A 56,637-nucleotide genomic window follows, 5' to 3' on the forward strand; every position below is an offset into this window, starting at 1 on the left:
AAGCCTATCATTGAAGAATAAGTTTAAGGGAGAAGGGGGGACTTCATTCATGGTATGGTGTAACATTTGGGAAGATAATATTGATAAATATTAGTGTATTACTGTGAGTCCAGATAGTTCAGATAATATCACTGGGGTTATAGATGCATTGTAAGGGATGCATTTGAAAGGATTTGGTTGCAAGATCAATTAGGCCAGTAGGGGCAGTGATGGGTCAGATTCTAGTTTAAGCTTTGATAACACTGTGTGATGTTTGTACTGACTTTTGAGAAAGTTATGAGATTGAGATAGGTTGGAGAAGTGGTGCCTGGAGACAACACTCAGATGCCGGTGTTGACTGTTCCTGATCTGGATAAAGATGGACAAGTGGAACTGAGGGATAAATATCATTTTGGATTATTTGATGATTTTTCAAATTGTTTTTTCAATATTAGTATAATTTTTAGTATGATTTATGAATCAAAGGGGGGAATGGATAATGTGATTCATGCATCATTTATGTATCATTTTTTAAATTCTTAGGTGAAATGGAGGTTTAATTTGAAAGTGGTTGTTTTGCAAAGGATACTGTTTGGTCGGTTATTTTCTTGTCATTCCAGAAGCATGTGGGAGAACATGTGGAGATTGGAATACTCAAACAAAGACAATATGAAGGGACAATATGACTGGAGGAGATGAAACAAGGATGGTGTGGCTGATTCCATCATCAACAAGTCCATTGGAAGAGGACACTACAGGAAGAGGAAGTGTAGTGGACTACATTCCAGTGTCTGCAATGAAATATAGACATGTGTAATACATAATTGTGTCATATTCTTAGGTATTGATTTTAGTAGAATTATGTTTGATGTTATTGAATGCAGATGAGGATCGTAGATGCTTTTGTTTATTTCGATGGGGTTAGGGACAGAAGGTTTAAGCAGGGAGAGATTCCCTTTCAGGTCCTATGGGTTGACCAGCCTGAGAGTGGATATTTATGGATAGGATTTTGTTTACATGGGTATTTAATTACATCATAGTTTCAAATGCATTTACATGAGTTATGAGGTTATCTGGAGTACCGACGGTGGTTGCCTGGGGCAGAGGGACGGTGAGAGAATTTTACTGTCTTGATTGATATGGATGGCTGCTGGACAGTTTTTCGCTCTCACACTCCATAGAGATTTATTCATAATTCATAGTAATGTGTTCATACTTCATAAACAGTTGTTCATATGTCATAGTAATGTATTTACACTCCATAGAGATTTCTTCATGGGTCATAGTAATGTATTCACACTTCATAAACAGGTATTTCATAGAAAGGTATTTACACTCTAGAGGAGAATGTTTTTGGGGTTAAGGTTAAGAATATTCAATGAGATAAATGGTTAATAGTCATAATCTTATTCTGTTTGTTTTCGAGACGTTTATTTCGTCTCGAAAGGGGGGAATATCGTATCTGAAGATTATGCCTTTGTTAAATGTTTTTCATGACGAAATGGAATGTTGGTTGTTCAGGCCAAAGGGGGGATGTTTTATGATGTTATTTGAAATGTGCCGCTTGGAGGGTGACGCCCGAGGGGAGACTGGTGATTGGCCAGAAGAGGGAGTAGTCCCTCCCTTTGCATTGTTTATAAATAGGAGTTAAACGATGAGACGACAGAACGACCATATCAATCTGGGAAGTCGTTCTCCAGGCAACGCGTGTCTGTAATTTATGCTGTAACCTCGTGATATGAATAAAAACTTCTGACACGATGCAGCATAACGGACTTTTTGTTGACAGCGATAATGGCCACCATTCATCATATACGACAGTAGTACTTTAAAATATTTTTACTTAAGTACTTTACACCACTGATGATAAGGTAACCAGAACTGGAGATAAGCATATCAATATTTGGTGCAATCAGAAGCTCAGTCTTCCTAGAATTGTCATAGAAGTGTTTTAAGACAGAATATGGACTCTGCAACCTAAGATTAAGGTTTGTATACTCAGCTAAAGCATATCAATATTTGGTGCAACCCCTAGTTCAGTCTAGACTTGTTATAGAAGTGTAAAGAGACAGAATGGAGCTTAAGGACTCTGCAACCTAAGATTCAGGTTTGTATACTCAACTAAAGCATATATAGCCTTAGTATTGTTGACTGCAAAAGGATGGAAGTTGTATGACCCCTGTTATCATACCCAAAATGATAATCCACTCTTCGATTGCATGTCCAATTTGTTTTGCAAGTGGGCTAATGTTAAGCCAACTCACAGACCACTTTCTCACCATCCATAAAATTAGCTGCATTTGGTGATTTATTTTGGGTGAATTATTACTTTAAATTAAGCCATTACAAAACGTTTTGTATCAAATGTATTTATTTGAATGCAATGACCTCATGCACACTTGGATTAGACCTATATTAATTAAATTAAACTCTGCTGTTATACTGTAGAAGCTAGATTGATGGTTTTGTTGAGTGATCATGCTGTCATACTTTGGCTTAGTGACATTTATGCCAGCAATGTTAGCAATATGTTTTGTAGAACAGATATACCAGGAATGTTTTCACAAGACATAATATTTGAATAATTAATAATGTTTTGTTTTTTGATCTCAGAACTATGGCACACTAAATTACTGAACCAGATTTGCTATGAAACTTTAACCTACATGTTTCTATGCTAACGCATAAATGTTATGTAATTCAACAAAGTCTACTTGTGAATACAATAGAACTGAATAAAATATACTACTATTGTATAATAAATATTTATTACTTCTCAGGGGCAATATAAAATGCATTATCAGAAGCAAATAATCACAATACACCTCAACATATGGAGGTAGCCACATATTCATATTCTGCAGCATAGTGGACCATTTAAATACAACAACAAACCATGATTGTAGTATCAACTGAGATAATCAACCAGTGTCATAAGTATATCTTTCATGAAATATTGTCATGATGCACATGTACAAACAAGATTATATTTTGGGTTCTGATGGGGTACGACAGTTAAACTAGGTGTATGAGGAATTTGTAAGTCATATTCTCAGAGATCAATGGGAATATATAATTATCTAAAAATTCCAAAAATGGACATACCAATTGCAGATTGCCCCTTTAAGTTAACTCACCATGTTACCCATTTATGTAACTGTCAGGTGTTGTACTTGGCTATAAACTCTGTATCAGATAGTAGGCCTAATCTTTGGTCTCTCTTTATTAAGTCTCTTGAACATTCTGGGAATTACAGTTATGGTTGCATATTTATGTAATTCAACACTTTTATTACACAGTTGGTTTAGACAGACCTGTGAAATTGATTTCAATGAACTCTGTGACACTGCCTGTAAGATTTAAAAGCCTCTATTCTCCATTCATTCCGCTGTCTGAAAGGTAAGGATAAGACTACGGTAAGATTTCTACTTACTGTAATTGCCATGTTGTGACAAGTTTTTTGTGGAGAAAATAGTGTAAGGATATTAGTCACAAGTACTCCTCAGTTACAATAAATAACTTGTCTGTCTTGGATGATTTCATTTTTGCTGTGTGAAGCTGTCAAAATGGCTACTCATGCACAGTAAATGTAAATAGTAAAACATATCAATTAGGGGTGTAACGATCCATCTACTACATCGATGTATCGATTTATATTCCTATGATCCAACTACATCGATCTGTGCTCGGCGAGTTGGCCTTTTGGACAACATATATCGATCTAACATCGTTTTAAAATGTAATAAATCGATTGTATCGATACTAGGAAATAACCCATTGGATTTAAGCACGTCAGACTTTATATGGATGTTTTTTCTTAGCACTTTTAATGATAAAGGCTTTAAACATTACTCGATTCAGTCTGCCTATCCGTGGCGTCATCGCGCCAACAGCAGCGCAAAGGCGCAAAGACAACCAAACATAGCATGGCGGACTACAGAGGAGTAGCCGACGAGCGAGAAATTATCAAGCCACCATTGCGGTCCAGTGTGTGGAAACACTTTGGCTTTTGCAAAGACGGAGATGTTCTAAATAAGTCGCTCGCTGTTTCTAGGATATGTAAAGGTCAAGTAAAGTACAACGGCAACACGACAAATCTCTCCAACCACCTACTAAGGCGCCATTGGATTTCACACAACACCGACCGTCCAGGCACCTCTTGCAGCGTTCCCGCTGCTACAGCAGCGAAAGGTAAAGTCAACTCTGCAGAAGCCTCAGGTCTCGCCTGCATGTTTAGTCAGAGACTAGGCCAAAACTCAGCTCGGGCGAAAAACATCACAGCAACAATTGCCAAGTTTATCTGCAAAGACATGCGACCCTACAGTGTGGTTGAAAATCCGGGATTCCGTGAAATGATTCAAACATTGGAGCCAAGGTACACAATACCAAGCCGACCACACTTCTCAGAAAAGGTTATTCCTGCATTGTACGAAAGTACTAAGAATGATGTGAAGCTGTCGCTTTCTCAAGCTGAACGAGTAGCGATAACGACAGATGGCTGGACGTCATGCTCAAATCAAGGGTATGTGACAATTACCTCTCATCACATTGATCCGGAGTGGAAAATGAAGACCTTTTTTCTGCTAACCAGAGTTTTAAATGAAGCCCATACTGGTAAAAATATTGGCGCGTTACTGCGTCAAGCCTGCATGGAGTGGAAAATCTACGACAAGAATCCTGCCATCGTCACAGATAACGCCAGGAATATGATTGTGGCCGGTGCAGAAGCCCAGTTCAGTCCACACATTACCTGCTTCGCACATACACTCAACCTTGCCTCGCAGAAGGGTTTGGGGTGGACCGTGCTTCCAGGTTGTTGGGGAAAGTGCGAAAAATGGTTGGATATTTTCACCGCAGCCCGATTGCATGTCACGCCCTACAGGAAAAACAAACTCTGATGGATTTACCAAAACATAAACTGATCCAAGACATAATCACCAGATGGAACAGTTCATTCGAAATGCTTGAACGTTTTTTGGAACAACAGCCAGCTATAATGGCAACTCTGATGTCCAAGGATCTACGAAAGGGGGTCACAGATGTAGGCACGCTGAGTGAGAGTGATATTGCCAACATGGATGACATTGTTCAGTTGATGGGTCCTGTCAAAATGGCAACCACTGTGATGTGTGAAGAAGACCAGCCAACTCTCTCTGTAATTGCTCCTCTTCAAGCAAAACTGCTGAAACACCTACAGCCATGCGAAGACGACTCAACCCTGGTTGCAGAGATTAAGAGGGTGATGGCCAGTGACCTCTCCACACGCTACAGAGGCACCCAAGATGCTCTCAACATAGGTAATTAATTTTGAGTCTTAATTAAAATCAACTTGGTTAATATTTTAGGTTATTAGACTGTATTAATTTGTAAAATGCCACACCTTTGCGTTTTCAAGTTTGAATTTGAGTTGTTTTTTCATATGGAAAAGTAAACAAGATATCTGCAATACAATTCTTAGTTCATGGTGGCTTTACATCATCACTGTGCCACATTTCTTTTAAACATACTAAAGTTTAATCTTCTTATTATTTTGTGTATGAGGAGGTGGTCATCACTTGCAATTTCAGGTCAACTTAATTTAATAATGCAATGAATGCAATATTCTTGTTCTTTAAACAGCATCAGCGTTGGACCCGCGATTTAAAGAACTGCCCTACCTGGAAAAAGAGGACAGAGAACAGGTCTACACAAAACTGGTTTTTGAGGCAGAAGTGTCCCACCAGGTAACTCTTCTCTCCTCTTTCCTCTGCTCTTTTCTCTTCTCCCCTTTCATTTGTCCTCTCTCAAATCTCATCTGTTCTTTATCTTCCTCTAAATTTATGTGTGCAGTATTACAGAGCAGAAATTTGAACAGTTCACACATTCTTACATCAATAGATGCAAGCAATGGGAAATCAGGAGGAAGACGAGGGAAGCTCAAGCACAAAGCTGTCAGGATTCAATGAAGAGACCACAGGTGTGTTTCATGTGATACCAATAAAAGATTGTTGTTGTTTTGTATTAATGAAAAACATTACTATATTTTGAAATATATTTCTTATATTGTAGCTCCAAATGAGTCACCTCCTTGTAAGAAGAAAGCCTTAGATGCGCTGTTTGGCGATTCCTTCACCCAAAGAGAAAGAAAATCCACAAGCGAGACAGCCAGAGCAGAGGTGTTAAAGTACCGAGCAAAGGATGCGTTGCCTTTGACTGAAAATGCCATGAAGTGGTGGAGATCTCAGGAGAAAGAGCTACCTGTACTTTCCACCCTTGCTAAACGGTACCTGTGCATTCCAGGCACCAGTGTGCCAGCAGAACAAGTTTTTAGTACTGCTGGCGACATAGTGAACGCACAGAGAAGTGTTCTGCGGCCAGATCATGTTGATCAGTTGATATTTTTGAAAAAAAATCTGTAGTCATTGAAGAGTAGCCTAGTAGGTTACACTTGATCTTTTGTTGAATATTGTTTGTTTATTAAAATGAGAGTAGTAGCAGGTTCATCCACTGCTCATTCAACCTGAAGAAATGTTGGTTGCACTTTATTTTTGATATTAATACTGTATTTGTATTGTAATGTTGAAAAACAAAAGCAGAAGTAGCAGGTAAACCTGCTGTTAATTCAACCTGAAGAGATGTTGGTTGCACTTTATTTTTGATATTAATACTGTATTTGTATTGTAATGTTGAAAAACAAAAGCAGAAGTAGCAGGTAAACCTACTCTTTATTCAACCTGAAGAGATGTTGGTTGCACTTTATTTTTGATATTAATATTGTAATATTTTTATGTTGAAAAACAAAAGCAGAAGTAGCAGGTAAACCTACTGTTGAAATGTTGGTTGCACTTACTGTACTTTTATTGAAAATGTATTGAATATTGAAAATGAGATCAGACAATTTTAACTTCCTGTTAATTCAACCTAAAGTGTTGTTTGCACTTTATTCAAATAAAATGTGAATGCATTTGCCATTCATTGTTGTTCACTTGTTTATTTATATTCATAATTAATTGATACCTGATTCCATTACAAGAAACAGGAATCTAGGAAACTTCACCTGCACTGTCCAGTATCCAGGTATTTATTTCAGTCACACTGGTTGAATTTTTGGCTAAAAGTTTACTGAATCGATTTCAAGTCACTGAATCGTTTCGGATCGTATCGTTCTAAATGAACCAATATCGTCCTTGAATCGTATCGACAACCACGAATCGTGATACAAATCGAATCGTTGTTAAAACGAATCGTTACACCCCTAGTTTACACTGAGACGTTCTCATACTTACAGCTATACATACTCACACTTTCATACTCACATTCACACACGAACCCCACCTTCAACAGGTCTGATCACATACAAGGCCCCTGGATAGGCAATCGAGTAGGCTACTTCCTTACATCAAACTAGATGTAGCTCCGGCGCTGATGTGCTCTGGCATTTGCAGGACAGAGCGTACTCACCAATTCTTTCCCTCTCACTGTTTATTCTCTTCCCCTGTCCCCCTTGCGCCTTATCGCTCTATATTTGTATCTGTTTATGCAACCTATCTTCCTTGGCCATGCATGTATGTGATAGAGACAGAGATCCTAATACTTTATGGGAATTAACCCTGTTCTTAGAATCAGCACTGTAGAACACAGCGTGTATAACAAGTATAGTGTTAATTGCAGTGTAGCCTAGGTTGCCTCTGGCTATGAATGTTTCTGTACTTGTATCAGTCAATTTTTGGCTAATAACATAGACCTAACAATTATTGTAAATGTGTGTTTACCTTGTGTTATAATAACCTATTTTCAATATAAATGATAGGACTGACTGAAAAGCTGACTTCCTCCATTATAGGCTCCTGGTTGTAATTATTACATGTGTAAGCCCACAACAGCATTGCTGTTATATAGCTTCATTTATTTAGTTAGCTATACGAAATTAATAATAGCCTAAAACTTATATTAGCTGTATGGCTAGCTTTATTCAAAATAGCAGAACATACCTGCCAGGCGACAAGTCAGCTCTCCCGCGCTGCCTCTCTTTACGCGAAAATCGTCATGCAGACTTGTGCCCTCATGGAGATTCCGTGCAGTGGATAATTAATACTGAGGTATTAATTTGTGATACTTCACTAGGCTAAAACAAGGTTTACTCGTTCATTCGTGTCGGTCAACCACTGAAAACATAAATGTGTCAAACTTTGTCTGCCTCTTCTTATCCATTTGGTGGAATTTCAACCATGCTCCGTCTTCTCTGCTTCCCACCCCTCCTCGTGCACTTCTCCAATCCTCCCTCTCAGTCTCACAACAAGAGGATAATGCTAGTGTCTCGTTTCCCCTAGCAACCAGTTGCTATAGGAATATTCCTTAGTAATTCAAAGTGTTGGTGATGATGATGAAGAGTCCAGATGTATGACCACGATAGTTAGATTAGGCTAGTTATTCAATCAAACACATATATTTTACAATTATAGACCCCTAACCTAGGAAGAAATGTGTCTCTTATAAACGTATGTGTGCAGTTACAGGTAGCATACTCCAAAAACTAGAGAAAATTCGACAAAAAATATATTAAATCCACCTTTTGCACAGTCCTCGGCATTTTAGCTGTGCACAGCTCACATTTCCCAACACCGTTGCAGTAACTAGTCGTTTCTATGCGAAGCGGCTGCGGCCGCTTGTAGAAGTAGCCTTAATGACAGCACTTCCCACAGTGCGACCAAAAGAAAGATCTACACATATGAAAGCGGTATTTATCGCTCAATACAAAAAGTGGATTTAATATTTTTCTGAAGTTCCACCTGCAACTGCACACAGATGTTCATAAGAGACAAGTTTCTTCCGAATCGAGAACAAAGAAAGTATCGCCAAGGTTTGTAGAAAAATATCCTGATTATGGTAAACAGCAGCCTATGCAAGATCTCAGATGAGCTTTAGCTCTGCCACTGAGGTTCGTGTTTACATGGCTATCTAGCAGTAATGTTAAAGGCTACTGGCTTTGATTCAGTTAGTCTACTGGGAGGAGAAGAGTTGTCTTTCCCCAGGATACCCTTGCTTGTGGAGATAATGCTAGCAACCGAATGCTTTAATAAAGGATGAAGGTATAGTAGATCCAAGTAGCCTATTGTAAACTGTAACACATCTCACAATTAGAGTAACATGCAATTTTATCATTGGGGACATCACACTTTGTGCTATAGAGTATAGACTGTTGGGTTTAACAACATTTCCAAAACTCCATACCTGATCATAGGCTTTTGTTTTGAAATGTGTATGCCAGTAATGTTAATTTTATCACCAGCACTTTTGGAACCATAGCACCACTGTAGCTATATAATCCAACCACCTTGACTGATGACTGTCAATTCCTGCTGGAAGTTTCTAACTTTCACAGACTAACCAACCTTTTCTAACTTTCACAGACTGACCAAACTTTTTTCACAAACGTTTTTAGAGTAAGATTGTTGGTCATGAAGATGTCCCTTTCCTAAAATATTGTAGCAAACAAGGGGCGGGGAAGCGAACCCAGGTTACATGCGTGAAAGGCACACACCCTACGCATCGCTCCAACAGATTTAACCCACTTGGTCAGAATTGTAATGTGGCTCACTGTATTAGCGAGGATCACTACATCGTTTCGACCACTTTGACCACCAATATGCAGCCTACAGTTTTTTAGAGAGACAATAGATTTGTGGGAGTCCTTCGTAATTAAAACACTAACCAGCCGTAACATACGAATTCGATTTCTATTGTCTGCCATTTTCTTTTAGCCTCTGATTACTTTTATCTCCTAATGAAGATTTGTGTTGGTGTACTGGTTTTCCTCAACAGCCACCCTCTTTGGATTTATTATTGTTGCCGGCTGTACAGCCAGAGCTTGTGTGCTCGCCCAGGGTTTCAATTTTAGTCTATTTTAGGATTAGGGTTATGTCATGAAACGTGGGCTACTAGGCCTACATTATAAATATGACACAATCAGCATTTCACTTTGGATATGAATAATCCAAATTATCAATCAGTTATCAAAACGCTCAGATATAACCACCAGGGCAGGAGGGCGAAGAGATGAGAAGAGTAGGCTATCTCAGCTGATTTATGCAGGATATTTAAAATAATAATGTAAAACATATCTGTAGGCTTTTTAGTAACTATTTGAATGATGTTTTAGTCCAATGCATGTTGGTTGAACGCTTTGACACCTTGAACGTGAAAGTGAGTGGTTCAGTGAGTGTCTCCGCCTAGAACATCACAGAGCTGATGAACGCAGCAACGTTCTTTTTCAGAACCATGGCGAGCGCATTGTGACGCTGTCCCTTCTACTCCTACTCAGAGCCATAGATACAGTATTTTCTAAATGGTTATACTCCTACTGTTCTCTAAACAATGGTTTCATAGTTTACAATTGTATAAACTCCCAAATCATGCTCAAAATTCAATTTCATTGATGTCACTGTTGAATGTTTTTTAATCAGTTTGATAAACATGTTTATCCCATTGTGACATAGCCAACCATGACTTATGGAAGACTTTGACGTATTAATGGTCCCTATAAAACCCTGTAATTCTAAGAAAGAATTGTCAGATGGTTTTGAACTCAGTCAAAATCACTGCAGTATGTAGAGCGATAATGAGTAGGTCTATGTTCAGTCGTTTGTTGACAGCGACCCCGCTGAGATTCCTCCGCGAGAGGCCGCTTCTGAGTGCAGCTGGCCTGTTGTTTGCGACCGGTTCGGCAGTCTACTTTTATAGCAAATATTACGGTATCGGTGAGGATGCACTGGCCACCGTGGAGAGCGTGGACCGTGTTGTCACGGTTGAGGAGGGTAAGTTTACATATTTGACAATGTCTAAATAGTAATAGTCCCAAATGCCACCCAATACCCTATTTCTTATTTTGACCAGGACCCATAGTTCTATGGTTAAAAGGCGCTGGTCAAAAGTAGTGCACTAAATAGGGAATAGGGTGTCATTTAGGTAGCAGTCATGGTGATTACATTTTTTACAGTGTAGCCCTAGATTAACAACAACAAACAAACTTGCTCCTTTGAAACCAAACCGTTGCTTTAGGTTTAATTGAACATGTTGGTACATTATGCAGACACATAAATACATTTGATGTCATACAATATAAAACACAAGTAAATATATGATCAGCCTAACTACATGGACAGATGTCTGGTGTCTTGTAGCTAGAATTTCTTAAACTTAGAGAAAACAATCCTTTATTGTTTTTCATAAAGATAATGAGCCCACCCTGGACCAGGAGGACCCAGTCCTTGTTCAGGTAAGAATGCTGCAGGCCTATCAATAGCTTGGGTGCCAGTCTTTCTGCTCTCTTGCCAATTCCATCGTGGCAATATGATATTGGCATCACAATCCCATAAGGAGTGGACAGAGAGCTGAAACAGACTGGCACCCAGGCTATAACAATACTGCTTCATTAGCAGGATTGGTTCAATAACAATCTGTCATTCAAACTGTCATTTTACTGACTCATAAATTGATCCTGATTTTCTTCCTTAGTATGTGGTTGAGGAGGTTGGGCACCGGCCCTGTCTGGCTTTAATCCCTTGGTCTGGACCTCTGTGGGTTCCCAGCTCTGTAAGTCCATCCATTCTGATACTCTTTGGTCTTCTCTCTGGTCTTAAAACTGGTTTATGTACTTTAAACATAAACATGACGTTTTCTGAAGAACAATATGGAAATACATTTCTGTAAACATTTTCCCTATTTTTTATAACTGCAGCCAACATATTACCTTACCCATGCTGGGAGGATGCTGGTGAGAGAGCTGGCAGTGTTAAACACGCAGGTAACCATGCAGATTATTGGACAAAGCTTATCTGATCTAATAGGCAGGATTACCTTCAGTATCCACTACGGTAGTGAAATACTTTGATGTTCGTTCCCTCATTTTCTCACAGATATTCACAGTGGAGCAGCCCATTTTCACCTGTTTCACTCCTGCTAGGAGGATGGTATGGAATGAACTGTCCTCTCAAAATGAACAGGTAGCCATTCATATGCAGTTACCTCAGATGTTTCCTTAACCTTTCAACACAGACCTGTGTAGTGTCTCAGAATCTATCATGCAGTAGCCTCCTCTTGTGATCCTCCCTATAGCAGTCTGTCAGACCTATAGGCTACCTGTCTATCATTCAAACTGACTTTTAATTTGATCCTGTCTTGTTCCTTAGTATGTGGATGAGGAGGTTGGGCAGCGGACCTGTCTGGCTTTAATCCCTTGGTCTGGTCCTCTGTGGGTTCCCAGCTCTGTAAGTCCATCCATTCTGATACTCTTTGGTCTTTAGACTGGTTTATGTAACTTAAACATAAACATGATGCTTTCTGTAGAACAATATGAAAATACATTTCTGTAAACATATTCCCTATTTTTGTAATAGTCTGTAACACTGCAGCCAACTTATTACCTTACCCATGCTGGACGGATGCTGGTGAGAGAGCTGGCAGTGTTAAACACACAGGTAACCATGCAGATTATTGGACAAAGCTCATTTTATCTAATTGGCAGGATTACCTTCAGTATCTACTATGGTAGTGGGATACTTTGATGCCCTTAAAACTGTTCCCTCATTTTCTTACAGATTTGCAAGATTGAGCAGCACATTTTCATCTCTCGTGCTGGCATGATGGTATTGGATGAACTGTCCTCTCAGCTTGAAGAGGTAGCCATTCATCTGCAGGTACTTCAGACATGTTCTTAACATTTATATCTCAGACCTGTGTATTTCAACTATTATCATTGCAGTGGCCTCCTCTTGCAATCTTCCCTATGCCAATATTTTACTCCTATACAGTACCAGTCTATCATTCAAACGGACTCTTAAATTGATCCTGTCTTGTTCCTTAGTACGTGGATGAGGAGGTTCGGCAGCAGCCCTGTCTGGCTTTAATCCCTTGGTCTGGACCTCTGTGGGTTTCAAACGCTGTAAGTCCATCCATTCTGATACTCTCTGGTCTTTAGGGGGGCTTAAACATAAACATAACTTTTTCTAAAAGAAACTTCTGGAAATACATTTCTGTAAACATATTCCCTTTTTTTATAGCCTGTCAAACTGCAGCCAATTTATTATCTTACCCACGCTGGGAGGATGCTGGTGAGAGAGATGGCAATGTTAAACACACAGGTAACCATTCAGATTATTAACCATTACTCATCTGATCTAATAGGGATAATTACCTTCAGTATCCACTAGTAGAATACTTTGATATCTTTAAAGCTGTTCCCTCATTTTCTCAGATTTTCACAATGGAGCAGCCCATTATCATCAGTTTCACTCCTGCTAGGAGGATGGTATGGGAGGAACTGTCCTCTCAAAATGAACAGGTAACCATTCATAGGCAGGTACCTCAGATGTTTCCTTAACCTTTGAACACAGACATGTGTATTTCAACTGCCAATTGTCTTAGAATCTATCATGCAGTGGCCTCCTCTTGCGATCCTCCCTATTCCAGTCTGTCAGTCCTATAGGCTACATGTCTATCATTCAAACTGACTCTTAATTTAATCCTGTCTTGTTCCTTAGTATGTGGATGAGGAGGTTGGGCACCGGTCCTGTCTGGCTTTAATCCCTTGGTCTGGACCCTTGTGTGTTCCTATCTTTGTGAGTCTATCCATTCTGATACTCTCTGGTCTCTAGAGGATATTAAAGATTAACATCAAGTCACTAGTTTTCTATAAAACCACATAATGAAAAAACATATTCCCTTGTCTTCATAGCCTGTCTTCTCCAAGGCCAAACCAGTCTACTACCTCACTCGTGCTGGGAGAATGCTGGTAACAGAGCTTGCAGTGTTAAACACACAGGTAACCAAACACATTATTAACCAAAGCTCATCTGATCTTATAGGGAGAATTTACTTTACCCTGTTCCCTTTTTTTTCACAGACTTCCAAATTGGTTATTGAGGAGCCTACCATTCACCTCACTGAAGCTGGGAGGCTAGTGCTTGACCAACTGTCAGCACCTTCAGATAGCCATTCACAGGTAGTCTATCACATTATTAGACAGGCATAGCTGATTAGTAATAGTACACATTACCATGTCCTCTATCTCCACAATTGTGTGTCTTAAATAATCACAGAGCAATCTCTATAATTAGGGGGATGTCTTTGTTTTTCAGCCAAATAGGGAAGACTCTGGTTTTCCCTATGAGAAGTTGCAGCTGGTTGGGAACTGGGGTTCGTTTCATTTCCATTACTGGAAGATCCATTATAGACGAGTGCAGGTACTTCAGACATATTCTTAACATTTATGAACACACCTGTGTATTTGAACTCCCAATTGTCTCTGGGTTTTCTTTTGTATGTCTGTCCCTAATTGAAACCTAGGGGAAACTTGTCGTACGAACATCATGTGGGCTCTATATCACTGCCAGGGATTATACTCAGAACTGAAATCGCCTGCCAAATGTTATAGACATCTACAGCTAACATATAGAGAGAGGTCTGGAGACTGAAGGAGTTTTTTCTTTATAGCAAAATGAAGAGGACATGCATCACCTGTGCATTGTGAGGGGAGTGGAGAAGCAGCTGTGGTGGAGCAGAGTCATCCAGGAAAAAATCCTGGACCCATGGGTGAGAGATTCTCAACTGGTCTTTCGTCTCAAATGCACCTGATTTGTGTCAAATGACGCACATGCTATAGGTCTACTTATATTTCCTGGATGAAATGTAATGTTTCTCTGTCTCTTTTAAAGGGTCTCGTCCAGGTGGTCCTCACCAACAACAAGGTGACTGGTATTAAGGTACAGTCAGGCAATTTTTCACAGAAAAAATTTAAAGTGGCAAATGTCCATTTACCTATTTGAATAAATACATGTTGACAGAAAATGAAATTACACGTTCTAATCTCTTGCCTCATTTTTAGTTCCTTGGTAGAAGGATCCATGGACTCATGTCCTGCCTCGTCAAGAGGAGGTCTGAGTTCACCTATTATGAGGATGCCCAGGTACACCCCGTTGTTTCTCTGTGTTATGATTTATTTCAGTGTTTGGTTGAGGGGTTTTCAATATGGTGGTTTTCAGTGTTGGGCTGACAGTGTCACATGTTGTGTGTTAAACAGCAGGTGGATATCTCCACCACAGTGGAGGGGTACCAGGAGAGGGGGGATGAGATGATGGCATATCAGTTCTCCACCTCTGACATCATCACCACCCCTCATGAGCCGTCCTCTGGCTCCTCTCACCAGTTCCCCCAGAATTCTCCGCCTCCCCCTTTCCCTTCCGATTCCCCTCCCAGTCCCCCTCCACCTTACCACTCCACCCAGGACCAGGACCAGACCCCTGACAGCACTCCTCAGGTAAAACTCTTTCTACAGTCAATAATTCTTATTTCATTTGTACTTGTGTGTACAGGTGTGTGTCATTGTTTTGGTATCGATAGGTTTGTGTTGTCTGTCAAGGGTCAAGTTGTTAGGTCAAGATGAAAGTATTGTTATGATGTCACTGAATGTTTTGTCTGCTTCAGTTGATGTTGCAGGTGAAATGCAGTTTAGTAGAGTTTAAGTTAATGTGATGTCTGTTTTAGGAGTTTGAGGAGGAGTTTGTGGAGGAGCAAAATAATGCTGCAGATGTGCCCCAGTTGCGGTGGGTTCGCTTTCATGTGTTCATCTATAGTAAAAACCTTTGCTTTGAAATAATCTGCCCAATATTGTAGTTATACAGATGTAGGATCTTAATTTGAGACAGTTTGCTACAGCAGGAAAATAATCCTGCAGCAACAGGATACATTTTTCGTTAGGGCAAATCGAGTCTAAAATTTCAAAGTGGAAATTACAAACTTGAAAATTCCAAATACGCTACAAGTTTGCATTTCCTGCCGTGCAGGAAAATTCTCAGCAACAAAAGAGTGATCAAATTAAGATCCTACATTGGTATGGTCTTTCTGAATCCTGCAGTTATAATATAGGCTAACATAAAATGATTTCTTAATTTCATGGCACTGATGTTTTAGCTTCTTAGGTTGAACATTTGTTATTGAACATTTCTATTTACAGGCGTTACTTTGAAAACCAAGGGACAACCAACTTCTCTCTGAGGCTGGCCGGTATCAGACGTGCTATGGAGGTGAGAAAATGTGAATTTAGCACCTTTTGTATTTCACTTCATGAACATTTCTGGACTATTTGTAAATGTACTGTCTTGTTCTCACAGGCTCTGACATCCTCAGACAGTACCTCCCTCAATTACCTCACCCACGCTGGGAGGATGGTGTTGAGTGGACTATCCGAGCTCAACCAGCAGGTAACCAATTACATAATTGTGCAACGTTCATCAGACCAGATATATAGTTCCCACTGGGCACAGATGTCATTTCAACGTCTCGTTTTGATTTACATTTGGTTGAGTTGTCAACTAATGTGAATTCAATTTGAAATCCCCCCAAAAATTAACGTAATTGGATTTAGGTTAAAAGACTAAATTCCCTTACGTTGATGACTTCTTTCAAATACAATCAGTTTCCCACTTTGATTCAACATCATCACATTGACATTTTTTATTGATACAACATTGATTCAACCAGTTCTTGCACAGTGGGTTACCTTTAGGCAACAGTGATTCATAGGGTTTAGTTGAAAAGTTTCAATGTCATACTAGCCAAACAATCGGAGGCCCTTTGAATTACAGACCTGAATCTTTGAGTTTATGATCTAAGTTTTAAGGAATTTTATGATTGTTTTGTTTTGAGGATGTGAGGCAGTTTCAGCAGGCCTACGACCTACTGGTGAACTTCATTAATGAGCCAGCAAACAGGGAGCGACTAGAGCAGGAGATGGCTCTCGTAGGAGTAGGTCTACATGCAAGCTTGAGCGTTAGCTGCAGGCACCGTCTTCTCATCTAACATCTACTCAATGAGACTTTCTAAAGTGCTTGTCAATGAAGATTATGTAATTATCCTATTTGTTTGACTTCAGATCGACCGCATCAACTTCGCAGATGTTTTTTATGAATTCGTTCTACTAAGCCTTCTAGAAGGAAAGACATCTCTTCCTATATCTGTAAGTGGCCCTAAGAATGGAACATCCTGTTGTTTATCTATGCTATACACACTGTTGTCATATCAGATCTGTAGACACTCACTTATGTCCCCTGTTCCTTCTCCAGGAGCCTGGTAGCTTCCTTTATCTGCTCCTGCAAGTCATAATGAGGATTGACCCTCCTGGAGGAGCCTGGACAGAGGCTGCTGAGAACTTCTACCTCCTCGTTAAGGTACATTTGTCTCTCTCTCTCTCTCTCTCTCTCTCTCTCTCTCTCTCTCTCTCTCTCTCTCTCTCTCTCTCTCTCTCTCTCTCTCTCTCTCTCTCTCTCTCTCTCTCTCTCTCTCTCTCTCTCTCTCTCTCTCTCTCTCTCTCTCTCTCTCTCTCTCTCAATAATAGTTGATGATGTGTCTGTTGTCAACAGGGCCAGATGAAGGCATGGCTAGAATCCATCTTCAACCTCAATGATTCAATCTATGAAAGCCCAGAGAGGCTCTCGGGGGAGGTGATGAGGAATCTAGAAATACAGGTTGAGTTCCTGCTGTCCAGCCTGGATTAAGGTTCCCAAACTGAGCTGAGGGCCCCATCACAAAATAAAGTGTTTTGCATTTAAACATTATCTGTCAATCGTAAACAAATGTTACATCATGTGTAGGGGAGAGTGGGGTAAGTTGAGCCATTTTTTACATTCAGCATTACTCTGTCAAGGGAAATATATTATTCTTTCAAAAATATACAGTATCTGTCACGACTTCCTCCGAGGCTGCCCCTCTCCTTGTTCGGGCAGGCTTCGGCGTTTGTCGTCACCGGCCTTCTAGCCACTGCCGCTCCTCATCTCATCATTCCATTTGTTTGGTCTTGTTTATTACACACACCTGGTTCATATCCCCTCATTAGTACCTGTATAAGTGTTCCCTCTGCCCCCTTGTCTTTGTGTGTGATTGTTTATTGTGGAGGAGAGAGAAGCTCGGTGGAGCTCCATGTATTTTGTATCGCTGGGAATATTCCCTGTGTGCCTTGTATTTTCCAGTGCCCCTGTTTTGCGCACTGGAGTGTTTTTACTAGGGGTGTAACGATCCATCTACTACATCGATGTATCGATTTATATTCCTATGATCCAACTACATCGATCTGTGCTCGGCGAGTTGGCCTTTTGGACAACATATATCGATCTAACATCGTTTTAAAATGTAATAAATCGATTGTATCGATACTAGGAAATAACCCATTGGATTTAAGCACGTCAGACTTTATATGGATGTTTTTTCTTAGCACTTTTAATGATAAAGGCTTTAAACATTACTCGATTCAGTCTGCCTATCCGTGACATCATCGCGCCAGCAGCGCAAAGGCGCCAAGACAACAAAGCATAGCATGGCGGATGACAGAGGAGAAGCCGACGAGCGAGAAATTATCAAGCCACCATTGCGGTCCTTACAAGAAACAGGAATCTAGGAAACTTCACTTGCACTGTCCAGTATCCAGGTATTTATTTCAGTCACACTGGTTGAATTTTTGGCTAAAAGGTTACTGAATCGATTTCAAGTCACTGAATCGTTTCGGATCGTATCGTTCTAAATGAACCAATATCGTCCTTGAATCGTATCGACAACCACGAATCGTGATACAAATCGAATCGTTGTTAAAACGAATCGTTACACCCCTAATATCAATATAAAACATTTAAATGTTATAGTGATCATCTGAAAAGTCAAATAATTTTCACAGATAAATATGAGTAAATTATGATATACACAGTTCAAATCCCTGCTGCTCGAGGAAAAATGTCTAAATAATGGTATCTCTGTATTGTGAAAATGCTCTGAGGTAAAGTCGAGGGTAAGAAATCATGATGGCATTTCTTTGCACTGAGTTACCCAATATCTTATACTTGTATATCATGATTAGTCTAATCCCATTCTAGAGATTGCACCAGGTCACCTAATATCTTCTATTTGTAAGCCATTGGTACTTTGTGCTAGCCTATGCCAATTTCGTGTTCATTGTGCATGCCTGGCGCTGAGGGATAACTAGTGTCTGTCTCTTATTAGTGCATGTGAAGTCCCCAAGTCAAACCATATTTCACATGGGGGAAGGGGGAGTTCCACTAACAAGCATATCAATCATATCAACTGAACAAATGATCTTTAAAAAATTCTGGTTTTTCAGTAATATTCTTTGTAAATTTTTGTAATTTTTTTCCTTGCAAGGAAACATTGGTTCCTCTACAAACATCAAGAGTTGTGGATAAAGCAACAACAAGGTTTGAATGTTTTTTCCCTCAAGTTTTTATTTGTTAGCAAGCAAAAATATACTTTACTGGCAAAGCCATGTTGTTGTTGGACTATATACAGTGGGGAAAAAAGTATTCAGTCAGCCACCAATTGTGCATGTTCTCCCACTTAAAAAGATGAGAGAGGCCTGTAATTTTCATCATAGGTACACGTCAACTATGACAGACAAAATGAGACAAAAAAATCCAGAAAATCACATAGTAGGATTTGTAATGAATTTATTTGCAAATTATGGTGGAAAATAAGTATTTGGTCAATAACAAAAGTTTCTCAATACTTTGTTATATACCCTTTGTTGGCAATGACACAGGTCAAACGTTTTCTGTAAGTCTTCACAAGGTTTTCACACACTGTTGCTGGTATTTTGGCCCATTCCTCCATGCAGATCTCCTCTAGAGCAGTGATGTTTTGGGGCTGTCACTGGGCAACACAGACTTTCAACTCCCTCCAAAGATTTTCTATGGGGTTGAGATCTGGAGACTGGCTAGGCCACTCCAGGACCTTGGAATGCTTCTTACGAAGCCACTCCTTCGTTGCCTGGGCGGTGTGTTTGGGATCATGGTCATGCTGAAAGACCAGGCCACGTTTCATCTTCAATGCCCTTGCTGATGGAAGGAGGTTTTCACTCAAAATCTCACGATACATGGCCCCATTCATTCTTTCCTTTACACGGATCAGTCGTCCTGGTCCCTTTGCAGAAAAACAGCCCCAAAGCATGATGTTTCCACCCCCATGCTTCACAGTAGGTATGGTGTTCTTTGGATGCAACTCAGCATTCTTTGTCCTCCAAACACGACGAGTTGAGTTTTTACCAAAAAGTTATATTTTGGTTTCATCTGACCATATGACATTCTCCCAATCCTCTTCTGGATCATCCAAATGCACTCTAGCAAACTTCAGACGGGCCTGGACATGTACTGGCTTAAGCAGGGGGACACGTCTGGCACTGCAGGATTTGAGTCCCTGGCGGCGTAGTGTGTTACTGATGGTAGGCTTTGTTACTTTGGTCCCAGCTCTCTGCAGGTCATTCACTAGGTCCCCCTGTGTGGTTCTGGGATTTTTGCTCACCGTTCTTGTGATCATTTTGACCCCACGGGGTGAGATCTTGCGTGGAGCCCCAGATCGAGGGAGATTATCAGTGGTCTTGTATGTCTTCCATTTCCTAATAATTGCTCCCACAGTTGATTTCTTCAAACCAAGCTGCTTACCTATTGCAGATTCAGTCTTCCCAGCCTGGTGCAGGTCTACAATTTTGTTTCTGGTGTCCTTTGACAGCTCTTTGGTCTTGGCCATAGTGGAGTTTGGAGTGTGACTGTTTGAGGTTGTGGACAGGTGTCTTTTATACTGATAACAAGTTCAAACAGGTGCCATTAATACAGGTAACGAGTGGAGGACAGAGGAGCCTCTTAAAGAAGAAGTTACAGGTCTGTGAGAGCCAGAATTGCTGCTTGTTTGTAGGTGACCAAATACTTATTTTCCACCATAATTTGCAAATCAATTCATGAAAAATCGTACAATGTTATTTTCTGGAGAAAAAAATTCTCAATTTGTCTGTCATAGTTGACGTGTACCTATGATGAAAATTACAGGCCTCTCTCATCTTTTTAAGTGGGAGAACTTGCACAATTGGTGGCTGACTAAATACTTTTTTCCCCCACTGTATATCTCATAAAGAAATAACAATTTGTATTACTGTAGTTGTAAACAATATGTTGCTTTTAGAAGTTATTAATTAAAAGGTGATGACATGGTCAGACTTAAAGACAGATAGTTCAATTGCACATTTACACAGATATCAAAGGATCCGTTTTCAGCAAAGTCACAGAATGATTTCAGAATAAAACTCAGACTAACACACTATTAAAACAAAACATAACATTAACAACAACAAACAATAACTGGCATTTAATGCACAGCAAATTGTCAAACTTCATTCTAACTTTAGCGTATGAATGTCTTGTTTCAGTCTTCCTATAGAATGTACTAAATCAAAGTATACATGTTTTTTATGAGTGAATTAAATACAAGTATGACATATTTCATAAACACAGTATTCTAATGTATATTCAAAAATATCTTTACAAACCTAATGTAAGTACATTGTAGTGACACATGGTAATAATCATCATAATGATGTTGTTGAATGAGGAAATTATATGTGCAGAAAGTGCTGTAAGTTCTCTCTATTGAGAGAAGTAATGGTGATAACGTCCAGGGTAGGGGAGGGAATGGCCGGCAGGGGATGTAGCTCAGTTGGTAGAGCATGGCGTTTGCAACGCCAGGGATGTGGGTTCGATAAAATAATGTATGTACTAACTGTAAGTCGCTCTGGATAAGAGCGTCTGCTAAATGACTAAAATGTAAATGTAAATGTATAACAATGCCACAGCAATAATAACAACGCCATAACTGTAAAATTCAGATTTTAGAGGGTCGTGTAGCTTTGCAGCACACTATTGTTTTCCTTAATTACCTGTACAGAAACACAAAATAATTTACACTAGGGTGACCAGGATAGACTGAATTACTAAATTAATACATTATTATTAATAATACATTATTATAAACCCTTTTTACATACAAAACTAGATTTTATACATACTGATTAGAAAAATAGAGGTTACGTGGTTCTCTGTCTAAAGATAGGATTTAAAAGACACTTTGGGGTAGATGTTCTGTAAACATAAATTATACATTTGAGTAAATACTATTGGAGAGGTAGCCTAGTAATCGAAGGGCCCGGGGCTGGTTTTATACTAAACTATATGGAATTGTTTTAAGATGGTCATACCAAGGATCATTTAGCTATTTGATTTAGAATATTAGGACCCCTGTAGGTATACATGTTTTTAAATAAATACAATATTTGATGAAACGTTGAATTTGGCCTTACTGCTATTAGCCCATAGAAACATATTGAATAACAGATTCATACATAGAAAAACAGATTTACTTTTCGTATCAGGTTTAAAATGTACACAGCAGGTTAGGATAATTAAAGTATCAGGTTAGGAGAATTAGGTTAAGGTTAGGAAAGGGGTTAGTGTTAGTGTTAGCTAAAATGCTAAAATAATCAACTTTTGATGTCAATTTGACAAAATCTGTATACCATCTAGACATGATCTTGTAGCTCTGCCACCTTCCACTGCAGATGCAGATGCAGAAGGCGGATGCAGTGGATTGAGACACAGCCCACGCAAAACAGATATCTCTAGCTTAAACAGAAGGATTTTGATGGGGATTTGATATTATGCTAATTATGCTAATTAGATTTCCACTGGGGCTCGGACATCGACTCTACATGGCTGGGAGTAAGACTTTGCCCTCTACAATGTTAAAGTAGAATCCTGCCCTCTGCTGGCTATGTCAGTTGGAGCTCTGTATGGGAATGAAGTGTCCATGCAGATCCATGTGAATGCTGGCGTCGATTGAGGCACGAGCAATTTCCTCAAAGGTTTTGGCATTGAGGACAAGCATGAAGGGGGATTTCTTTGGATTGAGTGAGACGACTGAGGACAAAATGACTCCTGCAAACAGAAAACAGAAAATATATAAATTCACTGTTTGATAATGACATACACTACAGGTCAAAAGTTTTAGAACACCTACTCATTCAAGGGTTTTTCTTTATTTTTACTATTTTCTAGATTGTAGAATCATAGTGAAGACATCAAAACTATTCAATAACACATATGGAATCATGTAGTAACCAAAAAAGTGTTAAACAAATCAAAATATATTTTATATAATAGCCATCCTTTGCCTTGATGACAGCTTTGCACACTCTTGGCATTCTCTCAACCAGCTTCATGAGGTAGTCACCTGGAATGCATGTCAGTTAACAGGTGTGCCTTCTTAAAAGTTAATTTGTGGAATTTATTTCCTTCTTAATGCCTTTGAGCCAATCAGTTGTGTTGTGACAAGGTAGGGGGGATATATGATGTAAATGTACATGTAAATATACAGAAGATAGCCCTATTTGGTAAAAGACCAAGTCCATATTATGGCAAGAACAGCTCAAATAAGCAAAGAGAAACGACAGTCCATCATTACTTTAAGACATGAAGGTCAGTCAATCTGGAAAATGTCAAGAACTTTGAAAGTTTCTTCAAGTGCAGTCGCAAAAACCATCAAGCACAATGATGAAACTGGCTCTCATGAGGACCTCCACAGGAATGGAATACCCGGAGTTACCTCTGCTGCAGAGGATAAGTTAATTAAAGTTACAAGCCTCATAAATTGCAGCCCAAATAAATGCTTCACAGAATTCAAGTAACAGACACATGTCAACATCAACTGTTCAGAGGAGACTGTGTGAATCAGGCCTTCATGGTCAAATTGCTGCAAAGAAACCACTACTAAAGGATACCAATAAGAAGAAGAGACTTGCTTGGGCCAAGAAACACGAGCAATGGACATTAGACCGGTGGAAATGTGTCCTTTGGTCTGGAGTCCAAATTGGAGATTTTTGGTTCCAACCACTGTGTCTTTGTGAGACACGGAGTGGGTGAACGGATGATCTCCGCATGTGTATTTCCCACCGTAAAGCATGGAGGAGGAGGTGTTATGGTGTGGGGGTGCTTTGCTGGTGACACTGTCTGTGATTTATTTAGAATTTAAGGCACACTTAACCAGCATGACTACCACAACATTCTGCAGCGATACGCCATCCCATCTGGTTTGGGCTTAGTGGGACTATCATTTGTTTTTCAACAGGACAATGACCCAACACACCTCCAGGCTGTGTAAGGGCTATTTTACCAAGAAGGAGAGTGATGGAGTGCTGCATCAAATGACCTGGTCTCCACAATCCCCCGACCTCAACCAAATTGAGATGGTTTGGGATGAGTTGGACCGCAGAGTGAAGGAAAAGCAGCCAACAAGTGCTCAGCATATGTGGGAACTCCTTCAAGACTGTTGGAAAAGCATTCCAGGTGAAGCTGGTTGAGAGAATGCCAACAGTGTGCAAAGCTGTCATCAAAGCAAAGGGTGGCTATTTGAAGAATCTCAAATATAAAATATGTTTTGATTTGTTTTAACACTTTTTTGGTTACTACATGATTCCATATGTGTTATTTCATAGTTTTGATGTCTTCACTATTATTCTACAATTTAGAAAATAGTAAAAATAAAGAAAAACCATTGAATTAGGTGTTCTAAAACTTTTGACTGGGAGTGTAGATATCAGTGCTGATTAAATGCTTTTGTAGTGCTGAAGTAGGCCTACTGCCTCTCACCATCATCCTCCTCCACAGCTCCTGGTGAGGCAACAAACACAGGCTCAGAGGGGTAGCAGTCCTCCTCTATCCACTCAATGTGCTTTCTGGTCACGATGTCCACCTTCCCAATCTGTGTAAGTATTAATAACACAAACAGCAGCATGTCGTCAGTGAGAAATGAGGAGGACTCACTTCTCTATGTTAAGGAGAATACATTGGTAAGAGACTTTACCTTATTTGGGTGTGGAGTCCACTCCACTCTTGAGCCGTAGAAATAACGGTACTTCTTGCCATTGAATTTGTAGTTAATCCCTGGCAACTCCAAACCTGTTTGTGTACAAATGGAGATAAGTAAAATTCTATAGTAAAATGTATTTAAAAAATTCAATAATTTGTGGGTATGTTCCATAACAAAATGCAGCAATTTATTTACATTTTAGTCATTTAGCAGACGCTCTTATCCAGAGCGACTTACAGTTACTGAGTGCATACATTTTCATACTGGCCCCCTGTGGGAATCGAATGCACAACCCTGGAGTTGCAAGCGCCATGCACTACCAACTGAGCTACACGGGGCCTATTTATGACCCTCAATATTTCATTAAAACGAACAACTGTTTGACTCCACTTTTACTAATGTAGCATTTGACCTCTTGATGTAGTGGTATATAATTCATACCGATCACTGTAATGTTCAGTTGACAACAAAGTCTCACCTTCAAATATTGTGTCAGGCAGGCAATACAGCGAGCCATCTTTCTGCATCACTGCTTTGGCTGTTGTGTCTTTGAGCCTCACCAGATTGGTTCCCTTTGGAGTATCCTATAACATACATGTATCCAGTCTTTATTTGTTGTATAAACATGTAATGGTAAAATTTAATTTGAACTGGCTTCGCATGAAGCTTTTCATGAACTGTTATATTGCCTTGAAAATATAATATGAATTCATAGCTAGTTTATCATGAAAATGTCTAATTAAGCAAAATATCACAGCCCCTGATCAGTTCTAGATGTGATATATTCATCAGAACCTCTCATGCTTTAATTAAGCAATAAGGCCAAGGAGGTGTGGTATACTGTCTGATATACTACGGCTGTCAGCCAATCAGCATTCAGGGCTCGACCCACCAAGTTTATAATGCCTATTATGCTCAATGGCTCCCTCTTTAAGGTGCTTGGAATGTTTTAACTGTTCATACGGAGCTGCTTCATGTAAAGCATAACAGAGTTTACTACCAGCATATGAATGCATTTACAGGATAGAGCTGGGATCTCATCTATCTGTATATACCTTGTCAAGAGTGAGAGGCAAGACAAATCTCTGGCAGATTGGTGGGGAGAAGTTGACCATGTTGCTCTCAATGAATTCATGGGTTTCCTTTCTCAGGTTCGCTAAGTAGAATATTTCATACAGATTGCTGTCTTTGTAGGTGATCATGTCAAACACTACATGTTCGTCGTCCTCGTAGGCGTTGATGTGGTGGAAAACCACCAGGGCATCTGTGTAGAACTTGGTGGACACAGCCTTCCCAGTCTTCTTGTCGACCAGGTGGATCAGCGTCTAAAGGACGGCCCAGGGGATCACCAGAGAGAATGTAAGAAGCATGATTGCCAAAGTGAGTTGAAGATAAAAAGGAACTTTCCATGAGGCTGTGATCAGACAAGAGTAGCTTACAATGTCCCCTTTGTCGTATTTGAGGCAGCTGGCCCAGTTTACGCTTCTAAAGACAGCTGTGGCCAGTCTGAGGATGTCCAGTTTGAATGGCTGCTCGACAAAGATGATGTAGTTCTCTGTCATGCCGAAGCTGTGGAAGTAGCTGGGGAAGAGGGTGGAGCGAAACGGTATATTGCAGACCTGTTTCACCTTCTGCAGGGCAGGCTTCTTATGCTCCTTATCTGGAGAGGGAAAGAACATTGTCCTGTGAACACATAAATGTGTAATCATTCATGAAGGTTTTTTCCCTAACATGTATGTAGCCAGGAACCCCCAAAATGACAATTTTCCGATACCTGATGCATTGACTGGAACCTTGAAGATGACATACTTTGGCATGCCAAACCTCATGAGGGCAGTTCCCATGTTATAGGTGTTTCCCTCATCGTCGTAGTGAGGGTGTGCTGTCGCCAGGTTCAGAGCAATGTGATTCCTGTAGTTCATCTGAGGTTGAGTTTACAGGACAGGCAAAGGGAGAATATATTAAAGCCATTGATAATAGATTACATGAACAGTGATCATTTCAAGAGATTTGAATTTACCTTTCCAATTACGTCCAGGGTCATTGGGTCAATTTGATTCATGTAGTTGACTTCTGATGAGGCATAGTAGTCCTCACCATATCTAATGATATTTATCAGGTTGTTATCTGTGAAGTCAGGGATGGCAGCGAGAAGGTAGGAGAAGGCTCTGAAAAAAGGACAAGATACATAATGTATTATTACATAATGTGTTTTTGGTTATGTTTGTCAATATATATTTTGTGTGGATATCCATGTAAGGGAAATGTAAAAACAAGAACAAATAAACTACAAATCATGTTCAAAAAATCTATGAATTACTTTGAAAATATGTTTTTGCAGGGATCAGGACATATCATGGTCCCAAATTCTGACACAACAATCTTGTTTGCCTGAATGTTCTTCTTGAAGGTGTCACTCCTCAGGAATTTACTCCTGTAGTACACATCACCTGTAAAACACAAATATTCTCAGCCCTATTCAGCCAGTTAGGAAAGTGTTTACCATTTGTGGAAATGTATCATGTGTCTCACCATCTTTGAAGGTGAAACTATGAATTAAGGCCATGCCATCAAACCAGTGGTTGTATTCAGTGTCTCCCACTTTAAAAAGACCAGGACCATTGCGCAGCAATGTCCCTTGTAACCACTCAGGGACACATCCTGCAAGCACAGAAGATACAGGACACATAATACATGTTTTCATTTTTACCATATTTTCATGTCATAAACCAAACAATGTAGAAATGGAGCTGATCCCTGATAAAGTTTGACCTTCAGCCTATATATTTTTTTGAATGGCACATTTGATCATTGTTGAAAGTTTACAATAGAGGTGCATGATACCTCATATACTGTATATAGGTGTGTGTGTCAGTGGAGGCTCATCAGAGGAGGAAGGGGAGGACCATCCTCCTCAGTGATTTTCAGAAAAATAAAAATGGTAAAACATAAAAAAAGTTATCCTTTTTAGATAAAACTAAACTAAATATAATCACGTCACCAAATAATTGATTAAAAAATAGGCCTTCAACTTGTAGGCATTGCAATTTAGGCTATCATTTTGGGTACTTATTGTCTTGCAGAATAATTTTAGAACTCTATTTATGTTTTATAACTGTGTTTATTATAGGGATCCCCTTAAAGAGTCCTGTCACGCTCTGGCTCCGGGACTTTGTATTTTGAGCCAGGGTGTGTTCGTTTTGGTTGTGTTTTGTTTGGTTGGGTTGTCATTGGTTGTGTTTCCCTTATGTGGTCAATGACTCCCAATCGGAGGTAACGAGTGTCAGCTGTCGGCTCGTTATATCTCTGATTGGGAGCCATATTTAAACTGTCTGTGTTCACCTTGTGTTTGTGGGATTTTGTTCGTGTGGTTTCATGTTGTACCATAGACGTCACGTTTTCGTTGTTTTGTTCGTGTGTACGTTTAAATAATAAATATGTTCGCTACCAACGCTGCGCTTTGGTCCTACTTCATAGACGATCGTGACAAGTCCCTAGCTCACAGGCCTCTAAATATAGCCTCTAAATATATTTTAAACAAAATAGTTGAAGAAGCACGTGCAGTGGCTGATAGGGAAAACAGATCTGGCAATAAGAATAGGCTATAGATAGTCTTGACCATTTGGGACCCCTTGGCTATTTCCTCAGGACAGGTTATAGCCAAGACTTAATCAATATTTTGTTTTGTTTCGTTTATTGAAATGGCTATAGCCTCTGCGTTATGGGGTTGTACAACACAAATGGCTATAAAAAGCCTACATGCAGAGTGGAATTCACTAATACAACAGTCAAAATGCCTACAGTCCATGCTCCCAAATACTGGAAAAAGTGTGATTCATTAGGTTACATAATCACCACAGTAGCCCCACACGGATATAAAAACAAATTATGCAATTATATGGCCATTTAATAACACACAACAGCATGGCATATTTAGATAGCGGAATAGGCCTAGCCTAAATCACATTTACTTTCTATTTTGCAGCTCAGGCGGTTATTCTAGATAAAGCTCTTCTGTGTCTTTATCATTCTCACACAAGTCATTTGCTGAAGGCCCAAGCCTATCCTACGCCATCTACGATGTATAACGTCGTTATTGAATGCAGTTCAAAAACAAGCTCTTGAGTTTTATTTTGGAAATGAAACCGAAAGCTGCAAAGCAACTCTAACGTCTGGACTAGAGTTGCTCGATTGACTAGCTAACTTCGACAAGTTACGTTCGGTTCATGTCCTTTGCAGATGCCACATTACTGACAAAAGTTTTGACACATAAAAAATATCTGTAACCGAGTAAAGGGAGATGTAAAGTAAGAATTGAACGTGTAAATGTTAATTCATAGTCGTAACTTTGGGTTTTTACGTTTACAGATCTAATTTAACGTTTACATTTCATGTTTCATGCATGGCTTTTCTTACGATCCTAACAATACCTACATTCAACATTTTGGCAGCTATCTCGCTCCATATTTTCCCAATCAATTCTAAGGCAAACTAGAGTGAGAGAAGCTGTCTGTGTAACAGAAGTCACAGCAACCGCGAACACACAGGCAGAGAATCCCAAAGGGATGGGTGTGCTGCGAGAGATGGGGCGAAACGCTACTTCGTGGTCCGCAGCTCTTCTGCAGCAAGACAAATTGGTGCTGTGATGTCGTCGCGGCAACGGCAAAACATCATCTAGGGACTTCTAGCGGAGCCAATAGCGGATCTCACTGGGAAATAGTTGGAAACACTGCACGAGAGATTAATCAGAACGTGTCAACGTTAAAAAATAAAGTTGCTCATAAGAAAGGAAAAATATTTTGTATTATGCAAGACACTAGCAAAATGGAAAATAACTTACTGACATAGTAATAACACCTTTAAAGATCGGCTAGCTTGTACAACAACGGTTACGCCTACCGCCTACCTGTTACTTCTGCTTTGACAGGTTCGGGCGATTCAGTCCCGTTCTTGCCGATGATGGATTGAGCCATTTTTTTTTATATACCTCGATCCGCATCAGCTAGGCTGTTATGTGGTACAGTGGTCCCTTATCAACTTGAGTAGGTTATAGCAAGATAGATTATGACGGGTCCGTCTATATCTTTGAGGTCAATAGTCTCGGGGTAAAATTCCAAATGTATTACATAACTGTATCACGTATGATCACGTAGGCTACTAGGCGCCATCTATTGGCTGGTTTATGTAAAGCAATCACAAAAAGTGATCCCTCACTGAAACTAATACTATCACTATCTACTGGCTGGTTTATGTATAACCAAACTGTAACATAACGGTGGTTATTTCATCATCACGAAGAAACAGAGAAGTCAGTCTCATTTAATGCATTTCTTACAACTTTGAATTGACACTCTGCTTCTTCTCCTTTACCCCTTCTTCTACAGCTCTGTTAACAAATTGACTTCTTGAACTTTACTAAAAGGCGATGGAAAATAAAATAAAGAAATTGATAGATTATAAATTGATTGTGCTTTTGTGCAGTCTTCATGATAATGGGCGGCTGGCCTATAGAGTTTATAAATGTAATGGACTGCCCTATAGGAAGTTTATTAATGAAAAGTAAAAGACAAACACCTGGTAAACAGCTGAGGGATGGGGCTGGAGAAATGTAACCACTATCAAATTCATAGACAGAGCTATGGATGCAAGGACTGCTCATCCATGAGATAAAAATTAAAGTCTTAACCATGTTTTGGAGCTATACAGTGTTTATTTACAATTACATAGTTTACAAACAATGGAGTAAAACAAGTTTATATTTAGGGTTCTGATGGTGTAAGACAGTTGAATAAGCTCATCAGGCATTACAAATTACATTCTTCAAGAATCAATGGCTATACACAGTGTCATTACTTTACATGTAAAAACACTGACAGTGCATTCGGAAAGTATTCAGACCCCTTGACTTTTTCCACATTTTGTTACGTTATATATAGCCTTATTCTAAAATTGATTAAAATGTTTTTTCCCCCCTCATCTATCTACACACAATACCCCACAATGACGAAGTAAAAACAGGTTTTTTCGAAATAAAAAAGAAACGGAAATATCACATTTACATAAGTATTCAGACCCTTTACTCAGTACTTTGTTGAAGCACCTTTGCCAGCAATTACAGCCTTGAGTCTTCTTGGGTATGACGCTACAAGCTTGGCACACCTGTATTTGGGGAGTTTCTCCCATTCTTCTCTGCAGATCCTCTCAAGCTCTGTTAGGTTGGATGGGGAGCGTCACTGCACAGCTATTTTCAGGTCTCTACAGAGATGTTCGATCAGGTTCAAGTCAGGGCTCTGGCTGGGCCATTCAAGGACATTCATAGCCACTCCTGCGTTCTCTTGGCTGTGTGCTTAGGGTCGTTGTCCTGTTGGAAGGTAGACCTTCGCCCCAGTTTGAGGTCCTGAGCTCTCTGGAGCAGGTTTTCATCAAGGATCTCTCTGTACTTTGCTCTGTTCATCTTTCACTCAAGCCTGACTAGTCTCCCAGTCCCTGCCACTGAAAAACATCCCCACATGATGATGCTGCCACCACCATGCTTCACCGTAGGGATGGTGCTAGGTTTCCTCCAGACGTGATGCTTGGCATCCAAGCCAAAGAGTTCAATGTTGTTTTCATCAGACCAGAGAATCTTGTTTCTCATGGTCTGAGAGTCCTTTAGGTGCCTTTTGGCAAACTCCAAGCAGGCTGTCATGTGCATTTTACTGAGGAGTGGCTTCCATCTGGCCACTCTACCATAAAGGCCTGATTGGTGGAGGGCTGCAGAGATGGTTGTCCTTCTGGAAGGTTCTCCCATCTCCACAGAAGAACTCTGGCGCTCTGTCAGAGTGACCATCAGGTTCTTGGTCACCTCCTTGACCAAGGCCCTTCTCCCCCGATTGCTCAGTTTGACCGGGCGGCCAGCTTTAGAAAGAGTCTTGGTGCTTCTAAACTTCTTCCATTTAAGAATGATGGAGGCCACTGTGTTCTTGGGGACATTCAATGCTGCAGAAATGTTTTGGTACCCTTCCCCAGATCTGTGCCTCGACACAATCCTGTCTCGGTGCTCTACGGATAATTCATTCAACCTCATTGCTTGGTTTTTGCTCTGACATGCACTGTCAACTGTGGGACCTTATATAGACAGGTGTGTGCCTTTCCAAATCATGTCCAATCAATTGAATTTAAAACAGGTGAACTCCAATCAAGTTGTAGAAACATCTCAAGGATGATCAATGGAAACAGGATGCATCTTGATCTCAATTTCGAGCCTCATAACAAAGGGTCTAAATACTTATGTAGATAAGGTATTTCTCTTTTTTATTGTTAATACATCTGCACAAATTTCAAAAAACTGTTTTTGCTTTGCCATTATGGGGTATTGTGTGTAGATTGATGAGTAAAAAAAAAAAAATCCATTTTAGAATAAGGCTGTAACGTAACAAAATGTGGAAAAAGTGAAGGGGTCTGAATACTTTCAGAATGCACTGTACAGTGCTATGAAAAAGTATTTGACCCCTTTCAAATTTTCTCTACTTTTGCATATTTGTGATACTGAATGTTATCAGATCTTCAACCAAAACCTAACATTAGATAAAGGGAACATAAGTGAACAAATAACACAACAATTACATATTTATTTCATTTATTTCATAAACAAAGTTATGCAACACCCAATTCCCCTGTGTGAAAAAGTAATTGCCCCCTTACACTCAATAACTGGTTGTGCCACCTTTAGCTGCAATGACTCCAACCAAATGCTTCCTGTAGTTGTTGATCAGTCTCTCACGTCGCTGTGGAGGAATTTTGGCCCACTCTTCCATGCAGAACTGCTTTAACTCAGTGACGTGTGGGTTTTCAAGCATGAACTGCTCGTTTCAAGTCCTGCCACAACATCTCAATTGGGATTAGGTCTGGACTTTGACTAGGCCATTCCAAAACGTCCAATTTGTTGCTTTTTAGCAATTTTCATGTAGACTTGATTGTGTGTTTTGGATCATTGTCTTGCTGCATGACCCAGCTGCGCTTCAGCTTCAGCTCACAGACGGATGGTCTGACATTCTCCTGTAGAATTCTCTGATACAGAGCAGAATTCATGGTTCCTTCTATTAAGGCAAGTCGTCCAGGTCCTGAGGCAGCAAAGCATCCCCAAACCATCACACCACCACCACCATGCTTGACCTTTGGTATGATGTTCTTACTGTGGAATGCAGAGTTTGGTTTTCAACAGGCATTACTGGAACCATGTCATCCACACAATCAAGTCTACATGAAAATTGCTAAAAAGCAACAAATTGGACATTTTGGAATGGCCTAGTCAAAGTCCAGACCTAAGAAAATTTGCTTTTAAAAGGAAACCCTGACACATTTTAAACTTTGTTTGACATGTGGGTCAAGAAATTACCTTTCAAATGATATATAATATAACTAACTTTAAAAGTACTAGCTACAACTAATGTTTAATAATCACCCATATTATGCCATTGACATTAGAATGTTGGAAGCTTAGCCATAGAATTCCATGTAGTGGGGCAACTATGTTTTTGAATTGTAACTTTGGTGATAGAACAGGGTTATAACAGGGTTTTAAACAGATTTGTAGATACAGGGCCATCAGAGGATTCAGGCATTAACCCCACAGAAACATTTTTTAAATAAGGCCGCCAAATAACTATTTGGGGCCTTAATAGAAGATCTACAAATCTTTTCTAGCTGTGTGTGTGAAATTTGGTTCATCTATCACCAAAGTTACAGTGGGGAAAAAAAGTATTTAGTCAGCCACCAATTGTGCAAGTTCTCCCACTTAAAAAGATGAGAGAGGCCTGTAATTTTCATCATAGGTACACGTCAACTATGACAGACAAATTGAGAAAATAAAATCCAGAAAATCACATTGTAGGATTTTTAATGAATTTATTTGCAAATTATGGTGGAAAATAAGTATTTGGTCACCTACAAACAAGCAAGATTTCTGGCTCTCACAGACCTGTAACTTCTTCTTTAAGAGGCTCCTCTGTCCTCCACTCGTTACCTGTATTAATGGCACCTGTTTGAACTTGTTATCAGTATAAAAGACACCTGTCCACAACCTCAAACAGTCACACTCCAAACTCCACTATGGCCAAGACCAAAGAGCTGTCATAGGACACCAGAAACAAAATTGTAGACCTGCACCAGGCTGGGAAGACTGAATCTGCAATAGGTAAGCAGCTTGGTTTGAAGAAATCAACTGTGGGAGCAATTATTAGGAAATGGAAGACATACAAGACCACTGATAATCTCCCTCGATCTGGGGCTCCACGCAAGAGCTCACCCCGTGGGGTCAAAATGATCACAAGAATGGATAGCAAAAATCCCAGAACCACACGGGGGGACCTAGTGAATGACCTGCAGAGAGCTGGGACCAAAGTAACAAAGCCTACCATCAGTAACACACTACGCCGCCAGGGACTCAAATCCTGCAGTGCCAGATGTGTCCCCCTGCTTAAGCCAGTACATATCCAGGCCTGTCTGAAGTTTGCTAGAGTGCATTTGGATGATCCAAAAGAGGATTGGGAGAATGTCATATGGTCAGATGAAACCAAAATATAACTTTTTGGTAAAAACTCAACTCGTCGTGTTTGGAGGACAAAGAATGCTGAGTTGCATCCAAAGAACACCATACCTACTGTGAAGCATGGGGGTGGAAACATCATGCTTTGGGGCTGTTTTTCTGCAAAGGGACCAGGACGACTGATCCGTGTAGAGGAAAGAATGAATGGGGCCATGTATCGTGAGATTTTGAGTGAAAACCTCCTTCCATCAGCAAGGGCATTGAAGATGAAACGTGGCTGGGTCTTTCAGCATGACAATGATCCCAAACACACCGCCCGGGCAACGAAGGAGTGGCTTCGTAAGAAGCATTTCAAGGTCCTGGAGTGGCCTAGCCAGTCTCCAGATCTCAACCCCATAGAAAATCTTTGGAGGGAGTTGAAAGTCCGTGTTGCCCAGCGACAGCCCCAAAACATCACTGCTCTAGAGGAGATCTGCATGGAGGAATGGGCCAAAATACCAGCAACAGTGTGTGAAAACCTTGTGAAGACTTACAGAAAACATTTGACCTGTGTCATTGCCAACAAAGGGTATTGAGAAACTTTTGTTATTGACCAAATACTTATTTTCCACCATAATTTGCAAATAAATTCATTAAAAATCCTACAATGTGATTTTCTGGATTTTTTTTCCTAATTTTGTCTGTCATAGTTGACGTGTACCTATGATGAAAATTACAGGCCTCTCTCATCTTTTTAAGTGGGAGAACTTGCACAATTGGTGGCTGACTAAACACTTTTTTCCCCCACTGTACAATTCAAAAACATAGTTGCCCCACTACATGGAATTCTATAGCTAAGCATCCAACATTCTAATGTTAATGGCACAATTTGGTCGAAGCTCTGTTGACCTGAACATACCGAAAATGGACAACTGTAAAATTGAGCTTTCCAATTATATATGATTAAAGGGTATACGTGAGCAATAACTTGTTGTATACTAGCATTGTTTGTCATAGGGTAAAATCCTTATGGGAAAATGAATGGGATTGAGGGATGAAAGAAAGAGTGATAACTGGAGAAAGCTCCAATTGCTGCACTGCAATCACACATTTTCCAACTCTAGGGACGTAGACCTTTAAACACATCGTCACCCCAAGTGAGCTCGACCGAACCCCCTGGCTCATGGACTAGTATGCACACTCCACACACAAGTGCACGCACGCACACACATGCCTTTTCAACTATGCTTGCAAAAGATAACCAGAGAAATTGTTGTGAAACTAACTGCTATCTAAATGCCAATTCTGTGCAAAAAGTATTTCAAACACGGATAAGGTCCGTTATCTTTAAACACACGATAAGGCCACACAAATTCAGGCATCTGGGAATAACACATTTAATATGTTCTGTTATTATTATCTCAGTGCAATTATTGTAGCCTATTAAGCATCATGTTGACATGCTGTTAGGCAACTTGAGTTTAATCCCACAAACTCCTTGGAGTTTATAAAATGTATTCAAATGCAAAATGCATTAATCCACCATGGCCTGGATTCTCTTTTGTCAATTGGAAAATGTAGAGCAGGCCTATACTTTGGACCTAAGTTTATTTGCCTTTATCTGTGCACATAATTAGCTATATAGGTTTATGGTTTTACAGAGGTCAATTCTACTATCACTGATTACCACATAGTACAGCTGGTCTAGAGCAGGGTCCTGGGGCCCCCCTGGGTGCACGTTTTGGTTTTTGCCCTAGCACTACACAGCTGAATCAAATAACAAACTCATCATATAATAATATAATAAATAAATCAAGCTTTGATTATTTGAATCAGCTGAGTAATGCTAGGGCAAAAACCAAAACGTGCACCCAGGGGGGCCCCAGGACCGAGTATGGGACAACCTGGTCTAGAGTGCCATATAAACCAACATTCTTTCATTAGATTACATTTTCATACACAATAGAAACAAGGGAGCTAAAACTGAATGCATTCCAAATGACATGATAATGACTCACACGCAGCTCCTAAAAAGAGACATGTTCTTATTAGTCAAAACAGACAGAAGACTTGTCATATTCACCACACTAACACATGTATCTTCCTTTACAACTGAGGATGTCAAAATTCCAGAAGAGTCGGACCTGACTGTCAGGAGACAAGGCCACTGTCTGGGTCAGTGGTTTAATTAAAAGTCCTCTTACAGTTCACAGCAGTACCAATGTTGATCAACAAAATTATTGGTCTACAGATTGCCCTGAAAAGTTTAAATATGTGGTATATACAGTGGCGGCTCCTGAAAAAATTCTCAGGGGGGGCAATTTTTCTGATGATTTAGGTGACCTACACACATTTAAAAAAAGATATGTCCAGCAACAACATGAAGACAGGGGCAGCATATAAGTCAATACCAGAAGCATTTATTGACTGATCTCAAAAGTGTTGGCTTACCAGGGTTGGTGGAGCCCTCAGTTTCATCTTTGCCTCGCAAAGCTAACTCAAACACTCCGCAAAACTTCACACACTGGATTAGCCGGCTGAGGATGTGGCGGTTCTTGCTAATGTCGTAGTAAATATATTTGTTATAGTGAATATGGAATATGATATGTTGAGTAAAATGTTGTGCTAAGATCTATTTAGGCCAGGAGCTGGTTATCAGTTCTGTTCCTATCCAATAACAATGGACAAAAGGGTCCTATCTTGTCAGCCTTGTCAGTTTCAGTTCTCCAGTAAACTTGTGATTATCAACACTAACCTCATCGTTGTGGCGGCGGACAGCTAGCCTGTATCCCTCATCCAGTTGAGTGGGAATGTTCACTCTCCCCAAAGCAGACAATCTCAAACAGCTATCCATGTGGGTCTTTGACAGCTCATGTTTCTTAATCTTTCTTGAAAGATGGTGCATGTCCGTTACACACCAGTCGCTGTCCAAGCGGTGCTGTCTGCCGTGCCGCCTTCAGGGTGAAAGAGTAAGCAGGGGGTAGCAGAAGACTGCATTAGCTACATCGCAGCCTGCTAGCCAGGTTTTTTGTTCGTACCAATTTTTGGAAAATCCTCGGGTGTAGGACTTCCCCCCTTTAGTAGAAACCTGTTGAATTATTAAATTTGGTCTGGGAGGTCCTAATTGTTTCGTTGCCAATTTATCTTCATTTGTTCGCCGACAAAAAGGAACTTCTTTCAAAGACACAATCGAGTTGCACTGAAGCCTAGCCATTTTGATAATAGTAGTGAATTGATTGACGCTGCTACCCGCTCTTTTCTTAGTTACGTTCATGGTTATGTTACGTATGACGAAAGCGCGTAAGTGCAAGCCCTCAGAAACCCATAGAGATTGTATTGAAAGCTCTGATATTTGAAAAAAATAGATTTTACATGGGAGTCTATGACAGACTTCTGGGCGATTTTCAACCTGACTGAAATCGCCCCAAAAGGGGGGGGGGGGGGCATTTGAAGCACGACTTTAGCCTGATTGGACATTTAGTGGCACTGTGGCAGATCAGACGTCTAGATTACAACACTGATAACTACTGTTGCCGTGATATAATTGATTAGAAAAAAAATCTCTTCCTTTTCCCGTTTGGCAGTGCGTCGCCCATATCGCCCTATTGAACACACCGCCCCTGGGTATATATATAAAGCGTCTCTGTTGTCGGTAAGGTATTTTGGACTTTGATAACTCTGATGGTCTTTATCTGGGTCATTGGTTTGTTGCTGCCAAACCTGTATAAAGTCTATCTACACCTGCAAGCTGCAGTGTGTTACATCAATGGCAGCCTTCAGAGGCACCCATTATTACTGTTGACACAGGGACCTTCCCTGACGACCTTATTACAGACCATTTACTAGATGCCTGCGGTCTGTTGGTTTGTACACAAGGATTATGTGTCCATTGGAACTTCACAAAGCAAGGGCAGTCAGCCATAACAGGTCATTCTGTAATGTCAGTCCCCTTTAAAGACAGCATGTCACCAGGCTGCCTGTAACAGTGCACAGGTGAAGGGGTGAAGATGGACAGCACTAATCTCTCTGTGTTGCTCTTGATGGCTCTGCTTTTAAGCCTGTCTTGTGCTGAGGATGAGATAGCAGCTTTATCCTGCCCAGAGTACCAAGAGGGTTTTGACGGCTCCTGTTATGAGTTTGTGGGTCTACAGCATTCCTTCGTCAGTGCACAGGGTTGGTGTGAGCGGGGTGGCGGACACCTGGCCTTCATTCTAAATATCGATACACAGCAGTTCCTACAGAGGCACCTGCAGCCAGAGCAGGACTGGTGGCTGGGTCTGGCACCTGCCGCCCCGAACCTAACACTGGACTCTGCTGTTGCTGAAGGTAAGAGAGCAGCATAGGCAACTAAAGTGGGCATTATTTGATGACACTAATGCATTAGATCCTTTGATCATGCAAAGGATCTCAAAGGGTGGGAGTAGAATGCATTGTATTCAGTCATACATTTGAACAGATTTATGATAGCTGTGTTTTATAAAATCAATAAGATATTGTATGAGACCTAATATTTAAAAGAGGTATAAATTGTTCTGCAATTGAGCAGAAATTGTACAGAAAACCATTCAATTTCCACTGCTGTCTCCCAACCTAAGACTAAGATGCTGGGCTTGTTGACTCCCACGTCAGCTGGCCTCTTGCTGGGAGATTTATAATGTGTTAATCTCCCACCATTGCCAGGAGACCATGTCCATTTGAATATCTCCTTTTAGCAGCACCCGGCTGATGAGGAACACTTGTCATTCAATAGGGTCTTCAATAGGGTATGCTGTCCAGTCCTTTGATTTAATATCACCTAATAGTTTTGTTTCCTTTCCATCCTGCTTTTTTTTACATATTTTATTAATGCCTCTGATATCCCTCATGAGAACACAAGCTGTCATATTTATATCAAATTAACTAGATAGTACAAAGTAAGCATGTCAGGTTGAACAGATGGGACGTCTAATATTGTGGGGAAATAATACTTTATTTCCTCTACTTTGAAGAGCAGGTGTTCCTAATGTTTTGTACCCTCAGTGTATATAGAATATAATACTTTAATTGGTGTGTGTGCTGTACATCCTCAGGTCCTCTCTCCTGGCTTGATGGCTCTGATGTCAGCTACTCTAACTGGGTGAACGACCCTGGTCCAGGGGCTGGCTGTGGTCACATACTGAGGAGCTCAGGGTTTCAGTGGGAGGCAACAAGCAACTGTAGCCAGGAGCTACACTTCATCTGCCAATTTGGTTTGTATTTGATGTGTGTGTGTGTTTGTGAGGCAGAGAGCGAGGAGTGCAGCTGGGTAGAACTGTTAATACTGTAAAACAAACACAGCTGTAGCGAAGGAGGGAAATGCACTAAAACAAAATTCCACTTGAGGAAGGAGCTATTGAGTAATCAACATAAAAGATGTCTTGTCACACAGGAACCACAGAAGCTGAATAAAAGCAAAGCCACTGAATATAGCCTTTCAATTGAAATTACATGCTTTGGTTGTAAAAACCATAAAAACCAATAGAAATACAAGGTAGTAAATATTGACCTATGCTAGTGTTTCATGTATGAATGGCAGACATTTAGACTAGGCATTGTAATAATGATCCTCTATCTAAACAGTGTGCACTGATACCCCTCCCATAAATGTAATGGCTTTTGTGCAACTCCATTCTAAAAAGGAAGACAGCCTAATGATGAAGACGATATTGATAATCACATATAATTTACATTATTAGTAGCACTTTCTGCAGTGACAAAAATAGGCCTACGGTATATGTCACCTATTGTCTACACAGCTAATACTGCTCTGTTACAGTATGTACTAGGTAAAGTGATTTTTCTTCTACCTCAGTATATAGGAAGCAGTGGTTGCTGTGTAGCCTTCAGACCTTCACACCTGTACTACCTGCTTCTCTGCTTGATTCTAATCTCTCTGCCTCTTATCAGTTGGATTATACAACAACTAATCTTCAGTTGACCACAATGTGAAAAATGGCACAGCATCATCAGCCAATGAACTTTATTTTTTCCCTCAGGCACATTCAAATAATACAGCAACACACATGAGAATACATTCAATTCAAATACAGAATGCAATGTGATGCATTTCAAATGAAACTAAACAAAAATACCCAAGTAGGCTATTCACTTTGTTCTAGTCTGGTACATTTCAGTTATTGTATTTGAATACATTGGCAAGCTTGAGTGGAGACTAACATCTGGAACATACAATCATATTCATCAACAAGCTGTGTCTCTGGTCCACAGGTCAGAAAAACATCATCATTCAGGAGCCCATCAGGGAGTTTGGTGTCATCAAATGCTATAGCATGAACCTCCCAACAGATGGCGCAAACTGCAAGGCCCTGTACGGAAGCCCCCTTCAAATCCAGGTTGAAGTAGAAGCAGGTAATTAAAACCAACATAGGCAAAAATAAAAGCATCCAGTCTGACAATTCCGAAGGTACAAATCTTGGTAGAATGAGACAACTTTGCTATCTACAGGTACGACTGTGACCTACAAAATCCACAGTGGTGAGATTTTGGTGGCCAATTCATCAGCAATCAGATGAATCGTCCCCCACAACATCACAGTGGGACCAGAGGTGGAGCAACAGCTGGGCTCTGGCTGCCATCAGCTGACCCTGCATGCCTCTAACAGGGTCTCGGCCTTGGGTGTGTCCACTGAGCTGCAGGTGTGTCTGCTGGAGCCTGTGGAGGGCCTCCTGGGATCAGTGATGGCTGAGGAGGGAGAGTGTCCAGACTCAGACCTTTATGTTAGAGTCTCCCTGGATCGGGGAGCCCCGGTGCAGCTTCTCTTCCAGGTGTCTGGAGCCAACGACAGCATCTCTGAGACCAGAGACATGCAAAACAGCAGCATGCAGGTTTACAATATCTCAACCACTATCCAAGGTACCTAACCTATCTACTCAAAGTGTCATCCAACAAACCTTAATCAGGGATTAAAACAGTGACAGATGAAGATACCTTTTTAAAAAAAAGATTATTTATAATATTCTTGTTTATATTATTTATATCAGCTGTTTTGTTACAGGATATTTGCAAGTGAAAGTCAGGGCCTGGAATGTCTTCTCACACATGGATGTGGATGTGGGGAACACAACAGCAATTTGTCACTACAGTTCAGACCTCAGGCGGGATGACTATGTAAACGCAGTATGTGAAATAGCTAAGTATTTAAAAATATATATTTGTTCCCTCTTTAACATTAAACAGGTAGCACCTTTTTCACTAATGTGATGGTAATTCTTTTCCTGCAGTTTTTCTTCACACATTTGTTTTCATCTCCAGACAGAAAAGCATATGAGAGTTTGCGGAGCTTATAACTTGAGAATCACTGCCATTCCAGAAACTGCCAGTCAAGACACTGAAAGCGTCAAACTTGAGGTAACTGGCTTAGGAGGACTATCTAATGGAATGCAGAGCAAATTTGAATGGGAATGCAGTAAGTACCACTTAAGGCCTTTAAGCCACAAGGCTGTCGATGAGAACCCTCTCATCTCACCCTATTATAAAATGAAAAACAATGACTGTAAACTTTGTTTTATCAATGTAATTAAAATTTTCTATAACAATCTCAATCGTTTTTTTCTCTGTTTACTCAGTGTCGTGTCTGTCATCTTTTTACAGCATGTCCTTATGGTGGTATTTTCTAACCATTTCCCCTTCTAATTCCAATAGAAGAAGACTGTAAGGGGAAGGGGAAATGCAATGATAAAACAACGGACAAGACTCGTTTGATTGAAAAAGATTGTCTTCCAAACCCATTTGAGTTCTTTGAATACACTTTTTCTGTGAAGAGAAGGGTTAAGAATGGGAAATGGGTTGACTGGATTTCAACATCCCGATGCATCACGGTTACTCCAACAAAATTCACCAACTTTAGAATTAGGTAATATGGGGATAGGCTTAAAATAGTGAAGTGAATATATTTAAACAAAGTCATGCTATTTTATTGATAACTCCTATCAGTATCATTTAAAAACAGGTAATGACAATAGTATAAAAACTGCTATTCAAATATCCCTATAAGCCTATTAATAATTCTAGTATCATCATCATCATCATCATCATCATCATCCTCAGAGAAGTACAGGTAACTGCCAAAATAAAGGAAACACCAACATAAAGTGTCTTAATAGGGTGTTGGGCCACCACGAGCCACCAGAACTCCTTCAATGTGCCTTGGCATAGATTCTACAAGTGCCTGGATCTCTATTGAGGGATGTGACACCAATCTTCCACTACAAATTCCATATTTTAGTGTTTTGTTGATGGTGGTGGAAAACGCTGTCTCAGGCGCCACTCCAGAATCTCCCATAAGTCTGCAATTGGGTTGCGATCTGGTGACTGAGACACACACACACAAACACACACACACACACACACACATCTCTACATCTAGCCATGGTAGCCAAAATAATGGTTAACTGGGCATTTTTATACATGACCCTAAGCATGATAGGATAATAATAATTACGTAATTAACTCAGGAACCACACCTGTGTGGAAGGACCTGCTTTCAATATACTTTGTATCCCTCATTTACTCAAGTGTTTCCTTTATTTTGGCAGTTACCTGTATATTGGACATCATAAGGATTTATGATGTCCAATATACAAGTGGCCATATAGTTACTAAATATCTAGAATGAATCGGGTTAGAAATTATTTAGTTAAAACTATTAACAGATTTGTAATCCTTAAGTATACAACAGGGTTATTTCATTAGCATATTAATTAACTGATTTAATTAGAATTCAGAAGTAAATTGGTCACATTTACATTGAGTTGCTCTCATGCCTCTGTAGTATGCTGTAATTATCCTAATAATAATGTTGCATTAAATGCCCAATAATTACATAATAATGTATTAATTGCTTTGTTATTACAAAGGTAAGCTGTTTCTGGTACAACAAGTGGAATAGTCACTGTTCCTATTTCCATTTGTGTGATAACAATAACTGCTGAAGTCCATTGCTATGTAATTATGAAGCAATAATGAAGTTACTATGTAACAAAATGTGAATCCAATGTTCTTATGATTATCTATTTTATGCTAAAAACGTACCTATATTCTTTCAGTTGCCTTGATAATTGTAAAATAGTGGATGTAAAAAAAGATGTAAAATTAAAACTGGACTGTATCTCCAGTTGCCCAGAGGTAATTTGGCATATTGAAGACCCAAAACCTTCAACAGTATGTCTGAGATTCCACTATTGTTGCATGCTGAATGCAATCATATTTTGATTGATTTTCATGTGTGAATGAGTTTCGTTAGAGTGCATGAATCAATTAATTGACTAACTCATGTTGTCTAATTTGGAGTTGACATATAGATAAATCTAGATAAATAAAACAAATCGATGCATAAACACATTATTTGTGGACTGCATGTGATTTACTATACAATAGCCAGAGTTCAGTGTACATGAGGACGACATTTTGAATTCTGTGGTGTTCTAGGGTGCCCTGCAAAACTGTTACAGCGACGCAGGGAAAAAGCCACTTAAGGAGAGAAAAGATCAGGACGGTCAGAAAGAGTACAAAGTCAGCAAAAACTATCTGAAAGAAGCTTCCGATGGGTTTTCAGAATCTCAATGTGATAGTTTATGGTGAGTATCAATTTCTTGTATTCAATGCCAAAAGCATTTACTGTAAGTACAGGCTAAACGTTTGGTTAATACAGTTGATGACAGGATGTCCATCAGATATGTTGAACTTACATCAAACTGTTCTTTAGTGTATTGACAGAAAAATTAATGTGAAAAAAAAACTGTAATATTTAGACATTTCCGACTGATCAATTACACATCCCTTTTTCAGTTTGAGCCAATTATAGGAGCTTATTTTGGATTGATTCATCCTCAGAAAGTATGGACCTAATGTAACATGTTCACGAGTGGAAATAAGATATCAATATCCCTTTATATCTCCATTCTTTAGATAAGAAAACGTTTGAATATGCCAAGTACACCATTCAGATACCAGGTGTAACTACTCCTGCACCTGCTGATACTACACTATCTGTAACCGCTGCTCCGGCTATCACCTTAAGTCCCCCTTCATGTAGTATTTTCCCTCTGAATGGCACCGTTCTGGATCCTTTCACTATCACCTGTACAACACCTACATCCTGCACAGACGGCTGCCAATATTGTTTTAAAACTGACCAAGGTGAGTATCCCTCTTTGCCACTGTTGTATATTTCAGGAGACCTTCTCCCATCAAAGAAGTTTAGCACCAGAGCCGGATTAAGATGAAAATGCCATATTGATTTAGTAAAAATAAATATCTATGTAATCAGATAGTTTCTATTCTTTATCTTTCAGGTAAACATCTGCGCTGCAGTTCTGTAAATAAAGTAACGTTAATCTTCCTACCTCTTGGGGAGATAAGCAGCAACTACAAGCTCTCGGTAGTGGTGACTGTTACAGAATTTAACACAAAGACCCGTGGAAGTACCACATTCACCACTCAGGTTTGTCAAAAGCAAACAAAATCAATAATCAATTCTATAATTTACTAATTATTAAATGTATGGGCTCTGTCTTGCCTTTCAGCTCCATAGTTCACATCCATTTAGTAATTGGAGCACTCATTTAATTGTTATCTGGCAAGGTGTGGCCAGCCAAGTCCTGTACTCCAGTGCAGGAGCTCCAATCTGCAGTGGCGGACACAGTAGCTAATCTAGGGCAGCAGGGGATGCTCTCAGGAGAGACCCTTGGACAGATGTTCAAGTCTGTGTCGGACATGCTGAATAAGGATTCCAGTGAGGAAAATAATAACAGGATGAAGGTATGAGGAGTGTGTGTGTGTGGGGGGGATACTAAATTAATATGAACTTTAAGACAAAGATAGTGGTATGTTTTGGTAGTTTAAAAGACTACATGTAAAAGGTCCAAGTTAAGGGCTTTAAACATCCTTCTTCAATGTTGGTATGTCTCCTTAAGCTGCGAGAACAGATGCTGATGAATATAACTGAAGCACTGGAGAACACCTCCAGCAGCACTCCTCAGAATGTGCAGCTGACGGCCAGAGCTGTGGCAGGACTCACCATGCGGGGTGATGAGCATAGTCCCAATGCTCAGGTACACTTGGATAGACCTAGCCCCACATGGAAGCAGGGTAGCATGGAGTAATGCACACAAACATATAGGCCTATTGGTCAAAATGTGCCAAGAATAAAGACTTCATTTCAGATGGTCTATCTTTTCCAGCTTGAAGCTAGCTTCCTGGTGGCAAACCTCAGCTCTTCCCTCCTCTATATGAATGTCAGTGAGCATTGTGGAGAAGAGATGGTGCAGGCAGCTACACCAATTGTAGAGGCAGCCAGCAATATCCTGGATGTTTCCTCAAATGTGAGCACATATTTACCTTCACTTAGTCTAATGACAGTAATGAAGCAGCCTTACTGAACAGTTTGTCTTTCACAGAGAGAAGTCTCTGATTTACTTCTCAAGGGCATGGACAATGTGCAGAGTGCACTGTTGAATGGGAAGAAGGTTGATGAAGCTCCTGTGATTGTCAACAGCTCTCAGATCACTGTGTTTGTGAACAGGTAAAAAATAATGTGGGCAGAGGACATAAGAAAGGGAACTATAGTTTCAGATATAAGCAACGATTGTAAAAGATCAGAAATATATTTTAATTTCTGTTACAATGCAATGTCTGGAAGAAATTGCAACTGTTATGTGGCCTCAATATTGAGTGACAGCATATCATGTCCTCTCAGAGTGTCAACAGAAACTATCCAGATGCAGTCTATAAGCAACCCAATAAGCTCCTCTGCAAGCTTTTCCTTCCCTCACCTGGGTGCTGATGTCCTTTCTCCAGAGGAACCAGTGGATGTGCGAGTAAGTGTGCATGTGGGCCTATATACTGTATGTATGTATTATCATGAGTCAATATGCATGAAAGGGATTTTCATTGCGTGAATTGGTATTTTTGTACTTGTTAGTTTTGTTGATGAATAATTAGGTATGGTTTTTAAACCCTCTCTCTTGATTCACTATTTCCCACTTGTTACAGATGCTGAGTTTGAAGAAGAACCCATTTTCATGGAGCGAGGAGTAATTTGAGAGTACAACAACTTTACTGTTGCCTTAATAATGCCCTATGAAATTAAAGACATAAGATTGCAGATCCTGGATCAGATATCAGTGGCGAATGACATCCTGTTGTATATAAGAAATTAAAATCTCATTATCTCTTCTTTGAAAAACATAATCTCTTCTTTGATGCTCAGATATTCTTGCCAAGGCCTGAAGGAGGGCAAGCAAACAGCACAATACTGTACTTGGGAAACTACAGCACACTGAAGATCGACGGCCCTTCACCTAATGTAACACTGGTGCTGAAGATAAAGTAATCGAAGGACATAACCTTTCAACTGTTGTTGGGGTACAAAGACTACCCAAATGATAAGCAATACATAGCCAAGACTCAGATGCCTCACCAGAGCAACACACAAGGTGATAAACCTCCTGAACGTACATATGAATCACATAGACATAACAATTGTGACGCATGATGAACGGATAACATTTCATGTTTAGAAATGGTATGTGTGTGTGTGTGTTTTGCGTACAGAGGAGAAATACACCTGGGTCCTGGGTCCCAATGATTTGACAGGAAAGGTTGGGAAGCACTACCTTGTGGTGAGGCCCATTGTAGAAGCAGGGGTTAAATATGTCAATGCCACTGTGACTGTCACCTCCATTGCTGCTCAGTGCAAATATTGGAATGAAACCAAATCCACCTAGAGTGAAGATGGCTGCAGGGTGAGTGCAATGAGTACTACATGACACAACACCTTATGATAAAACAAAACCACATTGGAGCATCCCTGCAATCCTAGACCAGGCCATAATGAAATACATAAACCAACTGTGATCTCCTTAGGTTGGTCCTTTAACCACGCCATTGGCCACCCAGTGCTTATGTACGCACTTGACCTTCTTCGGGAACTCTTTCTTTGTCATGCCCAACCTCGTAGACGTGTCACGTACGGCTGAGCTCTTTGCCACCTTCGCCAAAAATCCTGTGGTGGTGTGCTTTATTGGTTCCATCTTTGTTACTTACGTATTGGTGGTCATATGGGCACGCAGGAAGGACATCCAGGACACAACCAAGGTCTGACTTGAAAAACCACTGCTACCATTTTATTATCTTTGCCGAATAATTTGCTGTTGAATGTGGGAATTTTACCTTCAACTGTTACTTGTTGTAGGTGAAGGTGACAGTTCTGGAAGATAATGACCCCTTGGCTGAATACCGTTACATGCTGAATATCAGCACTGGGCATCGGCGTGGTGCGTCCACCTCCTCTCAGGTCAGTAGCAACAGTTCCCACTGCTGCAGGACATCATATTCTGTTCTCTGATAAAACCACACTCAGTGACCCTGACCCTGACCCTGTGTTGCTGCTGCAGGTTACTGTGACTCTGCTGGGCACGGAGGGAGAGAGTGAGCCACACCACCTCACTGACCCTGACAAGCCTGTGTTTGAGAGGGGTGCAGTGGATACGTTCCTGTTGACCACACCCTTCTCCCTGGGGGAGCTGCAGAGCATCAGGCTGTGGCACGACAACTCAGGGGGGCACCATGCCTGGTAGGAGAGGGGGAGGAGGGGGAAAATCGATGACCAAAGTTGAACTTTGAAGTGAAGATGTAGGCCTTGTTGACGATAAGAGTTTTCTTGCAGGTACATAAACAAAGTTATAGTGAAAGATGTAGAGACAGGACAGAAGTGGCACTTCCTGTGTAAATCATGGCTGGCCATAGATATGAGTGAGTGCACTGTGGATAAGGTTTTCCCTGTAGCCACGGAGATGGATTTGAAGAAATTCAGGTGAGATAAAACTTGAATGCACCTTGGAATGGTAAAATATGAGTAACAAGATAATTGTCCATTGTGTAACAAGCTTCCTATACCGTATATTCTGCAGTAATCTGTTCTTCATGAGGACAGCAAAGGATTTCTGTGATGGCCACATCTGGTTTTCTGTGATCAGCCGGCCTCCAACGAGCACCTTCACATGTGTCCAGCGAGTCTCCTGCTGTTTCTCTCTGCTGCTCTGCACCATGCTGACCAGCATCATATTCTGGGGCATCCCTACCGACCCCTCTGAGCAGACCATGGACCTGGGTATGGATGCCTGTACAGTATTGGTGCTGTTTGGAAATAAAAACATGTTTTCAGAACAGTTTCTCTCTCTCTCTCTCCTGAAGGTCATATCGAGTTCACCTGGCAGCAGCTGATGATTGGAGTTCAAAGTTCAATCATAACGTTTCCAATTAATCTCCTCATTGTGAGTATCTTCAGAAACACCCGCCCCCGAGAAACGAAGCCTGGAAAGCCCAAGGCAGAGGTGTCCAAGCAGGGGAAGACTGGCAGAGTGTCTCCCTCACAGCCCCCTCCCCACAGAGGGAGAGAGAACTCATGCCAGACACAGTAATCAAATTAAAACAAGTAAATATATTAATATTCCAATTGAAGCCAACAAATCCCTCGCATAAAATCTAATTTTAGATACTGTATGTCAGTCATGATTTGTAAGTAGACAGTTGATTGTCTTTATTCTGTATTCTCACCACATTAGCAAGGCTGTTAATTTACTGTATTCTCTCAGGACATAAAGAATATTGCCCAGTCACTCTCCAAGGCTATGAAGAGCCCCATTCCACGCCTGGAGTTAGAGATGAAGCCTGGACAACAGACTGATATCAACACTCTGCTCTCTCTGGTGGAGGATATCATCCGGCAACAGAACCGAGACGGTGGGGAGTTCTACACTGATGCCTCCAAGAAAGAGGGATCACTCATTCTCTCACTAGGGGCAGTCAATCTGCAAGGTACAGCCGAAGCCTCCAGATCCTACATTGATGATCATCAGTATTGGTTAAAAGTTTGAAACTCTGTCTGACCCAAGTATTTCCTATGCCCCTCTGTTTTCAGAGACCAGCCTGTGTGGGAGCCCTGAGAAGACTGGGGATGGGAGCCAGAAAAGGAGCAACAACAGCCAGTATCTGTACAGGCAGCTACGTCATGTAGAGAAGGAGCTGAGCCTACTGGGACCCTCTCGCTTCCCCAACCCAGACAGCTACTGCCGGGCAGTGCAGCAGGTCCGGGGCATGAAGGGGCTGCTAGAGTCCCACCTCTCCTCTTCCAGCCTTGGAGGGGACCAGCTGGCTCGAAGCCCAGGCCAAGCAGAGAGCAGTGATGGGGACAGTGGCAGTAAAAAGTGCTGTCAAGGCGGGCTTCCCTGGTGGTTTGTGTTTATTGGCTGGATTCTGGTTTTAGCCACCAGCGGAGTATCAGGATAATTCACCATGATTTATGGGCTGACCTATGGGAAGGACCGCTCTATAGCTGGCTCATCTCCATGGCCATGTCTTTCTTTCAAAGCCTCCTGATCATTCAGCCGCTGAAGGTGAGAAATCAGATTAGAACTTTCTAATTTCAATGTAAAATATCTATCTGTAATCTAGGTATTGCTATGTGGATTTCTTATCACAGGTGCTAGGTTTTGCAGCCTTCTTTACTCTCGTTCTGAAGAAAGTTGATCAGGAGGAGTATGGGGATCCAAAAATCGAGGGGGCACTCAGAAACCCAGGTTCTTTGTTTTCCTTATTCACAGTTTTGGGGAAATTCTGTTTACTTGTACATTAGCTAGACTTTTACAACATTAAGCAGTGTGAGATGACACAATCTGGTCCACAGATGACCCTGATGCAGTGTGGGCTGTCAGAAGGAATAGCACATGCAACTTCTACCAGCCCCCTCCTCCCATAGACATCGAGAGGATGAGGAACAACATGATCAAGGAGCAGAAGGTCTTCGCCCTCATCAAAGAGATTCTCAGTAAGAGGAACCGCTTTTTCATCCACTGCACCTATTGGTTAACATACATGTTTAAGGCCTATTATTCTTTTGCAGCCTACATGGGGTTCATGTGGATGTTGCTCCTGGTGGCGTATGGTCAGAGGGACCCTAACGCTTACTTCCTGACTCAGCACATTCGGCAGAGCTTCAGCCAAGGGATCTCAGACAGCATGAGCCACGGAAATGTGTTCACCTGGGCAAATACCTCTCTTCTCAGCAACCTCTTCGGAGAGTACCCAGGTAGCATTCTCTACTCAAAAACAAGAGGATGTTTATTTCTTGGAGAAACATGTAGCTTTAAAATCTCATAAAAAAGGTAAAGATTGAGTCCTGTGTCAACAAAAGCAAATTGTGTGTTATAGGTTTCATCACAGATGGGAACTCCAAACTGGTTGGTAATGCCCGTCTTCGCCAGGTGAGGGTGCAGAAGAACTCCTGCCGCATCGCCCGCTCCATGCGCCAGTCTGTTCCTGACTGTCATGCTCCATACTCATGGGAGGTGGAGGACATGGGCTCCTATGGGCCAGGCTGGAACCGCTCGGGGAGTGAAAACACCTCAAAGACCCTCCGCAGCCCCTGGCAATACCAAACCCAGGCCCGACTCAGAGCCCAACCCATCTGGGGTCGTGTGGTTCTCTACAGGGGAGGGTGGTTTGTGGTGGACCTGGGCCCTGACTCACAGAATGCTAGCAGGTAAGCTCACAATTACCAATGCTTCAAATTGATCACAATTATCATGCCATAGCAAATCAAATCCGTCTTGTGTATTGAGAGGGACAGATTACCGATGAGGCACACTAGGAGGTGTAGAATAGCAGGAAATTATCTTTAAACCTGCAACAAAAAAATCTGCCTCATGACAAAATGTGTAGAATAGCATTCTAAAACTGCACGTTTTAGACAAAAAATGTGTTGAAATGCAGAAGAGAAAATTAATATAATTGAGGTTCGTGCCCCGGGGCCCCAAATGCTGTATTCTGGGCCTGTGTATTGAAGGGTGTTATTTAATTAATCCATGTTTTCTGTCCCTGCAGTACCCTTCAGTATCTGTTTGACAACACCTGGCTTGATATGTTCACCCGGGCAGTCTTTGTAGAGTTCACCGTGTACAATGCCAATGTCAACCTCTTCTGCATTGTCACACTCATGCTGGAGACCACAGCTGTAGGTGAGACAGTTGTTATATCACTCCATGAATACAGCACAAAGTAAGTATTTAAAGGCACCCAAAGCTCAGATTGTCAGCACCTGTCTTATTCTCTCAGGAGCGTTCCAGTTTCGCAGTGAGCTGCAGAGTGTCCGACTGTACCAGTCCACCGGTGGACTCCACACCTTTGTCATGGCCTCTGAGGTCATCTATTTCCTCTTTATCCTCTACTACATGTTTGTTCAGGTAAGCTGTCATTTAAATACCTTTCTTATGTGTAAAGAGTATAAAATCAGTGACACTGTCACGCCCTGGCTCGGGGGACTCTCGTATGTTGAGCCAGGGTGTTAGTTTCTATGTTTTGTTGTGGGTCTAGGTTATTGTATTTCTTTGTTTGAGTGACTCCCAATCAGAGGTAACGAGTGTCAGCTGTTGGCTCGTTGTCTCTGATTGGGAGCCATATTTAAACTGTCTGTTTTCACTTTGTGTTTTGTGGTTTCTTGTTCCTTTTGGTTTGTTTATCGAAGGACTTCACGTTTCGTTCATTGTTTTGATCGTGTGATCTTGTTAATAAATAATAATATGTTCACCCGCAACGCTGCGCCTTGGTCCTCCTCTCTCGTAGACGAGCGTGACAGACACAATGGTCTAGTGCCATTGTTCTGGAATTCCTCCTCAGTCTAACTCTTTTCATCTCCTCACAGGGAAAGCTGATGAAGCAGCAGAAGTGGGCTTACTTCAAGACAAAATGGAACCTGCTGGATCTGGCCATCATCCTCCTGAGCTGGAGCGCATTGTCTGTCTTCATCAAGAGGACCCTGTTAGGGAACCGGGACATGGAGTACTACCACAACCATAAAGGCCAGTGAGTTCACACTGTGTTGGGGTATCATGGGTCATTTGTTATCCTCAGTCTCACATCTCTACTGATGGTCAGCTCCTGTGTGATGTTTAGCATCTCCGCTCTCTATCCAGGTTTGCAAGTTTCCGTGAGACAGCCATAGCAGATGCAGTGCTGGGGTATCTGATCGCATTCCTGGTGGTACTGGCTACAGTCAAACTGTGGCACCTGATGAGGTTCAACCCCAAGCTACACATGATCACAGCCACACTGCAACGGGCCTGGACTGACATATCAGGCTTCCTCGTGGTCATCACCATTATGTTCCTGGCCTATTCTATTACTGTAAGGGTCTACCTGGAAAACATTATTTCTTGTGCTTTCCTTCTCCAACTTTCCCATTTGGCATTCGCTTGCAGCAATGCATTTGTATTCCTAAAAAATTGTGATGTGCTTGCTTTTGTGATAATTGTCTCTTCAGTTTATCAGAATCTTTCACTTTTCACAGCTGAGTTATGATTCATTGCGCTTTGAGACTAAATCTATCATGTGATCATTGTCTGCAGTCTAATCTGATGTATGGCTGGAAGCTGTACTCATATAGGACTTTCCTGGATTCTGCTCTGACCATGGTCAGCTTGCAACTGGGCATCTTTAACTATGACGAGGTTAGTAAAGGAAAGGACAGCTCTCTAAATTACAGCTATGGTCATGATGGCAGGTCTATGATTGGTAACATCTCCTTCCAATCCAGGTTCTTGATTACAACCCGGTGCTTGGTGCGTTCCTCATCGGCTCCTGCATTATATTCATGACCTTTGTGGTTCTGAACCTGTTCATCTCTGTCATCATGGTGGCGTTCACTCAAGAGAAAATACATCACAAGGTACTGTGCATCATAATCATATAATATTCTGTGCTTATTCTAATTTATACAACAGATGGGTCTAATCCTGAATGCTGATTGGTTAAAACTGCATTCCAGCCGGTGTCTATTCAACAAGTTACCACCGGCTAAATCTATGACGTTAAAATGCCTATTTACTCTGTTCCATCTGACTGCACAATCCACTGTCTTGTCAGCCCAGCCAAGCAATTTATAAACTTGATCTCCACTATAAAAAGCATCTAGACATTATCTCATTTCTTTTAGACTAACATTTAGTTTTCAACAGCGGAGATTTGTATAAACCTTGCTGTCTGTCTCTCCAACATTTGAAACATTGTTTCAATATTCAAATGTGATCTCCAGCTGTCCCATAGTAATGAATGTGTCGGGAGTCGGGAGGAGACAGACAGGCAGGCAGCGTTTGTCAGCCAGTCGAAATCATGAATCAGCTGGCGTCATTTTTATGGATATATACAAAGAAATGTCAATTGAAAAAAGGTCAAACGAAACGAAGTGCAGCTAGTTTGCAATCTTTCCAGCTTCAGTTTGAAGTGCTTGTGTTAGCTGTGATGTTGGCTAGCTCCTCTGAACAACAGTGTCCTGACGAGTGAGCCATTTTCTATGCCAAGCGAAATCGTGCCTCATTAGCTCATTGTTATGGATGTATCCAAATAAATGTCACTAGAAAACAGTTTAAACAAATGCAAATGCAGCTACTTTGCTGTTATTCTAGCTGCACTTTTTGACGTGACTGTAAGTTAGCCGTAGTTGGCTAGCTAGCAAGCAAGGGATAAGAACATTGCCAGCCAGTATGGCAATGGAACATTTAGAACAAACGACTGGGTCATGTCCATAAATACAGAACAAAAAGACTGAACGACTGGGTCGCGTCCATAGATACAGAACAAAAAGACTGAATGAGCAGGCGGCTTGCGTAGCAACCCTAGATTTGTGTCAGGACTATATCTTGTGGAAGGATGAAATAGTATGAATAAATTAATCAAAAATAACGTTTTTAATGAAAATATGTCGATAATTATTATTATATGTTGGTAACCTGTTGTATAAAAGTGATAATGCCCTCGAAGCCGGTGTTTGGAGGATATATTGGCACGGTTTGCAGCTGCTAACAACACCCGTGCCAATATATCCTCCAAATACCGGCTTTGAGGGCATAATCACTTAAATAATACAGAATCAACACCACCATTTAACAGGGACCATTGGCTACTGTAGGTGAATCAATGTAAGACCAATACATCAGATTTGACTGATGAGGTCCAAAACTTTTTTTTTTTACAGCCCTCAGAGGAGGAGGAGATAGTGGATCTGATGCTGATGAAGCTCTGCAACTTGTTTGGGATCAAATGTAAGAATGAGAAAGAAGAAAGTAACAGTCTCAAGGTGAATGCCAACAATGCCTCTGTTACTAAAAAAGAAGCCTCCACTATATTCTCATAGATGCTTAATTCTCAGTAAAGATCTGCCACTCTGTATGAATTGATATTGGAACTGCTTTCATTTATGTTACTAAATAGGAGTATTAAAACATGTTATATCAAGACTTTTGCGCCACTTGTATGGTTGCTTGTAGCTGTTTATCAAATCTAGCTATGTTCTAACAATATGTACAGGAAATAATAATCCCTCTATCTAACAATTCTGCTTTTTTAAATATATTTAGTTCCAAAATAAATAGACAAAATAAAGGGTGTTGAACCATAGCAAACTGTATTCTATCATCATTATAATGGGTTGCATTAAGATCAGATAAAAGGCCTGAGATGACTGTTGTGGACAGCGCAATTAATTCTGATCACCTTCCCTAGGATAAAGAGCTATTACAGAAACTGTTTAGTACAGCTACTGTTTTTACGTGTAAGAGTTGGGTGCTGACCTGAGTTCAAATACATGTGTATTTGAGTATTTGTTATATAAATATTTTTTTCTGTGTATTTGAGTAATTTCAAATACACATCCTGTATTTGAGTATTTTCAAATACACAGCCCAAAACAAGTACCTTTATTTGAGTATTTGAATGGTTACAACTAAATTGTATTTGTAAGTATTTTCAAATACCTGGGTTAAATGCATGGGAGTGTCTTTTTTTTCTTCAAATAAAGTTTATCTGAATACTTGTTTTGAAATGTATTGTAAAATAATTGAAAACCTGAAAGTATTTTAACCCCAGTCTGGTTGGGTGACAGTTAGACATGCTTGATTGACAGGCAATGTCGAAGTTGAGTGAAGTTTCACCCAGCTCAGTGGTTGCATCAGGTCTACCATCCTCTATCCTACAAATATAAATAAGCCACACAATGAAACAATGAAAACGAACACAGTTGGTTATAGGCTAAACTAGCCCTACCATGCATAGATTAAGCAGAAAACAAGTTTGGCTTGACTGGCCCTTAGTTGCATGGACAAACTGTAAGCTTGGCTAGCTACTGTAGCTAGCTACAACATAGCTGTTTTTCGCAACGCTGGTATATTTACATACACTAGTGTTGCTCCCTATTGTATTGGGTTGCACACAAAACAGTCCGTGGGAAGCCAGAAGTAAATACAAATTCCATTTAAACTTACTGTGCTGGTGGGCAGGATGGTTGGTCATTAAAGGGATACTTCAGGATTTTGGCAATGAGGCCAAAAAAAGAGTCTAAAAAAAAGCGACTGTTTTCTGGCAGCTGCGTGGCACCATTTTCCCTGCATTTTCCCCCACTAGCAATTCGAATATCAGCCAATGAGCTTTTCGCCATTTGAGTGACAGCTAGCAAGATGAACACAAAGCAGAGCGAAAAAGAGCAATGATGTGGTGCACATATCTGCAAATATGTGATGTAGTACGCACTCTTCGGGAAACACTTTTGGCTCGTGAGCGCTACTTTCAGAACTACTTTCTAAAAAGTATACAAAAGTACTGGAGAATCTCTTTAAGACAGAAGGACTTACCTAATATCTAAAGGAACATATTATTAAAAATACTTTCCAAACATGGGTCTGTTGTGGGCCCACTTCCTCTCTGCTTACCTCATGTCAAAATTAAATTCCCCCACAAGTTATTCCTTTTTTGTCAGCATATGGCGGTCAACTGGAAGTGGGTATACAACAGACCCATGTTTGGAAAGTTTGTTTAATAATATTTTAATAATATGTTTAATATTTTGTCTTAATGTCCAACCGTCCTGCCCACCAGTAAGTTGAAATGGAATTGTATTTAATTTCTGGCTTCCCGCTAACTGTTTTTGTGCAACCCAATACAATAAGGAGCAACGCTAGTGTATGCAAATGTAGTGTTGCCATATGGCCAAAACAAAAGTGAAAAAATTAATTATTCTAAAATTGAAGAAAAAATATAACATATAATTGCAAATAATGTCTAAACAACTCAAAACATTACGTGGCCACCGTTGAATTAACATTTATATCAAATTTAATTAACCATTTCATGCATTAGTGCTTTGAATTTGTCCTCTGGTGTGGCATCATTATTCATGTAATATAAATGTTCAAATAGACAAGAAAATGATTTGTATTCATTATTAGTTACTTCTGTCTTTAAAGCAGTCATGATTTTCTCAAATTTCAATTGAAAAACAAATAATTTCCTTGTACAATGATAATAACCATTGTACCAGCCATGTGTACTTAGACTTAAATGGCTTAATC

At 40.5% G+C, this 56,637-nt stretch overlaps 2 protein-coding genes and 1 pseudogene across 3 annotated transcripts; 2 read left to right on the forward strand and 1 right to left on the reverse strand.

Annotated features, from left to right (window-relative positions):
• Positions 1 to 4,827: 4,827 nt before the first annotated feature.
• Positions 4,828 to 6,556, forward strand: LOC311111212 (E3 SUMO-protein ligase ZBED1-like). The gene is made up of 4 exons (XM_084153923.1): positions 4,828 to 5,276; positions 5,599 to 5,702; positions 5,857 to 5,935; positions 6,028 to 6,556. The coding sequence occupies exons 1-4, from the start codon at positions 4,877 to 4,879 to the stop codon at positions 6,375 to 6,377; spliced, it is 933 nt and encodes a 310-aa protein (XP_084010049.1). The 5' UTR covers positions 4,828 to 4,876; the 3' UTR covers positions 6,378 to 6,556.
• Positions 6,557 to 20,952: 14,396 nt separating this feature from the next.
• LOC311111536 (beta,beta-carotene 15,15'-dioxygenase-like) lies at positions 20,953 to 29,783 on the reverse strand. The gene is made up of 11 exons (XM_084154281.1): positions 29,606 to 29,783; positions 27,232 to 27,360; positions 27,020 to 27,149; positions 26,720 to 26,867; positions 26,474 to 26,621; positions 26,139 to 26,359; positions 25,755 to 26,024; positions 25,178 to 25,283; positions 24,694 to 24,788; positions 24,480 to 24,591; positions 20,953 to 22,769 (listed from the first exon to the last, which is right to left on the reverse strand). Exons 1-11 carry the CDS (start codon positions 29,670 to 29,672, stop codon positions 22,609 to 22,611), a joined length of 1,587 nt encoding a protein of 528 aa, XP_084010407.1. The 5' UTR covers positions 29,673 to 29,783; the 3' UTR covers positions 20,953 to 22,608.
• An 8,428-nt stretch (positions 29,784 to 38,211) lies between these two features.
• LOC311111349 (polycystin-1-like protein 2) lies at positions 38,212 to 54,428 on the forward strand (annotated as a pseudogene). Its single transcript has 34 exons — positions 38,212 to 38,530; positions 39,274 to 39,432; positions 40,451 to 40,591; positions 40,688 to 41,095; positions 41,238 to 41,359; positions 43,670 to 43,736; positions 44,536 to 44,684; positions 44,825 to 45,001; positions 45,157 to 45,294; positions 45,424 to 45,564; positions 45,667 to 45,764; positions 45,939 to 46,059; positions 46,235 to 46,275; positions 46,367 to 46,677; positions 46,796 to 46,986; positions 47,108 to 47,338; positions 47,436 to 47,537; positions 47,638 to 47,816; positions 47,910 to 48,056; positions 48,154 to 48,353; positions 48,437 to 48,668; positions 48,838 to 49,060; positions 49,164 to 49,638; positions 49,725 to 49,821; positions 49,929 to 50,069; positions 50,145 to 50,330; positions 50,453 to 50,783; positions 51,125 to 51,258; positions 51,356 to 51,483; positions 51,942 to 52,102; positions 52,213 to 52,423; positions 52,645 to 52,746; positions 52,833 to 52,964; positions 54,270 to 54,428. The product of its transcript is annotated as a polycystin-1-like protein 2 (transcript).
• Positions 54,429 to 56,637: the final 2,209 nt, after the last annotated feature.

Source organism: Coregonus lavaretus (assembly GCF_964263955.1).
Source record: "Coregonus lavaretus genome assembly, chromosome: 37".
In the NCBI taxonomy this organism is placed as follows: Eukaryota; Metazoa; Chordata; class Actinopteri; order Salmoniformes; family Salmonidae; genus Coregonus; species Coregonus lavaretus.

Bases quoted from the DNA above. Each gene is read 5' to 3' on its own strand.
- LOC311111212 (XM_084153923.1), top strand. From the start codon at position 4,877: ATGGATTTACCAAAACATAAACTGATCCAAGACATAATCACCAGATGG. The intron at 5,277-5,598 runs GTAATTAATTTT...TTCTTTAAACAG, and splicing joins CCAAGATGCTCTCAACATAG to CATCAGCGTTGGACCCGCGA. The intron at 5,936-6,027 runs GTGTGTTTCATG...CTTATATTGTAG, and splicing joins ATTCAATGAAGAGACCACAG to CTCCAAATGAGTCACCTCCT.
- LOC311111536 (XM_084154281.1), bottom strand. From the start codon at position 29,672: ATGGCTCAATCCATCATCGGCAAGAACGGGACTGAATCGCCCGAACCT. The intron at 26,025-26,138 runs GTAAGCTACTCT...GCCGTCCTTTAG, and splicing joins AATACGACAAAGGGGACATT to ACGCTGATCCACCTGGTCGA. The intron at 22,770-24,479 runs GTGAGAGGCAGT...TTCTGTTTGCAG, and splicing joins AGCTGTGGAGGAGGATGATG to GAGTCATTTTGTCCTCAGTC.